This window comes from Arachis hypogaea, chromosome 16 (assembly GCF_003086295.3).
Source record: "Arachis hypogaea cultivar Tifrunner chromosome 16, arahy.Tifrunner.gnm2.J5K5, whole genome shotgun sequence".
Lineage (NCBI taxonomy): Eukaryota > Viridiplantae > Streptophyta > Magnoliopsida > Fabales > Fabaceae > Arachis > Arachis hypogaea.
Genome location: NC_092051.1, coordinates 23,304,467 through 23,361,101, shown reverse-complemented (window position 1 = coordinate 23,361,101; position 56,635 = coordinate 23,304,467). Strand labels below are relative to the sequence as shown.

Here is a 56,635-nt window from a genome sequence, read left to right as displayed (position 1 = left end):
CAAGGACATCTTGTTTGGCCTCTACTTTAACAACAGAGGGTTCTTGGAGAGTTTTCTGGATCAAGCTTCTATTATTCCCCCCTGGTTTGGTACTTGCTAATTTGGAGAGGGCGTTTGCTCTACTGTTAAAATCCCAAATTATATGCTTGATCTCAATTTCTGCAAAGTGCCTGAGATGCTCCAAGGCTTTGTCCAAGTATCTCTTCATATTTGGGTCTTTGGCCTGATACTCTCCATTTATTTGGGAGGTCACCACTTGAGAGTCGCTGAATATCATCACTTTTGTGGCACCAACTTCTTCTGCCAACTTCAATCCTGCGATCAGGACTTCCTATTCTGCCTGATTATTAGAAGCTGGAAATTCAAATTTGAGGAAAACCTCTATTTGTGTTCCCCCTTCATTGACCAGTATTATGCCTGCGCCACTTCCTATCTTGTTTGAGGATCCATCTATGTATAGTTCCCATGTAGTTGATTTTTCCTCTTGATCTCTGGTATATTCTGCTATGAAGTCGGTGAGGCACTGGGATTTAATTGCCGTCCGGGTTTCGTACTTCAGATCGAACTCGGAGAGCTCTATTGCCCATTGAACCATTCTCCCCACAACATCCTTCTTTTAGAGGATTTGCTTCATGGGTTGGTTCGTTCAGACTTTTATTGTGTGAGCTTGGAAGTAAGGCCGTAGCCTTCGTGAGGCTATTACTAAGGAGTAGGCAAACTTCTCTAGTTTATGGTATCTTAGTTCAGGGCCTTGAAGAACTTTGCTGGTGAGGTACACAGGGTGCTGCCCGACCTCATCTTCCCGTATTAGTGCTGATGCTATAGCTTTGTCTGCTACAGACAAATATAGGACGAGTTCTTCCCCAACTAGAGGTCGGGTCAGGATTGGAGGTTGGCTCAAAAACCTTCTGAATTCCTGGAATGCTTCTTCGCACTCTGGAGTCTATTCGAACTGGCATCCCTTTTTTAGTAGAGAGAATAGTGGAAGGAATCTTAATGCTGACCCTGCCAAGAACCTGGAGAGGGCTGCAAGTCGGCCATTCAATTGCTGAACCTCTCTTAAGCAAGTTGGGCTTTTCATTTCTAAGATGGCTTTGTACTTGTCGGGATTTGCTTCAATTCCCCTTTGCGTCAGCATAAACCCCAGAAATTTTCCAGTTTCCACCGCGAAGGTGCATTTTGCGGGATTTAGCCTCATCCCATGTAACCTTATGGTGTTGAAGATTTGCAAGAGGTCTGTCAAGAGGTCGGTCTCCTCCTTGGTTTTCACCAACATGTCGTCCACATAGACTTCCATTAAGTTCCCAAGGTGGGGAGCGAATACCTTATTCATTAGCCTTTGGTATATGGCCCCAGCATTTTTTAACCCAATAGGCATGACCACATAGCAGTAGTTTGCTCTAGGCGTGATGAATGATGTTTTTTCTTGGTCCGACTTGTGCATCGAGATTTGGTTGTATCTCGAGTAAGCATCCATAAATGACAAGTATTGATACCCTGAGCTGGAGTCTACTAGAGTATCAATGCTGGAAGAGGATATGGGTCTTTAGGACACGCCTTATTAAGGTCGGTGTAGTCAACGCACATCCTCCACTTGCTATTTTGTTTTTTGACTAGTACTACGTTTGCTAGCCATGTCGGATACTTGACCTCCCTGATGAAGCCGGCCTCTAAGAGCACTTCTACCTACTCCCAGTTGCAGCTGCAGCTCTTCTTTGGCTCTTGCTCCACCGAGCTCTATGGTGTGAACTTCCTTGCTCTTTCCTCTCAGGTTCAGGCTTTCATTGTAGTATTTTCTTGCCAATTTCTGGTCTTCCCGTACCGTTGCTATCCCCGCATATGTTGGAAATTTTATGCAAAGGTGAGGGGTGGACTCCACCGCTCCGAGTCGATTTAGGGTAGTCCTGCCGATCAAGGCATTATATGCTGACCCGACGTCGACGACTATAAAGTCTATGCTCAGAGTTTTGGATTTTTCCCCCTTTCCAAAAGTCGTGTGGAGGGGTATGAATCTTAGTGGTTTTATTGGCGTGTCGCCTAACCCGTACAGGGTATCAGGGTAAGCCCTTAACTCCTTTTCGTCCAACCCTAGTTTGTCGAACGCGGGCTTGAAAAGGATGTCTGCTGAACTCCCCTGGTCTACTAGCGTTCTGTGGAGATGGGCATTTGCCAGGATCATGGTTATCACCACTGGATCATCGTGTCCAGGGATTACCCCTTACCCATCTTCTTTGGTGAATGAGATAGTTGGGAGGTCGGGTGGTTCGCTCCCGACCTGGTGAACTCGCTTTAGGTGTCTCTTGCGAGATGACTTAGTGAGTCCCCCTCCCGCAAATCCCCCCGAGATCATATGTATGTGTCTCTCTGGGGTTTGTGGTGGTGGGTCTCTTCTGTCCCCGTCATCTCGCTTTCTTTTCTCATGATTGTCCGACCTTTCCATGAGATATCTGTCAAGTCGACCTTCCCTGGCCAACTTTTCTATCACATTTTTAAGGTCGTAGCAATCATTTGTTGAGTGACCATACATCTTATGGTATTCACAGTAATCACCGCAGCTCCCCCTTTTATTTTTGATGGGTCTAGGGGGCGGCAGTCTTTCAGTATTGTAGATTTCTCTGTATACGTCCACTATGAAAACTTTTAGAAGAGTATAAGAGTGATATCTCCTCGGCCTATCGGAACTGACCTCCTATTTTTTCTTGGGCTCCCTTTCTTTCTCTTTTGCTGAGTGAGGGTGCCCAGGTCGCCAACTCAGTTCTCGTAATCTGGCATTCTCCTCCATGTTGATGTACTTTTCTGCTCTCTTTTGTACATCGCTCAAGGAGGTGGGGTGTCTTTTTGATATGGATTGGGAGAAGGGACCTTCTCTAAGTCCATTTACTAGCCCCATGATAACTGCCTCCGGGGTGCAGGTCTTGAATCTCCAAGCACGCTTTATTGAACCTTTCCATGTAGTCACGTACATGTTCTCCAACCTCCTGCTTTAGTCCCAGGAGGCTTGGTGCATGCTTTACTTTATCCTTCTGGATGGAAAACCGCATTAAGAACTTCCGCGAGAGGTCCTTGAAACTGGTGACCGACCTTGGAGGGAGGCTGTCGAACCACTTCATGGATGCTTTTGACAAGGTGGTTGGGAAAGCTTTGCAACGAGTAGCATCAGAAGCGTCAGCCAGATACATCCGACTTTTGAAGTTGCTTAAATGATGCTTTGGGTCTGTGGTTCCGTCATAGAGGTTCATATAAGGGCTTTTGAAGTTTGTTGGAACTTTTGCCCTCATTATGTCCTCACTAAACGGATCCTCTCCTCCCAAGGGCGACTCTTCTCGGTCGTCGCGGGAGTTTCGGCTTCTAATGGAGGACTCTAGTTTCAAGAGTTTTTGTTCTAACTCTTTTCGTCGCTCTATCTCCTCCCTTAAATTCCTCTCCGCTTCTTGTTGTCGTTCTAATTCTTGTTTCAACTGTTCCAAACGACCTTGGTGGCCGTAGACTAATCCCATTAGCTCGGCCGCATGGGGTTGTCATTCTTTTCCTGATTCGCGTCCCTCCGAAGAGTTTACCTTTGGATTTTTTTAACCCAGAGGTGCCTTCTCTGTGCTGGTCGTTGGCTCCTTGGTGGAGGGTCATGTCTGCGTCATTATTTTCGGTGTCAAGATTTTCTTGTTCTGAATCGGACGCCGTATGACCATCTTTTGGTGAATTATCAGCCATTACTGGTTGATCTCTCGGGTCCCCGGCAACGGCGCCAATGTTACGGTAGGTAACCGAAGATTAATGGGCTGGACTTGTTAAGTTGGCCCAATCATCTAAGGAAGGAAGCCTCCGAGTGGATCTACGTCTTCGGGCCTCCGTCCGACTTGTGAGTGAGAAAGAATGGGGGGTGGTACTTGCAAAGACACTCTGATGCCTAAGTTAGCAAGGGAGTAAGCAGGTCTAGAGAGTATTGGGACTTAGTGATACCTGAGGGGTGTTAGTGTATTTATAGTGGTGAGCCAATAACCACCGTTGGAGTAGTTTCACCTTTCAAGGGGAATAGCCGTCCCTTGATCTTAGGGAAGTTGGGATATAGCTCCTGGAAGTGGGTTGAGAGATTCTAGGGGCAGTTACCTATTCGATAGGTGTTATCTGCCAGTTAATCTGTACTCCCGACTTCCTTTGAGCAGGTCGTGGTAAGAACCGACTTCTTGAGGGAAGGTCGGCGTAGAGGGAGGGTCAATCCTTTGGATTGGGCCTCTCGTTTGGATCTGAGCCTTTAGCATTGTGCCAGGGTATGAACAGGTGTATATTGTCCTTATTTGGGTGTATATTTTTCTTATTTCGTGTTTGGTTGTATTTGATTATTATTTGGGTATATATTTTCCTTATTTGGGTGTATATCTTCACAATTGATCTGTACCTGGTTTTTCTATAATATGATTCGTTTTATCAAACCCTGCAACACTCCACAACCTCCGAAACCTGATGAAAGCACACCCACGATTCCACCAGCTCCATCTAAAATGTAAGTTCAGCACAATAGAATTTGGTTTTCAATATCATTCGTCTATTCTTATTCTTATAGTATGTTATATGTCAACACAGTAATCCAGCCCTAGAAGACGCCAGAAGACGTTGCTGCACTGATGATTAGGGGTGTTCAAAATCGATCCAATCCGAACAAAACCGATCAACCGAACCAAAAAAACCGATAACCGAACAAATCGAAAACCGAAAAAATAAAATTTTGCGGTTTTTTTGCGGTTCGGTTCAGTTTTCGGTTCTGATAAGAAAAACCCTAACCGAACCAAACCGAACCGGTTTTTAAAAAACCCTAAATTAAACAAACCCCCAAAGGCCCAAATGACAGCCGCAGCAACAACATAACCCTAACTTATTTCCCCTTTGCCTCCAATCCTCTCAACTCTCAGCGCCTTTTGCCCTCTCCCTTCCTCTCCTCCCTATGCTCCGCGCCTCCGCCATTGCTGGCGGCCTGCCGCTGGACAGCACCAACCCTGACTTGCATCTCGTGGCCCTGTTCTCTTCCTCTCCCTTCCTCATAGCAACGCTCTTTCTCTGTCGTCCTCCCGGCACGGCTCCACGCAGCACGCCGTCGTCCTCTCCCAGTAGCACACATCGTCCTCCACGGATCCACGAAGGCCGCAGCAACACACCGTCGTCCTTGTAGCGGCTCTCTCTCCGTCGTCCTCCCTGCACTCTGCGACTCTGTCTGCATCAGCAAATCATCAAGAATGGAGCATGAGTTAGGTTGGTTCTTCTACTTCTGATCCAGCCTCTTGCTATTTTTTGTTTCTTGATTTTCTCTGTTCTTCTGTTAATTTTTTACTTCTTGCCTTCTTGGTTTAGTGTTCTCTCTTCTTCTAATTTTTGCTGGCTAGCTGCTGCTACTATTAACTGTTTTTTTATTTTTAATTGTTATTGATTTTAATTTGTTAATTAATCATTATTATTGCTGCTGCTACTGTTAAATGTTCTTGTTAATTGCCTATTCTTATTATTGCTGCTGCTAATTGATTTTAATCTGAATTTATTAATCTGTTATTGTGAAAATTTTCACTGGTGGAATAATTCTAAATCTGTTTTTTGAAATCTTTAAATCTGGTGCAAAGGATACAATGAACATGAAGTATTATGTGATTTATGATGAATTCTGATATGACAATGACCATGATGCTGGAATATTGTTGGAACAAGTCACTCTTTGATCTTCAATTATTCAATTATACTAGATGTCAAGTGTAATTTCCAATATAATATCTTCTTTGAGGAGAAGGTGGTGTTATGGTGTAGTTAATTTACCAGATTATCATAATCTGTTAGCTGATTTATTATATTTCCATTGATTTTTGAATTGTAGGGCTCATGTTTGGGGGCAATTTTGCTTATGTTATGAAGGACGTAAGCTTGTCAAGTTGTCATTGAAACAACTTATCTTAGAGATTATGGCATCAAGGATGGTGACCAAGTTAGTGAATTTTAAGGCTTACAATTTCAGTGAAGGGAGCTGGAATGCTGGATTGATAGAAACATGAACGGTTAATTTATAATATATGTTATTGAAAAGAAGTTTGATTAAAGTTGTACGTGAATATCCCCATGATTTTATTCAATTCTGATACATTGTTACCCTGCTATTAATCCATTCATCTCAATTTCGGTTGTACTTACTTCATTCCTCTTGACTCATGATATCTATAAATTCAATTCTGATACATTGTTACCCTGCTATTAATCCATTCATCTCAATGTCTCTTTAGTCTTTATTATTAGAATGTATAACTAGATTAGAATGTTTTTTTACTAGTGCTATATTATTACTATTGTTAGCTATTATGTATTTGTGTTTGTTGATTTCAATGTTATGACTTTGTGAAATAGTATGGTAGTATTTTTTTTGAATTGATTGAAAAAACCGAACAAATCGAACCAAACCAAACCGAATTTAATTGGTTTGGTTTGGTTTGGATGACTTCGAGAAAAAAACCGAACCAAACCGAACCGCACTTTAATTAAACGATTGGATCGGATGACTTTTCTTTCAAAAATCGAACCAAACCGCACCGCGAACACCCCTACTGATGATGATGGCCCGGACAGCATCCTACATACCTAAAGAAGGTTCGATGCTATCATTCAGCCTTGGCTTGACTGATTCAAGCCAAGAAGAAGCACCGAGGCAAGAGGGGCAGAAGGCAAAAAGTCCTGAAACACCAAAACTAATCGAACAATTAGAGGAACTGGTGGAAAAAATTGCAAACAGTGGGGTGAAGACAGCATTGGATTATGCAGAGGGTAAAAGTCCAACGATTGAAAAGCAGCGTGCCGAATAAATTCTTGAAAAGTTTGAAATTCCTGTGAAAAGCAAGGAGAGGTCAGTTGAAATGAAAGAGAAATGCTACGTCTGGGCCACACGTGTGAAGACATACGGAGATGGAAGAACTAATGAGTATGACCCGATGTGCACCCTCAAAGCCCAAGATCAATTCATTTTGTCAAAAGTCCACTTTGCATCTCTGAAAGCTGCTACACATATAGAAGCTGAGGTAATATTAGAATAACATTAATAATTTTATCATGAAATATAACTGCAATTTTAATTGATGTAAATTGATTTGGAATTTTCTTTTCTAGATTGTCACTGCCATGTGCCTGATCCTAAACCAACAAAACATTAAAAGATTTCAAGAAGAAATATACTGTCTCCCCCCTGATATTGTGGTAAGGTGTACTTTAATGAAATTTGGGTATATTTCTGTAATCTTTTGGGTATATTATATATTTTATTTGGTGGATCACAAATGTTACAGAACATGGCCATTGGAAATCATCCAGATGGGGAATTCTTACAGCCTAAAACCAAAAAGCCATTTAGGGTCGAAGACTACCCAATGTTTATACCCTTTTTGGACCTCAAAAAATTAGTATCACATCTATATGTAAGTTTTCGTTTCTAAAACTTCTTATCATAATTCTTTTCTTATGTGCCAATTAAACTAAAAAACTGTTCAATGTGGACATGCTTTAGATTTTTGCACATGTTTGGAGCATTGGTGGATATGGGTGACTGATGTAAGAAAGAGAAAATTTTATATACTTGACGCATATCACAAGACGTGTCCCTCCGAAGCTAGAATGAAGCTAAATAAATTCATTGTAAGTTGTTTCTATGTTTTGTATTTTAATATTTGGGTGTATTTCTATTCAAAATAAGGTGTAGTTTGTGATTCTTTGGGTGTATTCTTTTATTAAATTTATTCTTATATTTTGCTTTGTTTTATGTTTTTAGAGATATTTAATTTCGAGAATGAGGCTATATGCTGGGGCACCTCTCAGGAAAAAGAATCATGAGATTGAACCACCAAACATTAACATCTCAGGCCAAAAAATAAGGAATAAATCTTTCACTCTGAAAAATAATCTTTCCTATATTAATTTGCTAATTTATTTTTTGTTTTTCAGCTATGATTGTGCTATTTATGTAATGAAATGGCTTGACATAATTCAGCCTGAAAACATTAAAAAAGGGAGAAGTATGAGTGGGACAATTAAACTCAGGTAATTGTGTTTAAAACTATATAACTCTTTATTACTTTACCAAATTAACATAGTTTATTAAAAATAATATTCTTTTAAACTGTAGGAGGAGGTGGACCACTTTAGAGTAGAATTTTCTTTCCGGATTCTATTTCATAAAATGAATATTGACAGAGCTGAAGCCATTAGGGTAAGTGATGCAGTAAGATTGTCCAAGCCATCCTCACTGTTGTTGAGTCCATATTGTTAGATAGATTCATATGATATTGACAATGATTAATCTAAGTGTTATGTATTCTTGGAATAGTTTGAACACTTGTTGTAAAATTTTGAGAATATAATCCAGTTTTATGAAAAAAAATTTCCATAATTAAACTGTTTCTGCCGTATTCAAAAGCTCTAAATTACAGGTTCTAAAAAAAATGAAGAAAAACAACACCAAACTAACTTTACACCCAAAAAATTGAATTTTACACCCAAATAATTTTAATATACACCCAAAATTCTATCCCCTGATTCTGGATCCCTAAACCCCTAAAGCCCTAAACACAAAACCCTTAAAGTCTAAAACCCTAAACCCTAAACCCTAAACACTAAACTCTAAAACCCTAAATCCTAAACCCCTAAACCCTAAATCCTAAACCATAAACCCTAAAACCCTAAACCCTAAACCTTAAAACCCTAGACCATAAACACTAAACTCTAAAACCCTAAACCCTAAACCCTAAACCCTAAAACCTAAACCATAAACCCCTAAACCCTAAACCCTAAGCCATAAACCCTTAAACCCTAAACCCTAAAACCTAAACTCCTAAACGAAACAATAATTTCTAACATAAATAGCAGCATCTAAAAAATATAAAAAAAATTTAATTTTACACCCAAAAAAATTGATTTTACACCCAAATAGTTTCATTATACACCCAAACTTCTATCCACTGCTGCTAGATCCCTAAAACATAAAACCCTAAACCCTAAAATCTAAACCCTAAAATCCTAAAACCTAAACCCTAAACCCTAAACCTTAAAACCTTAAACCCTAAACCCTAAACCATAAATCCTAAACTCTAAAACCCTAAATCCTAAACACTAAACTCTAAACCCTAAACCCTAAATCCTAGACCCTAAACCCTAAACCCCAAACCCTAAATCCTAAAACCTAAACCCCTAAACAAAACAATAATTTCTAACATAAACATCAGCATCTGAAAAATATAAAAAAAAAAATTAAATTTTACATCCAAAAAATTGAATTTTACACCCAAATAGTTTCATTATACACCCAAAATTCTATCCCCTACTGATGGATCCCTAAAACCCTAAATCCTAAAAATCTAAACCCTAAACCCAAAACCCCCTAAACCCCTAAACTCTAAAACCCTAAAACCCTAAACCCTAAACCCTAAACCCCTAAATCCTAAACTCCTAAACACTAAACCCCCTAAACCCTAAATCCTAAAACCTAAACCCTAAAAACCTAAACCCTAAAATCTAAACCCTAAAAACCTAAATCCTAAATCCTAAACCCTAAACAAAATAATAATTTCTAACATAAACAGCAGCATCTGAAAAAGATAAAAAAAATGAATTTTACACCCAAAAAATTAAATTTTACACCCAAATAGTTTCATTATACACCCAACAGTCTATCCCATGCTACTGGATCTCTAAAACCCTAAACTCTAAACCCTAAACTCTAAAAACCTAAACCTTAAACCCTAAAAGCCTCAACCCTAAACCCTAAATCCTAAACCCTAAACCTTAAACCATAAAAACTAAACAAAACAATAATTTCTAAACATAAACAGTAGGATCTATAAAATATAAAATTCAAATGTCAAACACAAGAAAATTCAGAAATACACCCAAAAAACTGAGCGTTACACCAAAAAACTATCCCCTGCTGCTGGTTCCCTAAACTGATAATTCATAATATGTCCGTGATATTGGCTGGAATTTGGTTGCACCACTAATGTAGCATCAAAAAGGTTTAACTGGAAATAATAAACTCACATATTAGCAAAACTATTAACAAGAAAATTAAACTCAATCACCACCTATTTAAAGAACATCAGTTTTACCTCGCTTAGAGCTTTTGTTTTCTTCTTCTTTGAGGCATTTGCACTCTGTTTGTCCAATTTTGAACCTAGCCTATTTTTTGGATGTCCTCTTATTCAAATCCTTGGAGGGCTTTGAAGCTCGTTAACGGATTCCAAGTTGGCATCTTCGTGAGATAACGAACATGTCCCCTTCCATTTGGCTTTCAGTTCTTCTATCTCAACCATGACGTTATCGTAGGCACGGTGCAGAATGGCAGTCAGTTCCTTGGATTCTAATACAAATTCGCATATATTTTGCGAACAAAACACCAATTCGTCAAACCTCTTGCTTCTTGGCTCCAACAGTGGCTCGTCGTGGCTGCTCTTGATGTGTGTGTGTCACCTCTTTACCTTCTTACTCCATCGTTTCAATATATATCTTGGTGACACTTGGGTTACTCGTTCAAAGCTTAACACACTTAGGACATGACGGCACAATATCCCTCTTGACTCGAATAATAAGCACTGGCATTTTACTTGTGCTGCTACAGGGTCGTAAGTAACCGCAAACTTGTTGAATTTTGAGCTAGAAACTTGTTCTCCAACTTCGTATACTGAATAGCCTAGAGCGAAGTTCATTAATCTTGTGATGCAATTCGTCTTTCCTCTGAATTGTGCTTGGACTTCCCTAAACTTTTGGTGAGTGTACACATGTTGAAACTGAGCTTCTATGGAAGATTTTGTTGCACACGGTATGACGGTGTGAAAATCTACAGCATCGGATTCTCTCTCTTTGCTCCCTGCTTCCGAGGCAATTATCGTATTGTTTGACAAATTGGATAAGTGAGCTGTTCCGGGTAATGAACTTGTTAAAAAATGAATGCATACTCTCGCTCCTTTGTGTGCTTCTCATCCCGGCCCAGAAGTGGTGATCCAGATAAATTGAAATCCATATATGACGATCTTCGTACAGATCTGCATAATACACCCAAATCAGACTATATTACACCCAAAAACATGCAATTTATACCTCTGCTGCAGAATTTAAACATCATTACCTGAAAGCCACTTATTGTCCACAAGACCATACTTCAGCAGAAAATCATTCTAATTCCTATCAAATGAGTCTTTGGTATGAGAGTTCCAAACAACTTGGCTCATTTCTCGTTTGATTTCTACGTGTCCCTTGTAGCCGTTTAATTTTCTAGGAATATTCTTCATGATGTGCCAAATACACCAACGGCAAATTGTTGTAGGCATACAAACCTCTATAGCCCTTTTCATTGATGCGCATTGATCGGTGAGAATCCCTTTTGGAGCATTTCCTCCCATGCAACGAAGCCAACATTGAAATAACCATTTGAATGATTCAATATCTTCGTTTTTCATCAAAGCACATCCAAGAAGTGTTGACTGACCGTGGTGATTCACCCCGACAAAAGAACCACAAACCAAAGTATACCTGAAACAAATTATGAGAAAACAGAATTCAAATAATTACATACACCCAAATAATGATTTTATACACCCAAAAAATCCAATATACACCTTTGCAGCAGATTCATAAAACAACATATATAACAGAATTAAAATCATTACATACACCCAAATAATGATTTATACACCAAAAAACATCCAATATACACCTCTGGAGCAGATTCATAAAACAACATTAATTTAGTGATGTAACTCCTCACGTCTTTTTCGATAAAATTTAACTCGCAATGACCTCCGGCTGCTGCAACAAATGATTGGAAAGTTTTGCTAGGTCTGATACTGGCTTCCTCGTTATTCTCTATTGCACGACACACGGACATGCTTAGCTCCCTGTGCTGTTTGAGCATCTGTGCTTGATCGGGACAGTAAGGATGTGAATGATGCAACACGACCTTCAAAATGATCCAAACACCAACATCCTTCAATACGTGTATATAAATTCTTGCAGGGCAATTTAAACCAGCTGTGGGATTTGCCTTCTCGGTCAGAGATATTTTAGATTTCCATTTTCCCTTCTTATTTGTGCTCCGAACTCTTGTAGAAAAACTTACAGCCTTTGCATAGTCCTTGTAAAATTTTGCAGCATCTTCAAGGGTGTTAAAAGTCATTCCAACCTTGGGAACAAACTGGTCATTAACAACATAGAGGGGCTGCAAAATACACCATGTTAAAAACAAGGATATACTATAGAGTTTCTGCACGTCATAAAACATAACAATTCAACTAAAATACACCCAAATATTCCTGATCTATCCCCGAACTACAACAACTCAACTAAAATATTCAAAAAAGCCATAAACTGTACATACACCCAAACTTCCCTAAAATACACCCAAATAGTTCTGATCTACACCCAAACGTCTGGTATAAAATGCACAAAATTAATCAAAACTAGTACATTAGATTCAATTAACAGTCAATGTTCACGCATTAATTTCACAGTCAATGTTCACGCATTATTTAGCTAGACAATCATAAATGACTAACTGCATCAAATTCAGATTTAATAATTAACTGAAACTAAATCACACCTCAAGAACTTCATTCGATTCAAATTCAAAATCCACTTTGCCCTGGTTCAACTGACAATCTGAAGTTGAATCATCCATTATCTTCAAAACAATTTCAAAGCTTGATTTCAGAAACCATAAAAATCGAGAAAAACAAAGCAAAAAACAGAGAGAGAAATGCACGTAAATGATGAAGGAGAAACCAGTGAGAAATGCACGTAAACAACGAATGAAAAGGCAAAGAGAAACGCACGAATGAGATCGAACGAAGACGACAAGAAATTCAAAAAAGGAAATGAAATCCTTTGAAAAAAGGAAGTTATATATTCACGCGTTAATTTATTTAAAAGTCTGTTAAGGAGGCATGTGAAACACACATACCACGAAAGACGCGTTTGAGGGTAAATGACTTGTAAGACTTGTAACTGTTAATCGCTTGTATGCCGAGATTATTCGTTTAGTTAAATACTATCTTACAATAGGTTCTTTTACTAATGTGTCTTCTTTTTAATTTATTATCAAAATGTCACTTTTTTAACTATTATTCAAATGTTATTATTTATAAAAGTGACTCTAGCATCTTTTTAGAACAAAAACTCATTTTATAACTTATAATAAAATATAATATTTAATCATAATTACATAAATACGATCATTAAAATCAAATACATTATGTTTGGTTTTCAATCACAAATATAATATAATTATAAAAATCTACAAATTATTTATACACAATCTTATAAATATATATTTTTAAAATAGCCATCTTTTATAAATCCTTATGTTAGTTTCAGCCATTTGTCATGAAAAATTGTGGCTATTACAGCCATATAAAAAAATATTTTGTTTAAGGCTTTCTTAACCGTTGGTAGTCCGTGACCATTCGCACTAGTGAAACAATTTTTTGAGGAGAGACCAGTCAATATTTAAAGGCTTTCATATTCTTGAATTTTTTTAAATTTGTCAAGAAAGAACTGCTACCATTTGATTTCTTTTCTTTACTTTTGTTCCCATACTTAGTTATTCTAGAAGTCATTTTCACCATTTCCAAGGTTCTGTACTTTGAAGCAAAAATGGTAGATCCAACAACCTCCAACCAACTTCTGAATATGGGCAAGAGAGAAGACAGTGGGTCATTGTTTCATCGGCTCCTTCACACTTAGGGCATGTTGAGCTCATTGACTAGATCCTGGTACGAAACTTATCTCTAATTGGCAGTCCTTGATGCATTACTTTTCATTTTAAGTTTTTAATTTTCAGTTGGCATTATAAAAAAGAACTCTGATGGAGGATAAAAGAATTTGAAGGCTAGAGTGTATCTTAAAGCGACAAAGTATGAGTCATTCTTTTCCTTTGTCCAGATAGCAATATCTTCTCCTTAGGTGATTGTTGTATCTAGAATTGCTTGAGCTACTGCTGGCATGAATAGTGTTATTACTATATCTTGATTCTGAGTACAATTAAAAAAATTTTCTCAGGGACCTATTTTGGATGTTGTGATTGAAACTAATTTTAATATGGGATTCATTTGTTTCATCCAATTGTCTTTTTTTATTCTAAGTTACCTGACACCAATACTCCATAGAATACCTTTCTCAATGACTTTGGTCCCATCATCCAATCCTAAGATGATTTGTTTCAAAGACCAAACCTTAAAAAATTTGAGTATCTATAATATTTATTTCAGTAAATTCAAGAATTCAATGAGTGTTGTCTCGTTAGTAACCTCCAGCCTTACTTATCCAACATTGTCAGGTTAAATGCTTTAAGATCTTTGAAATTTAGATTTCTTGATATTTCGATCTACAAGCCACCTTCCAACTAATCTACTGCAACTTTTTCTTTTAATTTTTTCGCCCCCATCAGAATTGCATGATTTCTATATGAATCTCTTTTAGTAAAATTTCTGGCAGCATGAAAAACTTAAGGTGTAAATTGGTACTGTTGTTGCAATTGCTTTAATCAGGATTTATTTACCCTATGATATCTCTTCCAATATTGTAGTTTTTGCAGTACCTTATCATTTATATAATTAAAAGCCTTTCTCTTAGATCTATTAACCACGGCTAGGAGAGTAAGGTACCTATTTTGACAACCAATATATGGGACAGATAAGAGTCTTGCAACCTGGTCTCAAATATTAGCTTGGGTATTCTACTAAAAAAACTGAATATTTATCAAAATTCACCATTGGGCCACTAATCTCCTTATAATTATGTAGCACACCCAATAAATTTTGACAGTCCTTCACTGTTTCTTTGCTAAACAAGATTGAGTCATTCGCAAAGAAAACATGAGTGATGTTAGGGCATTTAAGATTCATCCTCAAAGTCTCCTTTCTCTTTTATGAAAAAAATGGGACAATCTCTCTTCACAGAACAAAAATAGATAGAAAAAAAAGTGAGTTTCCTTCACACAATCCTCTACATGGTCTGAAGTAACTGAGTTTCCATTCAACTCTGTCATACGCTCTGCTCATATCAAGTTTTAGAGCTAGCTCATGTTCACTATACTTCTCATTCTTCAAAAATGCATAAACTCATATGCTATCAAAATATTATCGCTGATGAGCATACTTTTATGAAGGCGCTCTAAGTGTCACTAATATTCCTGTTCATAACATATTACAGTTTGTGCACTAGAATTTTAGATATTATTTTGTAAAATACACTACTGAGACTAATAAGCCTAACTTATTTCACATAACTAGCATTTCAAACTTTGGAATAAGATAAGACATATATGTGTATGATTAAATGTTTTCAACAATTTACCTCTTGAGAGAAAATTCTTTGTTGTACATATCACATCCTTTTGAATGAGATCCTAATAAAATGGAAAATGATTAGATATCTTTTTCTAACATCGGTCTAGCAAGGGTTCGGTTGGTATTATCATCAATTTTATTAGGGATGTCTTGGATTTCCTATGTAGGGTCTTTAGGATTGGAGGAGGTGAATGGTTTCACAAAATAGTCCTCTGCCATAAGAACTGTACCTGGATGGTCCATGCGTGGCTACATTCTCAGCTTTATTTACTAGCTCTTGAATTTTATTCCTCTTGCACCTTGACTGAAACTTAGAGTAAAAAAACTTTAGTATTTTTGTGATCTCAATTCAGCCCCTATACTTTGGATTTCTCCTTCCAAAATCTGTTCTCCTGCTCCAGATTTTCTTTTAGTTTGGCTTCTAGTAATCTGATTTAAATACTATCTACTTTTCCTCCTTTTTCTTTTTCATCTTTTAGCTTTTATTGTAGATTCTGAATTTGATTTCTAGAGTTGTTGTTATTTTAGCCACTCTATTAGCATGTGTCTACACTTTTTTTATTTTGCAGCCAATTTAAACATAAGGGAGCCAGTCATGTCTAAATTCCAAGTTTGTTTGATAATGATTGAAACCTCCTCTCTATCACATCATTGCTCTTGGAATCTAAATCTTCATTTTTACTTTTCACTTTCTCTTTCGGATTTGATAATGATCGGGCAATGTTTAAGACTTCAGATTTTCGGAAATTAAATAATAAATTATTTATGATTTATTTATTTATTCGAGAATATATTTTTAGAGATTTTTATATTAATTGAGTACTTTCTTATTATTGATTTAAAACTTTAGTGATTGAAAAAATAATAAGAATTTTATATGCTTTAAATTTGAATAATTAGATTTTGAACTTTATTTTATAATTTAAAGAAAATTAATTTGATTATCTCTAATTATTAAATTAGAGTATTTATTTGAAAATAAATTTTTATGTCGATAATTAAATAGTATTTTTATAAATATTATTATCGGGTTAAAAATTGGTTTTTAATTACTCTGTTATCTCTAATTTTATTAAAATTACCAAACTACCTTTATACCAAATTTTTACCGAAATCCTAATTTTCACTACATTCAAACACACACATCCCCCTTTACCCAAACCCTAGCTGCCTATCCCCCATCTTCAACACACACACACTAACGAGAAGTGAGGAGAGAGCAGAGGAAGAGAGAAAGAGATACGATAGAGGGAAGAGAGGAGCCGCGCGGCCACCGCACCCCCATCGCGCCTACCTCACCGCCGCATCCTGTTGTTGCTGCCATCTTCGTGTGACCCAGAGGGAGTGACATAGGAGAGCCGTGCAAGAGAAGGAGCTGACACCGCAGAAAAAATGCGATGGGGGGTAGGACGCCTTTTGCCAATGATCCGCCATCGCCACTGCCGGAAGGAACCCTCACTGTCGCCGTCGTTGTTGGCCAGTGGAGAGAAAGGACACTTTGATGGTGGTGGACGAAACTGGATTTGCTGTTGTCATTGCTGCTACTGGGGCCAGCCACTGTCGCCGCCACTGCTCGCTGCTCTGGGCCACACCGCCGTTTCTGTGGCCGCTAGGAGCGTGGCTGTGACCGCCGGAAGTAGGAGCCGCTGTTACTCCGATCTTTGGTTCTTCTCTAAGTACAGTGAATTTTTTTGCCCCAAAACCTTTATCATTGTTTTTCTGTTATAAGTTATTAAGTTTTACGCGACGTTAATATCTCAGGGTTGAGTTTTGATTCTTGTATGCTATGTTTGATGAACGGTTGCTGCTGCAAGGATGGACTGAGTTAACGCCGATGTTGTGAATTAAGGGTTTTAAGGAATTGTTACAAGTCGATATTAATGCAAAAAATGTATTTTTATAATTTTCGTAAGTCTTATGGATTGAATTGAATTATTTTGGATGACTCTAATAATTTGTTTGATTGAATTATTGATTGGCTGTGGTGGCTAGAAATTATGATTTTTATGTTGATGTTTGTTTAAATTGTGATTTTCTGGAACTGGTTTGATTTTGCTGGTAATAAATTAAGATTTAAAAATGATTTGAAAAGAGTTTGAGAAATGGTTTGGTTGGAACCCGAGAAGGGTGGCAAGGTCTGAGTTTTAAGGGAGGTGTTGCGATAATTTTTATGAGAATTTTGGAATTTTTATTTTGGTTAATTGGGATTGAAGACTTATTTTATTTAATTTTGATTTATTTAAGAAAAGAATGAATTTATGTTTGAGTTTAAATTATTGAGAAAAGACTTATGTTTTGAGTTTGATTAAGATATTATATTTGGAGGAATTTTAGTGAATTTCAAAAGTGATTGGTTTTGATTGAATAATTTTATTTTGTGACGTTTTGGAAAAGTTGAAGAATTCAAATTTTGATTTAGCAAAACGGGACGATCTCCGAGCTTTTGGGAATGTTTTAAATTTTAAGAATGAAACTGAAATTGGTTTTGATTTAAATAATTTGGTTTTGAAATTGGTTCGGAATTTTTGGTTTATATAATTTGGTTATAGTTTAAATGATTTGATTTTGGTTTAATTTTATTTTGATTGATTCAAACTGAGAAGTTATGATTTTAAGGATTTTTAATGAATTTAAGAAAATGAGATTGGTTGTCGCTACCCTAAAGTTTAGAGGCCTTGTCAAGGAGTTTAACTAATAAATGATTTTCTTTTGTCTTTTGAAAGAAGAATTGGTTTTAAATGAAATTGTTTTAAAGGTTTTAGAAAATATCACAAAGAGGTGGTATTGGTTTTAAAGAAAAAAGAGAATTGAGATTTGAATTACCTGGGTAAGACGCAAGAACTGTAGTTTGCCCCACTTGCTCTGAATCAAGATTTTAAAAGATTGTGGTTTTGAATGTGAGCTTTGACCTGGTAAGGATCGTGGCGGTGTATCGCTTGTCCAGTGTCGCAATGTGGTAGGGATCGTGGTGGTTTACTGCCCACGAGTTTTCCAATTGAAAATCTTATGAAGATCGTGGTGGTTGTAACACCCTAATATTCAAATCCTTATACTCGAATTATAAGTCAATGATAATAAGGTAGTACGACTCTTAAGGTAGATTTATAATATAATATACATATATATATATATATATATATATATAATTGAAAGGAAGTATTAAACGAGAAGATTGAAAAGGAGTAAAATAAAATCATGAATCAGGAACACTCACATATCGATGAAAAGGAAGGTTAAAGCGCGTTCGGAAAGGGATATTAAGTAAAACATTAAGGAATAACAGAATAAAGACAATATATATATATATATATATATATATATATATATATATATATATATATATATATATATATATATATATATAATAGCCACTGGTCGCAACCTACGAAGTTCAGACTGTCTAGGATATAGAAATAAAATCAGTAGACAACAGTGTTTTCCCTATCACTCTCAAAAGATACATTAAAGCCTCTATAGGCAAGTTCCAAAAGAAATAAATACATACATATGAGCTTTTTAAAATAAGTGCGTAGAGATTCTAAACAAAATATAAACAAAAGTTCAATAAGCTTCGCAATCTCTCAGATGAACCACAGCTCACTGCTGAGCTTCAGGACCTGCATCTAAAAAACAAGAGATATATACGGAATAAGAACCCCCGACCCATGGGTTCTCAGTACCGTAAAAGTGCCAAATAGATACTACATAAGGTAACACGAACTCACTAAACAATCTTAAACTCCATACCTCATCATATCCATCTTAAGTTCTTATTAATCCATATTTAGGCAACTATCATAAGGGGGCATAAATCTAATTCAACATTTCTCATATTTCCACCACTCTCCAATAGAAAAAATCTTAAACTAGAACCAGCCCTCAGATAATTCGACTTAGTAACCCTATCTCATCACAACAACTTTCTGCTTGTAGCAAGTGGAATCACTCTACTGTATCAACTCAGGATGTTCAAATCATCTCATTCAATATTTACCTTTATTATTCAACCATTTTGTCATTCCATCTCAATAAGGACAGCCATCAGCGTCAACTGACACAGCATGAGGGACCTCTCAGTTATGTAGACACAAGCAATGCAAACAAGGAATACACAAGTAGATTCAAGTAAGGCAAGTAGCACTTAATTATGTAAGATATACAATTAGACAAACGATACAATTAAGCAAACGCAAACAAATTAAACATATGAAAATGATTAAACACTACTTCCATCCCTCCTAAAATTAGATCAGCTTCATTATAGGGTAGAATTTGGTTTTGTGGGTAAGTTTCGCTTGGTATTGGAAAATTGGGATTATCACTACAAAAAGAAACATTTAAAACTGTCAAAATTATCATAAGACGAATTCTGACGGTATAAATAATGCCAATAAATGGTTGCTGGTAAATTTTTGAATTCCAAGGCTAATTACTGTTGCAAACGTTGCAGAATGCCCATTTTGGTGTGTCAGAAAAAATCTGATAATAACATTGGCACTATTTTTATTTTTTCGCGCCCAAAGTATCGTAAAAAAATTTCTCTCAGTAATTTCGACGGTAATATATTTAATAAAATTTAATTTAAAAAGAAAATGAAAAATGCTGTCGGATTTATCTGTCGCAAAATCCGGATGCAAAGGGTGACTGATAGTCATAAGAGGGTTAGTCACCCGCCCTCTACCCCAACCACGAGGACAACTTCTGACACTGCCTCTGCTGGACATGTCTAGTTTAAATAAATAATTAAAATAGTTAAAAGAATCATAATCTAAATGCAATATGTAATACATAGAATGATTATCCTATATATAAGTCTAACATATAACATGCAATATAATATAAGGTTCTGTGTTGAACACAAAAGCAACAAATTGATCGATCCCCTCAAAGAATTCAGGTTTCATTCCCCTTGTTGTTTTTTATCCCTGTCGTACATCCACAAGCGATGACTTGAAATCATTTTGCCACAAATAACCTAGAATTTCAAACAACAACACAACGTAATTTTTTTTTTTATAAAAAATTTTGGTAGAGTTTTTTCTTAATTTAGGGACCTCCACAAAAAAATCTCAGTTTCCATAAACAATTACAAGTATGTATCAAAACAAATAACCAACACCTCCTTGTTAAATTTTTTAAAAATTTTGACAGAGTTTTGGCTATACTTAGCAACCTCCATCAAATGTAATTTTTAGCTTTTACCAACCAAACATGACTTGTAACAATTTTAACAAAAATTTGACAGAATTTTTCTTTAATTTAGAGATCTCTACCAAAAAAATTGTCAATTTTCAAAGTTTAAACAATTGTAAAGGTTCTTAATAGCCTATAAAAAGGGAAGATTAAACCACTTTTTATCTTTTAAAACTTGAACACCAAAGACAGTCTGAAACTTTGTTACTGCTATTTTTGAGTTAGCGATTATGCAGGAAAAAATTTATTTTATCTTAGAACAAACAGAATAAAATAGAGCAGAGAATAGTAGCTTACACCACCATGTATCCTAATTTAACTACCTTGTATAATGTGGCCTACACCCAGTCTCCACTACAACTGTAGTAGAATTTTCACTATCTTTTTCAAGATTACAAACACCAATTTCTTAGGATTCTTCCTAATCCTATCTATGAATTGAACACACAAGCTTCTAACTAATCTTGTTTCGGTTAGGCTCTCAACCTAGACTCTCAACACTAAGTGCTCACCTAACTTAGCAAGGGAAACCTCTTAGGATCATGAAACAAAACAAAAAATATATCAAAAGATATTGACATATTTAATACTTTTTCTCCAAGTTCAACTCTCTTTGCCTTTTCTCTCATATGGATTTCTCAAATACCTCATATAATGCCTTTTACTATGAGAAATCAAAGAAAGATAATCTGAAAAAAGAAAATATTTAATAAAGCAATATGAAGGAGAATATATGAATAGCTTGAAAGCTATGAAAAAATCATATTTTCAGTTCTTGCTCTTCAATCCTTGGCTGATTACTCCTTTTATTGAAGGGTAATACTTCCAAAGCTTGAAGCTATCTGTTCCGAGGGTTACCTGAAACAGGGAGGTCAATCTCGGAGGAGATCTTCAGATCTAGACTGAGCTGCCGGGCCCAACTTGTGGGAGCTCAAGACGTTGATGGTCCTCGATCATCGGAGGGGGTGGTACCTACAAGAGACTCCGATGCTTAAGTCAGTACAAGCTTTAGGTAGGTTTTTAGTAGAATTGGAGTATGAGTTATACGTGGGTGCTCCATTGTATTTATAGTAGTGCCTTGATGATCTTCCTTTGAAATAAGTTGGTTATTGTATCTTATCTTTTGGGGAAGAGATCTTTATCTTTTGTCCAACCGCTCTCTGGTAGTGGTGGTTCCTTCGCTTTGGGCCTTCTTGGGCCTCTGAGGCGTTTGTCTGAGCTCTTTGCGAAGAGGTCGATGATGGGCCAACCTTTCATGAGGTCGGTCCCTTTGTCATCCTCCGACTCGGCCTTAGTACTCGGACCGGTGTATGAACACTGTCTTTGGAGACAACTTCTGTACCACAAGGACGATGTATAGCTTGTCTTCTTCTCCTAGAATCAAAGTAGAAATGCAGAGGTAGTGGAGGTACAAAATTATAGAGGAATAACACAGCGTCATCAAAGGATCATGCTCGGAAAGAGTGCTTGTCTTCTTTCCTTGTTTGCTGCTTTTTCTTCCTTTTTGTGGAGGTCATTTGATCTTATTGTACTGCTTGAATCAGAACCATTTGATTCTTGCTTTGGCTATAAGTTGTGATCTTTTTTCCTCCAACCATTAAATAAAAATTGATTTACAATAAACTATAAATCAATCCTAATTACTCTAAACTAATTTAAACCTTAAACCCTATTAAAATTTAACCAAATCTAACAAAATTATTATGTTAATATCCTATACCAAACTTGATAAAAAAAATTAAACTCTAATTACTCTATACTAATTTAATTAACCTATATTAAACTAACATATTAGCCTAATGTACAAATTAAATTAAGGGTTAAGTATGATTTTGGTCTATAAGGTATAAGCCGAAAATTATTTTTGTCCCGAACCTTTTTTTTCATACAAAATTGTTTCTAATGTTCAACGTAGTTTTAAAATCGTCTTTCGGACCAAAATACCCTTCTCTTCTTCTTTTTCTTCTTCTTCATCACAACATCTCTTCTTCTTTATCACATCATCTCTTCTTCTTCTTCTTCTTCTTCACAACATTTTTTTGAAATAAAAAAAGAAAAAAATCTGAGAGATTGAGAAAAGAGGGAGAATGCAGGGAAGAGAAAGAGAGAGAGAATGCACAAGCTCACTGGAACCCCCGCGCTGCCGCCGTTGCCTCTGTGCTCCAAAATTGCCGCTAAAGAAGGGACAAAGAGGAGATCTGAAACCGTTCGTGGAGGAGAAGCACGTCCATGAGCGGACGTGGTAGAGACGGCATCATGGAGAAGACAAAGTTGTTGTCGCTGCTGCTCCTCGCTGTCATCGCTGTTCCTTGCTATCGCTGCTGTTCCACGCTCGTCGCCACTGTTTAAGTTTTATTTCTTTAGTTTCTTTTATTTTTGCTTCTGATTCTATTATTGTTGTTGCTGATGCTGTGATGAAGAAGAAGAAGAGATGTTGTTGTTGTTGTTGTTCTTGAATTTGAATATTGTGTTGTTGTTGAATATTATATGTTGTTGTTGTTGGTGCTCCATTAATGGCTTCATTGTGGTTTTCTTGCCTCTATTAATGGCTTCTTTATTCTTTTTTTAAAATTTTTTAATTTTTTGTTAGGGGTAATTTAGTCCAAAATTTTAAAATTTAGGTCAAAAGGACTATTTATAAACTACTTTGAACCTTAGGAACGATTTTGTTTGCAAAAAAAGGTTGGGAGCGAAAAACATTTTCGGCCTATACCTTAGGGACCAAAATCTTACTTAACCTTTAAACTAACAATAACGAATTGAAATAAACAATAAGTACTCTAATCAATCTGAATTACTCTAAAGCCTAAATAAACTCTAACTAAACACTAATCACTCTAAGTTACTATAAACCTTAAATAAATCCTAACTAAACATTATATTAATAACTATAAATTATTTCAACAATAAACTCTAATCAACCCTAGTTAAATCATAATCAATCATAATCTAACAAAATTAATATATTAATATCCTAAACCCTAAACTCAACCTAATCTAACAAAATTAATCTAACCTAAACTTAGATTTTTGAAAATAAATAAATAAATAAATAAAAGTCAAAAGCTTACCCTGAGAGAAAAGCGTGGAAGCAACAGTGACGGCGGCACCTCTCCGCGGTGTGCCTCTCTGCAGTGATAGCAGTAGCAGTGGAAGCAGCGGCAGCGACAACAGCAACTAAAAGAGGTTGAACATGATCTTCCCTCATGCAGCACTAACTCACGATGGTAGAGAAGGGGACAGTGGCAGTGGCAGTGACGGTGGTGGCAACAACCATAATGGCGGCGATAATGAAGGCTAATGGTGGTGAGAGAAGAGAGTGAACTCACGCAACACCCACTTACGATGGCATAGAAAGGGGCAGTGACGTGGTAATGACGATGGCCACGATGGATGTCACTGGCAACGACAATAGAGGCCGGTTGCAGTGGTGGTTAGAGAAGAAAAAAGAGAGGGGAAAGACGCAGAAAGGAGGGAGGGGTGCGAATTCGATTTTAGGTTAGATTTACCGTCGGATTTTCCATCAAAAATATCTGACAGTAACATTGGTTTCTTTAAGGAAAATGATACATTTTGAAAATTTAATTACCGTCGGATTTATCCAATGCAAATTCCGACGGTAGGCACACCATTTTAATTCAAATTCGCGCCGACAATGTTAATAGTTCGACGAAACTACCACGCTTACCATTAGTGTATGAAAGTAATGCTAACAGTTTGACAGTAACTATCACGTCAAGAGTTTTTCAACGAATTTCCTATAGTGTATGAAGGTTTGGATAATTAGGTTGAGGTTGAGTGTTTGAGGTTGTAGGTTGGGTTGGTTGATTTTCAGTTTAGAGAAAGAAAATTCAGAGAAACTTTTTGAGTAAGCTATCTAGTGTAGGTTTGTGATGTAGTTGTGTAGATTCATTTTCCTTCCTTCGCAGATTTGGGTTCGAATTTCTTTTTTTGATCCTCCACTCTCCAAACTATCTGCTGGACCTTAAGCTCATTACTCCACTTCTCTTCTACCTCATGTTGCATCGCTGATTTCTTCAAAAATACGATATTATAGATTCATGCCCGATATGCTCACAAAAATAACAGTAAGTGCCTAATTTTTCTACTTCAATAGTTTTTCAAAAACATATTTATCCAAACTAGAGACTTTGATGGACTGCTTTAGTGTGTTACTTACATCCAGAATAACCCTTATCTTGATAATTATACCCTCCCTCCTCCTCATCGAAAAATGATCAACCTCCAAAGCCTCCCCCAATCTCTACCTTGTCGTCCTCTTTGCTGCAGATTTTTTGTTTTGCAAAATTCTTGCATTCTCCGCATTTGGATCTAAATTGGGTCTCAAAGTAAAATATTCTTCCTCTACTGTCATGCTTGGATTCCACCATTTTCCAATAGATCATGAATTGTTTGAAAAGTCATGAATAACCACTTTCCACCCTAATCACATCAAATTCTTTGGCAAGAAAGAATAGAAATATATTTTGTCTGTTTGTCTTGACTTTAAATCCTTCATGATGTTCCAAATTGCACTAAAAGCTCCTTCCATTGTTTTTTGCTAAACCCCCTATCCACCATCAACATTTTCAATATATATATATATATTACGTGGGTAACCTAAAGTGAATGGATTGGGCTTGTGAGATTGGCCCAAGCGTTGAGTGGATGGGGGTGGTACCTGCAAAGACACTCTGATGCCTAAGTTAGCATAGGGGTAAGCAGGTTTTAAAGAGTATTAGAACTTAGAGATACCTAAGGGGTGTCAGTGTATTTATAGTGATGAACCAATAACCACTGTTGGAGTAGTTCCACCTTTTAAGGTGGATAACCGTCCCTTTATCTTAGGAAAGTTGAGATATGGCTCCTGGAAGTGGGTTGAGAGATTTTAAGGGCAGTTACTTATTTGAATAAGTGTTATCTGCCAGCTATCCTTTGACCCCGACTTCTTTGGAGTGGAGTCTGCATTCAATCCGACCTCTTTATAAGGAGGTCGGTTGATAGCAAAGGCCAATCTTTGGATTGGGCCTTTTTGGTTTATTTGGACCTGGGCCTTATTGTTGGGCCAGAGTATGAACAGTTCCCCTACTCGAGTCCAATCTTTTGTTTCATGAGTTGGATTCGAGTATATGAACTCGGGCTTGTAGCCGATGTGTCATAGAAACCGACGTGATTTTTAAAACGGACGTGATTCAAATTTCTCAACAGTCGCGTCTAATCAAATGCCGTGTCTGTTATGGGTTTTGTATTTACACGTGGGAGCAGTTACATTGGCAACGGCGCGTTTCTTTAATGACTGCGTCAAGTTTACCATTTTGCCCATGGCATGTTTATAAATACTTTTTCCTCTCTTTTCTCTATCTTCTTTCGTTTTCTGAAATCTCTTACCTTCAATCCTCAAAGAGAAAGCCTTTTAGCCTTCTTCCTTGGAGTACTGCGTTCGCTGTTGCCGGCTCGTTCTTGCTTCGAAGATTAGTCTTTTCTTTCTCTTCTTTATTTGAATGCTTTGTTTTGCACATTTAGAGGAGTTTTTGCGTGTTTGTAGTAAGTCTGTTGGTTGGTCTAGTGACTCTATTCCTTTGAGGGATTGTTTTGGCCTTTTAGAGACCCTATTTTTGATCCTTTTCCGTTTTCCTCTGTAGGTTTCGTCGCCTTTTCTCCTATTTTTTTTACCGAAAAAGATGACTTCTCACGTTTCTGAGTGGGTAAACGATACTGTTCTTGGGGAGGAACCCTTAGTAGACACAGACTACATCACCGACCTCTGCACCCACCACAGGATCTGTGACTCTGATGATGATGAGCCCAAGTACGAGTTGATTGCCCCGGGTCCTGAAGACCGGGCTTGTTTTGGGAAGGCTGCCGATGCTGACCCTCATTTCTTTTTTATGTATGACTGCCTTTTTACCCGTCTAGGGGTCCTTCTGCCTTTTTTCGACTACGAACTAAGCGTGCTATGTCATTGCCGAGTTGCTCCTACCCAGCTTCACCCCAACTCTTGGAGTTTCATGAAAATTTATCAGCTTGTTAGTCGAGAGCTGGATTTTCCAACCTCTTTAAGGATCTTTTTCTATCTTTTTCATATGACCTAGCCCTTTAGTGGGCAAAATAACAAGCAACAGTGGATTTCTTTCCAGGCCATTCAAGGCCGGAAAGTTTTTTCTATGTTTGACGAATCTTTTCATGATTTCAAGAATTTCTTTTTCAAAGACCAAACTATAGAGGGTTACCATCCCTTTTTCCTTGATGAGAACTCCAACCCCCGATTTCCTCTTTATTGGCTAGAGGCCTCTCTAGTGGAGAAATATAGCCTGGAAGATTTGGATGAGGTAGAGGAGACTATCGTGGGGTTTTTCCGAGATGCCTGGGGAAGGGCCCCCTATTTGGACACTAAGAAATTTCTGTTGGGATCTCCGAGCTTTGTGCGGACCCAATTAGGTAGCTTTCGTTTTTTTTTTTTTTTTTTTTGGTAGCTTCCGACTTGTAGTCTTCCAAATTGTAGCCTTCCGACTTGTAGTTCTAACTCTTTGTTTTCTTCTTTTCAGAGATGGTGAAGAAAGGTTCCAGCGCCTCCTACCAAAAGGTTCAGGATGCCAAGAGAAGGTCGCGGGAAAGGATTGATGCCGCAAGGGCTGCCGGCACTCTTCCACCTCATCCTCCTCGTGATCTGGGGACATCTTCTCGTCCCATTATGGTAACTTCTGCTTCTGCCTCTTCTCTTCCTCCTCCCATTCTTCAAGCCCGAGTTTCTCCTGAACCTGAGAAAAAGAAGCATAAGACCTCGGGGTCTGGCTCTTCTTCTAGGAATTTTGATGGTCCCCAATTCGTTCAGAATCACATCTTTCCCCATACTCAAATTAATATGGATGATGCTTTCGTTCAAAACCATCTTAATATCCTGGTTCAGGGGAGTGTTTGGGCTACTGGGGTATGTACAAAACTTCTTGATATTTTTTAGAAGACCCTCCTTAGCTCTTTGGGTTCTACCAAAAAAGTTGAAGTGTTAGAGGGGAGGATTTTCCTTTATCAAGAGGAAGAGAAGAGGCTCCAAGAGCAAGTTGCTGGGTTGAAGGAAGAGAGGTCCCGACTTTAGGATCGGGAGAAGAAGTTGATGGCTCAGTGTGCCATGGCAGAGGGCCTTAAGGAGAAGGCAGAAAAGAATTATGTCCGAGTCTTTTCCGAGAACATTGATCTCCAACGGGAGCTGGAGAAAGGTCTGGAGGCTTATCAAGATTTGGAGGACTCTCTGGCAGAGAGCTCGGAGGAGGCCTGGAGAATTTTCAAAGAGCAGGTCGGAGTTATTGCTCCTGGCCTGGATCATTCCCCTCTTGATCCTGATAAGATTGTTGTGGATGGGACTATTGTTTCTCCTCCCCGACCTGAGACGGATTCTGAGCTAAAGACCCGTGGGCAAAGACTTATGGAATCTCCTCTTCGTGAGGATCAACTGGAGGGATCTCAGCCGACGTCTTTAGATGTTCCGACCCCTGCTGCCGAAGAGACTGCTCCGTCCTCCCCTGCTGCTGATCCGACCTCTCTTCCTACTGGTGACTATTAATTTTTTTTTCTTTTTCTAATTGATTTGAGCTATTTGGGACCCGGCTTGTGGGCCCCTTGTTGAACAATTTTATTTGTTGTTTTTGTGGTGGTTTGTTATTGACTTTTCTGGCCTTTTATGGCCGTTAACAAAAAAGTTTAACTTGCCCTTTTTTGGATAAGGGCTTTTAAGAAATATCCTGTGCGTGCATGCTTTCTACAATTTGCTAGGTTTTTATTAAGAAACCTCTTTTGATCTTTTTGCTTTTTGAAAACACCTTTTATCTTGGCAGGCTGTGCTTTATCTAAGTTACTTGATTTTTCAAAGACTTGAGACAGCTTCTGCCTTTGATTTTTGATTGGTTTTCTCGTCTCTTTTTGTATTCCTTGTACTCAATTTTCACTTATTGAGTTTCTGTAAATTAGGTTATTTTTGCGATGCATTTCTATTTTCTCGGTTTCTCTGACTAAGTAGTCATTTTTAAGTTTTGAAATTCCGAGTTACTATGATCGACCGTGTAACCTCTTTACACCGACTTATACCTCGTCGTTTTATCCTGCTGACCACGTAGGTCGGGCATGGGATTTTCACGTTTTATCGAGTTTAAGTTGGTGCGTTTCGTAGAATAATGATAACAACTAATGGAATTTATAAACAGATGTAGTAAAAAGATCTTTATTCATTTGATAAAGGTACTCTTTTGCTACTAGGGGAGTCTTCAAGACTCTTCCCTAGCCTCCACTTTGATGCCTCGTTAAAACCCGCTTCAGGAAAACCCTTCTTTTGGAAAAAAAAAATAATGAATTTGGGAAAAAGAGTACACCAGGGAGTGGAGTTTGCTTTTTAACTATAGTACATTTTCATATTACAAGCATGCTACGACCTTGGTAGCTCGGTACCGTTCAAGTCAGTTACCTTGTAGTATCTTTTTCGTAAGACTTCACTTATCTTATATGGCCCTTTCCAATTAGCAGCAAGCTTTCCTTCTCCTGATTTGTTGATTCCGATGTCATTTCTGATCAAGGCGAAGTCTTCTGGGATGAAGCTTCTTCGAATGACTTTCTTGTTGTATCTGTTTGTCATTCTTTGCTTTAACGCTGCTTCTCTTACCCGGGATTGTTCTCGGACTTCAAGGAGTAGCTCGAGCTCCTCTTTGTTCCCCTCTATGTTGCCAACCTCGTCGTAGAAGCTCACCCTTATACTTTGTTCGTTGATTTCGGCTGGTATCATGGCCTCTATGCCATAAGCAAGTCGGAAGGGTGTTTCTCCTGTGGCAGACTAAGGTGTAGTCCGATAAGTCCATAGCACTTGAGGGAGTTCTTCAGCCCATGCTCCCTTCGCATCTTGCAACCGTTTTTTCAACCCAGCCAGTATGACTTTGTTAGCTGCTTCAGCTTGCCCGTTTGCTTGAAGGTGCTCTACCGAGGTGAACTGATGCTTGATCTTCATACTGGCTACTAGGTTTCTGAAGGAGGAGTCGGTGAACTGAGTTCCATTATTAGTAGTAATGGAGTGAGGGACTCCATACCTTGTGATAATATTTTTGTAGAGGAATCTCCGACTTCGTGAAGTAGTCTACTCCCACTATTGGATATTTTACTTGTCCAGGCGATTGGGGTCCAATCCCCATTTTGCAAAAGGCCATGGAGAAGTTATGCTAATGAGCTCCTCAGGGGAGCAATGTGGAAGTTTGCATGCATTTGGCATGGCTGACACTTCTTTACGAATTTGGTGGCATCTTTCTACAAGGTCGGCCAGTAGAACCCGGCTCGTATGACTTTCCTAGCCAAAGACCTTGCTCCGAGATGGTTCCCACAGATACCATTATGGACCTCTTCTAAGACTTCTATTGTCCTTGAGGTCGGGACGCACTTTAACAATGGTGTGGATATACCTCTTTTATAGAGGATATTTTTTACTAAAGTGTAGTTTTGTGCTTCCCTTCGAATTTTTTTGGCCTCTTTTTCCTCTTTTGGTAGGATGTCGAATTTCATGTATTCGATTAGTGGGTTCATCCATCCGAGGTCCAATCTGGATACTTCAAGGACGTCTTGTCTCCCTTCTGTTTTTGTAACTAAGGGTTCTTGGAGAGTTTCTTGTATCAGACTTCTATTATTCCCTCCTGGCTTGGTACTTGCTAGTTTGGAGAGTGCATGTGCTCTGCTGTTGAGATCCCGAGTTATGTGCTTGACCTCGGTCTCTGCAAAACGCCTAAGGTGCTCCAAGGTTTTGTCTAAGTACCTCTTCATGTTGGGGTCTTTAGCCTAATATTCTCCATTTATTTGGGAGGTTACCACCTGAGAGTCGCTGAACACAACTACTTTGGTTGCTCCGACTTCCTCGGCCAATTTTAACCCTGCAATCAAGGTTTCATTTTCTGCCTGATTGTTAGAAGCTGGAAATTCGAATTTGAAGGAGACTTCTACTTGGGTTCCCTCTTGGTTAACTAATATTATGCATGTACCTCTTCCGACTTTGTTAGAGGATCCATCCACGTATAACTCCCACGTAGTGGAGGCTTCCTCTTGATCTCCTACATATTCTGCCACGAAGTCGGTGAGGCATTGAGCTTTAATTGTCGTCCGAGTTTCGTACTTAAGGTCGAATTCGGATAGCTCTATGACCCACTGAACTATTCTACCCGCAATATCCATTTTTTGAAGGATTTGCTTCATGGGCTGGTTTGTTCGAACTCTTATTGTGTGTGCTTGAAAATAAGACCGTAACCTTCGAGAGGCTACGATTAAGGCATACGCAAACTTTTCAAGTTTTTGATACCTTAACTCAGGGCTTTGTAGAGCTTTACTGGTGAAGTACACAGGATCCTGTCGGACCTCGTCTTCCCGTATTAGAGCTGATGTTACAGCTTTGTCGGCTACGGACAAATACAGGACGAGTTTTTCCGTAAATTTAGGTCGGGTCAGAATGGGAGATTGGCTTAAAAACCTTTTGAACTCCTGGAATGCTTCTTCACACTCAGAAGTCCATTCGAACTAGCATCCTTTTTTTAGTAGAGAGAAGAGTGGTAGGGATCTTAACGCTAATCTTGCCAAGAACCTGGAGAGGGCTGCAAGTCGGCCATTCACCTGCTGGACCTTCCTTAAGCAAGTCGAGCTTTTCATTTCTAGGACTGCTTTGCACTTGTCGGGGTTGGCTTCAATCCCCCTTTGTGTAAGGATAAATCCCAATGGTGTTGAAGACTTGCAAGAGATCAGTTAAGAGGTCGGCCTCCTCCTTGGTTTTTACTAACATGTCGTCTACATAGACTTCCATTACACTCCCAAGGTGAGGTGCGAACACCTTATTCATCAGCCTTTGATATGTGGCTCCTGTATTTTTTAACCCAAAAGACATAACCACATAGTAATAGTTTGCTCTTGGCGTGATGAAAGATGTTTTCTCTCAATCCGGCTTATACATCGGGATTTGATTGTATCCATATGCGTCCATGAACGATAAGTATTGATACCCCGAGCTGCAGTCTACTAAGGTATCAATATTTGGAAGTGGATATGGGTCTTTAGGGCACGCCTTGTTCAAATCGGTATAATCGACGCACATCCTCCACTTGCCATTTTGTTTTTTGACTAGCACCACATTTGCCAGCAACGCCGGATACTTAACCTCTTTGATGAAGGCAGCTTCTAGGAGGGCTTGTACTTGCTCTTCCACTACTTGGGCCCATCCAGATCCGAGCTTTCGTCTTCTTTGCTGAACAGGTCGCGATCCCAGGTACACTGACAGTCTATGCGACATGAGCTCGGGATCTATTCCCGGCATGTCGGAGGCTTTCCCGGCGAAGAGGTCGAAATTTTCTTGTAGGAGCCTTATGAGCTTCTGCTTCAGTTCTTCTTTCAGGTTGGCTCCTATATTGGTATATTTTCCTTCCTCTTCTCCAATCTGTACCTCCTAAATTTTCCCCCAGGGTTGTGGTCGCAATTCTTCTTTAGCCTGGCTCCTCCGAGCTCAATTGTGTGCACCTCCTTGCCCTTTCTTCTCAGGTTCAGGCTTTCATTGTAACATTTTCTTGCCAACTTCTGGTATCCCCTAATGGTTGCAATTCCCTCTGGTGTTGGGAATTTCATGCAAAGGTGGGGTGGACACCACTGCTCCGAGCCGATTTAGGGTTGTTCTGCCTATTAGAGCATTGTAGGCTGAACCCACATCGACGACTATGAAGTCGATGCTTAGAGTTTTGGTCTTCACCCTTTTTCCAAAGGTTGTGTGTAGGGGTATGAATCCTAGTGGCTTTATTGGTGTATCCCCCAGCCCATATAGGGTATCGGGGTAAGCTCTTAACTCCGCTTCATCCAGTCCCAGTTTGTCAAACGCTGGTTTGAACAGGATATCGGCCGAGCTTCCCTGATCCACCAGGGTCCTGTGTAATGGGCATTAGCAAGGATCATGGTTATCACTACTAGATCGTCATGTCCAGGAATGATGCCTTGCCCATCTTCTTTAGTGAAAGAGATGGTTGGAAGGTCGGAAGCTTCACCCCCGACCTGGTAGACTTCCTTAAGGTGTCTTTTGCGAGATGACTTTGTGAGACCACCTCCAGCAAACCCTCCTGAGATCATGTGTATATATCTTTCCGGGGTCTATGGTGGTGGGTCTCTTTGGTCTTCGTCATCTCGCTTTCTCTTGCCATGATGCTCTGACCTTTCCATGAGATATCTGTCAAGCCGACCTTCTCTGGCCAGCTTTTCTATCACATTTTTTAGGTCGTAAAAATCATTTGTTGAGTGACCATATATTTTATGGTACTCACAGTAGTCACTACGACTTTTCCCCTTTTGTTTTTGATGGGTCTAGGGGGAGATAGTCTTTCAGTATGACAAATTTTTCTGTAGACATCAACTAGGGAAACTCGTAGAGGAGTGTAGGAGTGATACCTCCTGGGCCTTTCAGGGCCGACTTCCTCTTTTTTCCTGGGTTCTCTTTCCTTCTCTTTTGATGAGTGAGAAAGCCCAGGTCGCCAGTTTGGCTCTCGCAGCCTGGCATTTTCCTCCATGTTGATGTACTTTTCAGCTCTCTCCTGTACATCACTCAGGGAGGTCGGATGCCTTTTTGAGATGGATTGGGAGAAGGGGCCTTCTTGGAGTCCATTTACTAGGCCCATAATTACTGCCTCTGTGGGCAGGTCTTGAATTTCTAAATATGCTTTATTGAATCTTTCCATGTAATCTCTCAAGGGTTCTCCGATCTCTTGTTTTACTCCCAAAAGACTCGGTGCGTGCTTTACTTTGTCCTTCTGGATGGAGAATCGCATAAGGAACTTCCGCGAGAGGTCGTCGAAGCTGGTGACCGACCTTGGGGGGAGGCTATCGAACCACTTCATCGCTGCTTTGGTTAGGGTTGTCGGAAAAACCTTGCAGCGAGTAGCATCAAAAGCGTCGGCTAGATACATCCGACTTTTAAAATTGCTTAAGTGATGCTTTGGGTTAGTAGTTCCGTCATAGAGGTCCATTTCAGGGCTTTTGAAATTCCTTGAAACTTTTGCCCTCATTATTCCTCACTGAACGGATCCTCTCCTCCCAAGGGAGAATCTTCTCGGTCACTGCGAGGGTTTTGACCTCGGAGAGCGGACTCAAGTCTTAGGAGATTTTCTTCAAGCTCCTTTCGTCGTTCGATCGCATTTTTCAAATTTCTCTCTGCCTCTCGCTGTCATTCCAGCTCTTGTTCTAGCTGTTCCAGCCGTTCCTGGTGGCCATGGAACAATCCCATGAAATCAGTTGCATGGGGTTGTCCTTCTTTGCCTGATTCATGTCCATTAGAGGAGTTCCCTTTTGGGTCCTTTACCCTTGAAGTGCCTTCTTTGTGCTGGTTAGTCATCCCTTGGTGAGTGACTATTGCTCTGTCGTTATTACCAGTGTCCTAATTCTCTTGCTCAGAATCGGATGCTGTGTTTCCGTCCTCGTTGAAATCATCCGCCATCATCAATTGATTTCCAGGTCCCTGACAACGGCGTCAATGTTACATGGGTAACCTGAAGTGAATGGATTGGGCTTGTGAGATTGGCCCAAGCATTGAGTGGAGGTGGTATCCGACTTGGTTCACGTCTGGGAGCTGCCGTCCGACTTGTGCGTATGAAGGAATGGGGGGTGGTACCTGCAAAGACACTCCGATGCCTAAGTCAGCATAGGGGTAAGCAGGTTTTAGAGAGTATTGGAATTTGGAGATACCTGAGGGGTGTGAGTGTATTTATAGTGGTGAACCAATAACCACCGCTTGAGTAGTTCCACCTTTTAAGGTGGATAACCGTCCCTTTATCTTAGGGAAGTTGAAATATGGCTCCTAAAAGTGGGTTGAGAGATTTTAGGGGCAGTTACTTATTTAAATAAGTGTTATCTGCCAACTATCTTTCGACCCCGACCTCTTTGGAGTGGAGTCTGCATTCAGTCCGATCTCTTTATAAGGAGGTCGGTTGATAGCAAAGGCCAATCTTTGGATTGGACCTTTTTGGTTTATTTGGACCTAAATCTTAGTGTAGAGTTAGGATATGAACAATATATAATAAAGAAAATGTAATTACAACGCACATAGAAATTTTTTAGTCGAGTACTCGAGTTACATCTATATATGTGTTATTCAACTAAAATTTTATATGTTTTCTTTTGTATTATTAAACTACAAATCAACACAATTTAAAATAATTTATGTGTTCTTCAACTAAAATTTTTAGATTTGTCTTTTGTATCAATTAACTTAAAAATTTGTATAATTTAAAATAATTTCTGTAGTTTTTACGAAATATATATATATATATATATATATATATATATATATATATATATTATTTTTGTAAATGTAAAACTGATTTGTTTGAATAAAACTTTTTATTTTTTAAGAAAAATATAGAAAAAAATATAAATAATTTTATACCTATAATAAAATACGAAAATAAAATAAGAGTTAAAAGGAAGAACTAAAACTGAAAAAAATAATTAAAAAAAAAAGAAAAAAATAAAGACGAAACAAGGGAATAAGAAGAAGGAAAAACAACATCATTATCAGCGGAGGAAAAAAAGTGGATAATTTTAGGTATACATTTGTGTAGATTATTTTTACTGTATCAATAAATTCACTTAGTTACTATTTAAAAAAAACGGTGAATTTTATTCTGTCTTTTTTATAATAAAGAGTAAATTATTACAGTAATTATTGATAAATTATTCTTTTATTAGAACTCTAAAATTTATATTATTTTCTTTTTCTTTTTAATTAATGCTATGTTTTTTTTTTTGAAATTTGATAATAGTATCATTTTCATTGTATCCACTAAATATATTTTTTTTCCAATTTTAAAATCTTAATTTCTTTCAAATTCAATCACAATTTTCATTCAGTTAGGTTAGGATTTTGAATTTATTCTTAAGCTTTCAATCTCCAATTTCAACGAGTACATCCATCAATTTTTCAGCTCTCTCTTTCCTAAGATTTTTTTCCTAATATTTTTCTTAAAATTCAGCCGAATCAATAATGGTACTTCCCTTCAGGTAACCAACCCGATAATCTTGTATAACTATATAATAAAAATAAACTAAAATATTAGTTAGTCATAAAAACAATGAGACAATAATTACCATCTTAGAGTTTTTATTAGGGTAAAGTACTAAATTAGTCCCCTATGTTTTGGCGTAATTCTGTTTTAGTCCTTAAGGTTTAAAGTGTTCTATTTGAATCCAAAAAAGTTTTATTTAGCATCAATTTAGTCCCACAGTGAGGTCAAAGTTAAATAATAAACCGTTGATGCATCAATACATTTATTTATCATTCTCTTTAGTTCTATAGAAAATATTTTATTTATATTATAAGAAAAATAATAAATAAATATATTGATGCATCCACGGTTGATTTTGTGCCTCTGGAGCTTGTACTTGTTCTTCAGATTATCGATTTTATTCTTATACTGTTGTTATGTAGGACATTTTGTTAATTATTTAACTTTAACCTCACTGTGGGACTAAATTGATGCTAAATGAAACTTTTTTGGATTCAAATAGGACACTTCAAATCTTAAGAACTAAAACAGAATTATATCCAAACATAAGGAACAATTTAATACTTTACCCTTTTTATTATCTGAATAATGAAGAATGATTGAAAGATAATTTAAGAGTAATTAAAGATAAAAAAAATTAAAATATTTTGATGTCCTCTTTCACACACCAATTATCAATTTACCATCATTTTTAACTAATATATCATAAATTCTTATTAGTTTTCAGCTCTCTCATTTTTAAGATTTTCTTCCGGTCATATTAGAGATAGCAATTAGATTTGACGATCTCATTCGAATCTTGAAACTCTAATTAAAAGATAATTTATCAATAATTATTATATATATCACAAGAAATAATTTATCTTTTATTTTAAAAAAGACATAGTAAAATTCACCATAAAAAAATTGTTTATCTAACGTTTTACTAAAATGACAATCATAGCTCTTTATTAATCATAGTAATTAGTTTTCATAAAAAAAAAATGACAATCATAGCTTCACACAGGAAAGAAATGAAAGTGCAACTTTGACTTTGAATTGCAGTGTGATGCACACGAATAAAATATTATGGACACGTGAAGAACCTCTTACAAGTAACAATCTAACCGGGCACATCATTTCGTCTACGATCGTGGGAACATAAAGTGACGAGCAAGCTAAAACATTAATGCCTAATTGTTTGGTGTAATCATGATTAGAATGGAGGCAATTGTTGAAATCATTTAAGGTATAAATATTGTTTATCTTTGTTTGTTTAGGTATAATAATGTGGCCAAGAGGTGCTGAACTATACGTCTACGATATCTTGGAGAAGAAAAATTCAAAACCATTATAACTTACGCTAGTATTTTTGTTATGAACTACAAGAATACCAATCCTGAAAGAAATAAAAAGCTGAAGTAGTTTAGAAAATAAAATTAATTGTACTAAAGTTATTTTATTTATTTATTCATGATCAATTATTACATTATTAGAGTTTAGTTAACATATAAAATAGATGTTAAAGTTACTGATAAAAAATATTCTTATGAAAAAATATACAAAATTTACATTTTTAATATATTTATTATGTATTTATTAAAATATTAACAGCTTTTACTAATAATAACCTAATATTTGTCTTTAGATTATATATTTTGCTAAACTCTACATTATACAATAGTCAAACACTCTAAAATATTCTTTTAGTAATAATACATTATCTTTTCTAAAAGACATTAATCCTATAACTCCTAATACTCTGTTATATAATTTTTCTAGCCACAACATTACTATCTCCTTGACATTAACCTTGCCTCAAGGTTATAAAAAGAAAATTAAGAAACACCTAAAAACTATTAACCCTAATTAGCAATTAGCATAATTCCATTCTTTTTCTTTTCTTTTTATTTTATTCTATCATGAATTTTCAGAAAAAAATATGCCACCAGATCCCAGATCCAAAACTTGTGTGTGCAAAAATCATGTTGGGATTTTCCCATGAGAATTGGCAGCCACAACTCCTCCTTAATAATTTGGTATTTTCATTAGAATTACACAGAATTCTAATAAAACTATAAAAGTATTAAATTATTATGAAGTACAAAGAATGCTAGTTCTGAAAAAGAAATTAAAGGTTAAAACTAATTATACTTAATTATTTTTTATATCAATACAGAACTCAAATAATACTCTAAAATATTTTACTAATAAGGTCTTTTATCTATTCTAAAAATATTAATTTTATAACTCTTAAAGTCCTAATATTCTGTTTTATAATTCTTCAATTTTCTTGATGATTTATTGTGACATTGATGGGTTTTTAGATGTCGCCATTGCTTACAATAGTAGTTATACCCCTACCTAAAACATCATTGTATGTAGTAGCTTTTTGGTTTGATTTGATTTTAGATGGAGGAGTATACATGAGGTGATTAATTGTGCACAAACTTAAACTCGGTCCCCAAGTGAAACAAAGCCATAAAAGTGGCGCTAAGCCGCTAACTCACAAGTCACAACAGTACAACACAGATAAAGGATTGCGATGTCTCCAGATTTTTTAGATTTTTTTTAGGGGGTCAAAACAAACACACAGTGACCACACTTTTTCCCCTTTTATTGAGGTGCACGTAATCGAATGTATGCGCACAAAATATGAAGTCCAAAAGGACTGCCTCGTTACACTTGTCCTACAAATTGCTCAAGGGTCGGTGCTTAGAACATCAAATATTCTTTATTATTTTCCGATATTTATTGCAACCTATGTGAATTGGATGGAACTTTAAAATGAACGGCTTGAGTTTTTTTAAACCATAATAATTACATATTTAGGAACAAAGTGTTAGTAAAAAATAAATAAATTCTGAGCTTTGTAGTAAAAACTTGCTTTACGGGACATATCGAGGATGGCATATTGATAAGGGAGTGAATTTCGATTAATAAAGACTCGTCGAAAAAAATGAAGTAATCGAAGAAATGAAGAATTTGATAAGTGAAGCTAATTAATGACCGTTATCCACGTCGTACAAAAGAGCGAGAATGGTTACTCAAAAATTAATGCACGTGAGAGTTATATATATTTGAATTTGATTGGTCGAAAACTCTTATAAATAGGTGAATGTTTGAAGAAAAAATAGTTGGAATTCGTTTTCAGAAAATACTCTCATACACTCACATTTCCAACGATTTTCTGAGTCTGCAAAGAATTTTTTTTCTGTAGAATTTCTTCCATGTCTTTTAAATTTCATTTAAATTCCTTATAATCTTTATTTTCATGCAAATATATTTTCTGAGCAAATTTACTCTTTGTATTTTCCTTTAAGATTCATCATTTTGTATTTAACTTCAAAGTCCTTCAATTTTGTCAAAGGTGGTTTACTGCTTTCTTTAAATTCAATGTTATTCCTTTCAATTCCAGTCATTTTACTTTCAAATTTATTTTGCTTTTCTTTCAATTTTTTTTTGTTGTTTTGTTCAATTGAAAGAACTTTTGATGCATTTTTGAAAACTAGTAGTCACAAGAGGAGTAGGTTTCACTCCCAGATCATTAGATATCAAACCACTTAGATTTGCTAAAAATCGGTAAAACAAATTGGCACATCTGGTGGAACAATTTTAAAAATTATGTCAAAAAGTATTTTATAATAATCTAGTGCATGAAACTTAGAAGTGGCAAGATTATTCAAATGATAGAAGAAGTTTCTAACGCTAATATGGAATCATTTGCAAATGATAATGTTGCTATAGTTGCACCAATTCCAACGGAGATACCGTAGTCGCATGCTAAAAGTAGTACAATTGAGGAGAATGTAACAGTTACTAATCCCTCAGTTGAGAATAGTGGGCAAAATCAACGCTCACGAATTGCTGTGACGCAACCGCCAGTAACTGCTGATTGGCCTCCTTACTTCCTTCAGGTTATACTCCACCAATAGGTGGGTATGTTCCACCAAATAGATTTAGAAATTCATCAAGTTTTAGTGGTAATCCAGTGCCTCCATTATATGCTGAATTTTTCTGAAATTATCAATTGGGTTCTACATCGAATGCTTCTAGTTCGACGGCTGCTTTTCGACAACATGTTGATGAAAGTCATCACGATCTAGTCAATTTATTGACCCAGAAGATGACTACAATTTGAACCCTATGATGGCTGATCACGAATCAAAATTTGAGCGCTTTGCTAGGCAAGTGAAAAGAATTTCTTGAATTGTTGATTATGATCAAAGAGATCAAAATTTGTATATGAATCAGGAGGATGGGATAAATATGCCCAAAAATATGGGAAGTGATATGCATTTTGAAAGCAATACTCCTCGAGTTGTTCGATGAGATCAAAATGCGGATGAATTGTTGGCTCGGATGAGAGTCAATTAGCGTGGTAAAAGATACCAGGTTACTAGGATTGTTGAAGATGTACTTAATAGGGTTGGATTCTATGTGGGTTTTATGAATCAACCATATTTGTCTCTGCTTTTTTTGCTACTGTACAAGCAGCAGAAGTGTCTAGGAGAGTGAAAAATTCCAAAATAATAACAAAGTTTGCGGGAGAAATTAGTGAATCGATCACTGAGTATATTGCTTGATATATGGTTGAGTTGGAAAACTTAGCGAATGATGAAAATTTAAAGATGAAGTTTTTCCTTCTTCTTTAATAAAGAACGCATTCACTTGGTTTTCTAATCTTAGGCCTAATTCGATTGGAACTTAGGCACAACTAGAGAATGCTTTTCATTCTTAATTTTTTAGTGGAGAGTTGAATGTGACCATCATTGACTTAGTGGTTTTGAAATGTGAGGATGGAGAATCAATTGATGACTTTATGATTCATTTTAAAAATGTTCGAAGTCAATGTTATGTATCTCTTCTTGAAAGTGAGGTAGTTAAAATAGCCACCATGGGTTTAGGCTTTTATATGCGTCGAAAATTGCTTAATGTTCATATACCTGACTTGGCTCATTTGGGAGAAAGAAAAAATTAAAAATGAGAAAAGGTTGAAAAGTAAGGATTTTTCTCAAAAAGAAAAGGTTTCATACATCAAGATGCAATCCTTAAGTGAGGAGTCTAATTTTGAGTTTCCTGAAGTTGATTTGGCTGAATAAAAGAAAGGCCACTTTATGTATACTCTTTGCTTAAGAAAATTGCAAATGTTGATAGATCCAATGATACAAAACAAAAGAGTGAAAAAAAAATATAGTTTCGATATTTCAAAATTTGATCAAATATTTGATGTGTTACTTAAAGATAAACAATTAGTTTTGCCTGAAGGCAAAATATTGCTTTCGATAAAAGATTTAAAGGGAAAATCCTATTGCAAATTTCATCAAGCAACTAGCCGTTCAACTAATAATTGTGTCTGTTTCATGGACTTGATTCAAGAGGAAATTATGGAAGGGAGATTGAAGTTTGATGATGGCAAAAAGGACATGAAGGTCGATTCTGATCCCATCGATGCTGGCATAAATTTTGCGGAGCCCTTTTTAGGGGGTTGGTGCATAAAATTGTGATCTCTAGTAATGGCTCCAAAAACTTGGTGCTCTAATCTCAATTCATAATTTGTCACAACTTCGATGCAACTAACCAGCAAATGCACTGGGTCGTCCAAGTAATAAACCTTACGTGAGTAAGGGTCGATCCCACGGAGAATGTCGGCTTGAAGCAAGCTATGGTCACCTTGCAAATCTCAGTCAGGCGGATATAAAATAGTTATGGAGATTTCAAAAATAAATAATAAAAGAAGGATAGAAATACTTATGTAAATCATTGGTGAGAATTTCAGATAAGCGCACAGAGATGCTTTCGTTCCTCTGAACCTCTGCTTTCCTGCTGCCTTCATCCAATCAGTCTTACTCCTTTCCATGGCTGGCTTTTTGTAAGGGCATCACCGTTGTCAATGGCTACATCCCATCCTCTTGTGAAAATGGTCCAAATGCTCTGTCACAGCACGGCTAATCATCTGAGGTTCTCGATCATACTGGAATAGGATTCACCCTCCTTTTGCGTCTGTCACTACGCCTAGCACTCGCGAGTTTGAAGCTCGTCACAGTCATTCAATCCCTGAATCCTACTCGGAATACCACAGACAAGGTTTAGACTTTCCGGATTCTCATGAATGCCGCCATCAATCTAGCTTACACCACGAAGATTCTGATTAAGAGATCCAAGAGATACTCATTCAATCTAAGGTAGAACGGAAGTGGTTGTCAGGCACGCGTTCATAGGAAATGATGATGATTGTCACGTTCATCACATTCAGGTTGGAGTGCGAATGAATATCTTAGAAGCGGAATAAGTTGAATTGAATAGAAAAATAGTAGTACTTTGCATTAATCTTTGAGGAACAGCAGAGCTCCACACCTTAATCTATGGAGTGTAGAAACTCTACCGTTAAAAATACATAAGTGAAAGGTCCAGGCATGGCCGAGAGGCCATCCCCCATGATCTAAGAACCAGGCGTTCAAAGATGTTTAAAGATACAATCCCGGATTCAAAGATATCTAATACAGTAGTAAAAAGTCCTATTTATAATAAACTAGTTACTAGGGTTTACAGAAGTAAGTAATTGATGCATAAATCCACTTCCGGGGCCCACTTGGTGTGTTCTTGGGCTGAGCTTGAAGTCTACACGTGGAGAGGTCATTCTTGGAGTTGAACGCCAGCTTTTGTGCCATTTGGGGCGTTGAACTCCACTTTGCAACTTGTTTCTGGCGCTGGACGCCAGAATTGGGCAGAGAGCTGGCGTTGAACGCCAATTTGAATCGTCTAAAATTGGGCAAAGTATGGACTATTATATATTGCTGGAAAGTCATGGATGTCTACTTTCCAACGCAATTAGAAGCGCGCCATTTCGAGTTCTGTAGCTCCAGAAAATCCATTTTGAGTGTAGGGAGGTCAGAATCCAACAGCATCAGCAGTCCTTCTTCAACCTCTGAATCTGATTTTTGCTCAAGTCCCTCAATTTCAGCCAGAAAATACCTGAAATCACAGAAAAATACACAAACTCATAGTAAAGTCCAGAAATATGAATTTAACATAAAAACTAATGAAAACATCCCTAAAAGTAACTAGATTCTCCTAAAAATATACTAAAAACAATGCCAAAAAGCGTATAAATTATCCGCTCATCACAACACCAAACTTAAATTGTTGCTTGTCCCCAAGCAACTGAAAATCAAATAGAATAAAAAGAAGAGAATATAATATAAATTCCAAACTATCAATGAAACATAGCTCCAATCAGATGAGCGGGACTTGTAGCTTTTTGCCTCTTGAATAGTTTTGGCATCTCACTTTATCCATTGAAGTTCAGAATGATTGGCATCTATAGGAACTCAGAGTTCAGATAGTGTTATTGATTCTCCTAGTTCAATATGATGATTCTTGAACACAGCTATTTTATGAGTCTTGGCCGTGGCCCTAAGCACTTTGTTTTCCAGTATTACCACCGGATACATAAATGCCACAGACACATAATTGGGTGAACCTTTTCAGATTGTGACTCGGCTTTGCTAAAGTTCCCAATTAGAGGTGTCCAGGGTTCTTAAGCACACTCTTTTTTTTGCTTTGGATCTTGACTTTAACCGCTCAGTCTCAAGTTTTCATTTGACACCTTTACGCCACAAGCACATGGTTAGGGACAGCTTGATTTAGCCGCTTAGGCCAGGATTTTATTCCTTTAGGCCCTCCTATCCACTGATGCTCAAAGCTTTGGGATCCTTTTTATTTACCCTTGCCTTTTGGTTTTAAGGGTTATTGGCTTTTTGCTCTTTCCTTTTGGTTTTAAAAGCTTTGGCTTTTTCTGCTTGCTTTTTCTTTTTCTTTCTATTTTTTTTTTGCTATTTTTTTTCTGCAAGCTTTGTTCTTTGCTGCTTTTTCTTGCTTCAAGAATCATTTTTATGATTTTTCATATTATCAAATAACATGTCTCCTTATCATCATTCTTTCAAGAGCCAACATATTTAACATTCTTAAACAACAACTTCAAAAGACATATGCACTGTTCAAGCATTCATTCAGAAAACAAGAAGCATTGTCACCACATCAATATAATTAAACTAAGTTCAAGGATAAATTCGAAACTCATGTACTTCTTGTTCTTTTGAATTAAAACATTTTTCATTTAAGAGAGGTGATGGATTCATAGGACATTCATAACTTTAAGACATAGTTACTAACTACTAATGATCATGTAATAAGACACAAACATAGATAAGCACTTAACATAGCGAAAGCGAAAAACAGAGAATAAGAACAAGGAATGAGTCCACCTTAGTGATGGTGGCGTTTCCTTCTTGAGGAACCAATGATGTCCTTGAGCTCTTCTATGTCTCTTCCTTTTCTTTGTTGCTCCTCCCTCATTGCTTTTTGATCTTCTCTTATTTCATGAAGGATGATGGAGTGCTCTTGATGTTCCACCCTTAGTTGTCCCATGTTGGAACTTAATTCTCCTAGGGAGGTGTTGATTTGCTCCCAATAGTTTTGTGGAGGGAAATGCATTGGAGGCATCTCCGGGATCTCATGGTGATGAGCTTCATGTGCCTCTTGAGCTCCATGAATGGGCTCTCTTACTTGCTCCATCCTTTTCTTAGTGATGGGCTTCTCTTCCTCAATGGGAATGTCTCCTTCTATGAAAGCTCCAGCTGAGTAACATAGATGACAAATAAGATGAGGAAAAGCTAGCCTTGCCCCAGGGGAGGGCTTTTCGGCTATTTTGTAGAGTTCAAGGGAGATGACTTCATGAACTTCTACTTCCTCTCCAATCATGATGCTATGGATCATGATGGCTCGATCCACAGTAACTTCAGATCGGTTGCTAGTGGGGATGATGGAGCGTTGGATGAACTCCAACCATCCTCTAGCCACAGGCTTGAGGTCCAGTCTTCTTAGTTGAACCGACTTGCCTTTGGAGTCAATCTTCCATTGAGCTCCTTCCACACATATGTCCATGAGGACTTGGTCCAACCTTTGATTAAAGTTGACCCTTCTAGTGTAGGGGCGCTCATCTCCTTGCATCATAGGCAAGTCAAACGCCAACCTCACATTCTCCGGACTAAAATCTAAGTATTTCCCCCGAACCATTGTAACATAATTCTTTGGATTCGGGTTCTTACTTTGATCATGGTTCCTAGTGATCCATGCATTGGCATAGAACTCTTGAACCATTAGGATGCCGACTTGTTGGATGGGGTTTGTTAGAACTTCCCAACCTCTTCTTTGGATTTCATGTCGGATCTCCGGATACTCATTTTTCTTGAGTTTGAAAGGGACCTCGGGGATCACCTTCTTCTTGGCCACAACATCATAGAAGTGGTCTTGATGGGCTTTGGAGATGAACCTTTCCATCTCCCATAACTCGGAGGTGGAAGCTTTTGTCTTCCCTTTCCCTTTTCTAGAGGATTCTCCGGTCTTAGGTGCCATCAATGGTAATGGAAAAACAAAAAGCTTATGCTTTTACCACACCAAACTTAGAATTTTGCTCGCCCTCGAGCAAGAAAAGAAAGAATAGATGAAGAAGAAGAAGAAATGGAGGAGAAGGAGAAGGGGTTGTGTTTCGGCCAAGAAGAGCAAAGAGGGTTGTGTTGTGTGAAAATGATGAAGAATGGAGGGTTATATATAGGGAAGGGAGGGGGGTAAGTTCGGCCATTTAGGGTGGGTTTGGGAGGGAAATTGATTTTTGAATTTTGAAGGTAGGTGGAGTTTATAAGGTAGGTTTATGGGGAAGAGTGGATGGATGTGAGTGGTGAAGAGGTGATGGGGAAGAGAGATTGAGGTGATTGGTAAAGGGTTTTAGGGAAGAGTGTTTATGGGATTGTGTGAAAGAGGGGTGAGAAGAAGTGAGTGGAGGTAGGTGGGGATCCTGTGGGGTCCACAGATCCTGAGGTGATCCTGTGGGGTCCACAGATCCTGAGGTGTTCAAGAATTTACAACCTTGCACCAAATTAGGCATGCAAAATGCCCTTGTACACAACTCTGGGCATTCAGCGCCAGATTGGTGCTTGTTCTGGGCGTTGAACGCCCATTTGTTGCCCATTTCTGGCGTTGAACGCCAGAACCATGCTTGTTCTGGGCGTTCAGCGCCAGCTCTTCTCCAGGGTGCATTTCTGGCGTTCAGCGCCAGAACCATGCTCTGTTCTGGCGTTGAACGCCCAAAACATGCTTCTTACTGGCGTTTAAATGCCAGTAAGGTCTTCTTCCAGGGTGTGATTTTTCTTCTGCTGTTTTTGATTCCGTTCTCAATTTTTTTTATTTATTTTGTGACTCCACATGATCATGTACCTATAAAGACATATAACTAATAAAAATATAATTAAATAAAAATTGGGTTGCCTCCCAACAAGCGCTCATTTAATGTCAATAGCTTGACAGTGGGCTCTCATGGAGCCTCACAGAAGTTCAGAGCATTGTTGAGACTCCCCAACACCAAACTTAGAGTTTGGATATGGGAGTTCAACACCAAACTTAGAGTTTGGTTGTGGCCTCCCAACACCAAACTTAGAGTTTGACTGTGGGGGCTCTGGTTGACTCTGTTTTGAGAGAAGCTTACTGTGCTTCCTCTCCATGGGTATAGAGAGAGATCCTTGAGTTTTAAACACAAGGTTGTCCTCATTTAATTAAAGGATCAATTCTCCTCTGTCCACATCAATCACAGCTCTTGCTGTGGCTAGGAAGGGTCTTCCAAGGATGATGAATTCATCCTCATCCTTTCCAGTATCTAGGACTATGAAATCAGCAGGGATGTAAAGGCCTTCAACCTTTACTAACACGTCCTCTACTTGTCCATAAGCCTGTTTTCTTGAATTGTCTGCCATCTCTAATGAGATTTTAGTGGCTTGCACCCCATAGATTCCCAGTTTCTCTATTACAGAGAGGGGCATGAGGTTTATCCCTGAACCAAGGTCACACAGAGCCTTTTCAAAGATCATGGTGCCTATGGTACAAGGTAGTAAGAACTTTCCAGGATCCTGTTTCTTCTGAGGTAATCTCAGTTGATCCAGATCACTTAGTTCATTGGTGAACAAGGGAGGTTCATCTTCCCAAGTCTCAATACCAAATAATTTGGCATTCAGCTTCATGATTGCACCAAGGTACTTGGTAACTTGCTCTTCAGTAACATCCTCATTCTCTTCAGAAGAGGAATACTCATCAGAGCTCATGATTGGCATAAGGAGGTTAAATGGAATTTCTATGGTCTCTGGATGAGCCTCAGATTCCTTTGGTTCCTCAGAGGAAAACTCCTTATTGATCACTGGACGTCCCAGGAGGTCTTCCTCCTTGGGATTCACGTCCTCTCCTTCCTTCACAGGTTCGGCCATGGTGATTAATTTAATGGCCTTGCACTCTCCTTTTGGATTTTCTTCTGTATTGTTTGGGAGAGTACTAGGAGGGATTTCAGTGATCCTTTTACTCAGCTGGCCCACTTGTGCTTCCAAATTTCTAATGGAAGACCTTGTTTCATTCATGAAACTTACAGTGGCCTTAGATAGATCAGAGACTAAGTTTGCTAAATTAGAGGTATTTTGTTCAGAGTTCTCTGTCTGTTGCTGAGTAGATGATGGAAAAGGCTTGCTATTGCTAAACTTGTATCTTCCACCATTATTAAAGTCTTGTTGAGGCTTTTGTTGATCCTTCCATGAGAGATTTGGATGATTTCTCCATGATGGATTATAGGTGTTTCCATAAGGTTCACCTAAGTAATTTACCTCTGCTATTGCAGGGTTCTCAGGATCGTAAGCTTCTTCTTCAGAAGCTGCCTCTTGAGTACTGTTGGATGCAGCTTGCATTCCATTCAGACTCTGAGAAATCATATTGACTTGCTGAGTCAATATTTTATTCTGAGCCAATATGGCATTCAGAGTATCAATTTCAAGAACTCCCTTCTTCATAGGCGTCCCATTACTCACAGGATTCCTCTCAGAAGTGTACATGAACTGGTTATTAGCAACCATGTCAATGAGTTCTTGAGCTTCTGCAGGCATTTTCTTTAGGTGAATAGATCCACCTGCAGAGGTGTCCAATGATATTTTAGATAATTCAGACAGACCATCATAGAATATATCCAGGATGGTCCATTCTGAAAGCATGTCAGAATGACACTTTTTGGTCAGTTGCTTGTATCTCTCCCAAGCTTCATAGAGGGATTCACCTTCTTTCTGTCTGAAGGTCTGAACATCCACTCTAAGCTTACTCAGCTTTTGAGGAGGAAAGAACTTGGCTAAGAAAGCCTTGACTAGCTTATCCCAAGAGTTCAGGCTATCCTTAGGTTGAGAGTCCAACCATATTCTAGCTCTGTCTCTCACAGCAAAAGGGAAAAGCATGAGCCTGTAGACTTCAGGATCTACTCCATTAGTCTTAACAGTATCACATATCTGCAAGAATTCAGTTAAGAACTTAAAAGGATCTTCAGATGGAAGTCCATGGAACTTGCAGTTCTGCTGCATCAGAGAAACTAATTGAGGTTTCAGCTCAAAGTTGTTTGCTCCAATGGCAGGAATGGAGATGCTTCTTCCGTGTAAATTAGAATTTGGTGCAGTAAAGTCACCAAGCATTCTCCTTGCATTATTGTTGTTGGGTTCGGCTGCCATCTCCTTTACTTGTTCGAAATTTTCAATAAGATTGTCTCTGGATTGTTGTAATTTAGCTTCTCTTAGTTTCTTCTTCAGAGTCCTTTCAGGTTCTGGATCAGCTTCAACAAGAATGCCTTTTTCCTTGTTCCTTCTCATAAGAAGGAGAAGAGAACAAGAAAAGAAGAGGACTCCTCTATGTCACAGTAAAGAGGTTCCTTATTAGTAGTAGAAGAAGAAAAGGAATAGGGGTGAAGAAGAATGAAGAATCCAAACACAAGGGTAAGGATAGGAGCAGTGATGTGAGATGAAGAGAAGTGTTAGTAGATGAATAAATAATTAGAAGGAGATGAGGGAGAAGAATTTTTGAAAATTATTTTGAAAAAGAGTTAGTGATTTTCGAAAATAGTTTTTGAAAAAGGTTAGTAGTTTTCGAAAATTAAAATCAAAAATTAAAATAATTAGTTAATTAAAAAGAAATTTTGAAAAAGGGGAAAGATATTTTCGAAAATTAGAGAGAGAGAGAGAGTTAGTTAGGTGATTTTGAAAAAGATAAGAAACAAACAAAAAGTTAGTTAGTTAGTTGAAACAAATTTTGAAAAGATAAGAAGTTAGGAAGTTAGAAAAGATATTTTGAAATAAAATTTTTGAAAAAGATAAGATAAGAAGATATTTTTGAAAAGATATGATTGAAATTAGTTTTTGAAAAAGATTTGATTTTTAAAATCACAACTAATGACTTGATTCACAAGAAATCACAAGATATGATTCTAGAACTCAAAGTTTGAATCTTTCTTAACAAGCAAGTAACAAACTTGAAATTTTTGAATCAAAACATTAATTGATGATGTTATTTTCGGAAATATGATGTAAAATTAAGCAAACGATTTTTGAAAAATATTTTTGAAATTTTCGAAAATAAATAAGAAAAATGAAAAAGATTTGATTTTTGAAAAAGATTTTGAAAAAGATAAGATTTTTAAATTGAAAATTTGATTTGACTCATAAAAACAACTAGATTTTAAAAATTTTTGAAAAAGTCAAATCTAATTTTCGAAATTTTAAGGGAGAAAAAGGGAAAGATATTTTTTTGATTTTTGAATTTTTAATGATGAGAGAGAGAAACATGAAAATGATGCAATGCATGAAAATTTTGGATCAAAACAATGAATGTATGCAAGAATGCTATGAATGTCAAGATGAACACCAAGAACATATTTTTGAAAAAAAATTTTATGCAAAGAAAACATGCAAGATACCAAACTTAGAAATCCTTGATGCTTAGACTCTATGGATGCAAGAATGCATATGAAAAACACCATACAACACAAAACAAGAAAACATCAAGATCAAACAAGAAGACTTACCAAGAACAACTTGAAGATCATGAAGAACACTATGAATGCATGAATTTTCGAAAAATGCAAGATGAATATGCAATTGACACCAAACTTAAAAATCTGACTCAAGACTCAAACAAGAACACAAAAATATTTTTTTTGATTTTTATGATTTTCTAAATATTTTTGGATTTTTTTCGAAAATTATGTGAAAAAGAAAAATAAGGATTCCAAAATTTTTAATATGAATTCCAGGAATCTTGTGTTCTTTAATCTAAAGCTCCAATCTGAGGGTTAGGCATGGCTTAATAGCCAGCCAAGCTTTAGTATGCTATATGAAACACTAGAATTCATTCTTAAAAATTCTGAAGAAAAATATATTTTTGAAAATATTTTTATTTTAAAATTTTTCGAAAACAAAGGAGAAAATTTTTGAAAGATTTTTTTTTTGAAAAATTTTTGAAAACTTTTTGAAAAGAAAACGAAAAGAAAGTTACCCAATCTAAGCAACAAGACGAACCGTCAGTTGTTCAAACTCGAACAATCCCCGGCAACGGCGCAAAAAACTTGGTGCACGAAATTGTGATCTCTGGTAATGGATCCAAAAACTTGGTGCTCTAATCTCAATTCATAATTTGTCACAACTTCGATGCAACTAACCAGCAAGTGCACTGGGTCGTCCAAGTAATAAACCTTACGTGAGTAAGGGTCGATCCCACAGAGATTGTTGGCTTGAAGCAAGCTATGGTCACCTTGTAAATCTCAGTCAGGCGGATATAAAATAGTTATGGAGTTTTCGAAAATAAATAATAAAAGAAGGATAGAAATACTTATGTAAATCATTGGTGAGAATTTTACATAAGCGCACAGAGATGCTTTCGTTCCTCTGAACCTCTGCTTTCCTGCTGCCTTCATCCAATCAGTCTTACTCCTTTCCATGGCTGGCTTTTTGTAAGGGCATCACCGTTGTCAATGGCTACATCCCATCCTCTTATGAAAATGGTCCAAATGCTCTGTCACAGCACGGCTAATCATCTGAGGTTCTCGATCATACTGGAATAGGATTCACCCTCCTTTTGCGTCTGTCACTACGCCCAGCACTCGCGAGTTTGAAGTTCGTCACAGTCATTCAATCCCTGAATCCTACTCGGAATACCACAGAAAAGGTTTAGACTTTTCGGATTCTCATGAATGCCGCCATCAATCTAGCTTACACCACGAAGATTCTGATTAAGAGATCCAATAGATACTCATTCAATCTAAGGTAGAACGGAAGTGGTTGTCAGGCACGCGTTCATAGGGAATGATGATGATTGTCACGTTCATCACATTCAGGTTGGAGTGCGAATGAATATCTTAGAAGCGGAATAAGTTGAATTGAATAGAAAAACAGTAGTACTTTGCATTAATCTTTGAGGAACAGCAGAGCTCCACACCTTAATCTATGGAGTGTAGAAACTCTACCATTAAAAATACATAAGTGAAAGGTCTAGGCATGGCCGAGAGGCCAGCCCCCATGATCTAAGAACCAGGCGTTCAAAGATGTTTAAAGATACAATCCCGGATTCAAAGATATCTAATACAGTCGTAAAAAGTCCTATTTATAATAAACTAGTTACTAGGGTTTACAGAAGTAAGTAATTGATGCATAAATCCACTTCCGGGGCCCACTTGGTGTGTGCTTGGGCTGAGCTTGAAGTCCACACGTGGAGAGGTCATTCTTGGAGTTGAACGCCAGCTTTTGTGCCATTTTGGGCGTTGAACTCCACTTTGCAACTTGTTTCTGGCGCTGGACGCCAGAATTGGGCAGAGATCTGGCGTTGAACGCCAGTTTGCGTCATCTAAACTTGGAAAAAGTATGGAATATTATATATTTCTGGAAAGCCCTGGATGTCTACTTTCCAACGCAATTGGAAGCGTGCCATTTCGAGTTCTGTAGCTCCAGAAAATCCATTTTGAGTGTAGGGAGGTCAGAATCCAACAGCATCAGCAGTCCTTCTTCAACCTCTGAATCTGATTTTTGCTCAAGTCCCTCAATTTCAGCCAGAAAATACCTGAAATCACAGAAAAACACACAAACTCATAGTAAAGTCCAGAAATGTGAATTTAACATAAAAACTAATGAAAACATCCCTAAAAGTAACTAGATTCTCCTAAAAACATACTAAAAACAATGCCAAAAAGCGTATAAATTATCCGCTCATCAAGGGTCAATATGGTTGTTTTTTCCTATGAGTTTCATACTGCTCTGGGAGATTTCGAGACTAATGTTTGGGCAGTATATCCTGGTGTCGGTGAAGGGTTGTTGGAGTTTTTGATGCAACAAAAGCTAAAAGATCGAGATGTGTCTTTATGTCCTCGATGTAATACTGTGTTTGACGCTGATGCTGTAGCTATATTCAAAAAAGAAAGAATAAAAAAGGAGTTAGTTTATAAGGAAGAACAAGTTCGGTAAAGACAATATTCTCGAAGGCAAGAGGGACAAAGTTTTGGTGTCCCTCAAAGGAATTTTCCTCCTCCAATGAATTGTTCTCAAGCTTTGGGTGTGCAATAGATTCGAAATTGTCAGGAGTTTTGTAATCGAGATGCACAATATAGGCATAATCCTCAGAGAGGTCATCGAGATTTTTATCGTGGCCACTATCCATATTCTTGAGGAAGAGCTAGGGAAAATCAAAGAGGAAGGAATGGACGACAAATGAGGCAAAGAGAGCCATTGAATAATAAAGACAAGGGGGAAACTCCTTCTGTTCATTCTCGAGTTATCTTTCCATCTGATGGAGAAATGGTTCCTAAAAGAATCCCGTTACCAGCTAAATTCAAAAAGGACAAAGCTTTAGTCGTAGCCCCCGATCGATGACAAAGATAAAAATGCTGATTTATATGAAGAGTATTTTGAAAAAGGTGATTAAGAGATGGTTAGTACCATTTTGATTATACCTACTGAATATCTGGGAGAATATGAAAGAAATGCAAGTGAGGATTATAATGTGGAGGATGAAGAGGCATTTGATTTATTCGATCTGAGGATGAGTTGGGGTATTTTCACATCTTCAACCGTTACATGTCACTGCTTATATGAGTGGCATTTGTGTTAACAAAGTTATGGTCGATGGAGGGGCAACGATCAGTTTGTTGCTAGAAAGGATGTTGACAAAGGTGAAAAAATATTCTGATGATTTGGTTGCTACTAACATTTTAGTAACCGATTATAGCGGTGTATCAACTTCTGCAAAGGGGCTAGTGACACTTCGAGTGCAAGTGGAATCCTCACATCGAAATATTGTTTTTGTGGTAGTGTCGTCAAAGGCCAGTTAAAATGTATTGCTGGGACGAGACTGGATTCATGGTGTTGAAGCTATACCTTCGACCGTGCATCAGAGTATTCTTCTTTGGACTGATGAAGGAAAGTCTGAAGTGATTAAAGCAGATTCGAGCCTTTATGTGAAATAGTTATATGTCGATTTCAAGGTGTATAATGAGAAACTAAAACCTCTTAATGTTGACAGGGTACTTAATTCCTATAATTGTGAGGGTTGCTTTTTAACTTCAGAAGGACTTAATGTGAAGCTTCATCAACCAAAGCTTGATTTTCCCCTACTGGTTAGGAGTAGTGGTTCTTAACGGCTGATAATTCGAAGGCATTCTATCATGGCTGAAGGTCAAGATATTTTGAATTATTTGGGTACTTTAGAAAGTTATTTAAATACTTTTAATTCTGTAGAAAGTCTTTCTTGTGTTAGAGATTATTCTTCTGATAAAGTTGAATCATATAGGCATTTCAATTCAGTTTTTTCAATTTCTAGTGCAAGTCCGATTCCCCAGATCGAATTTAGGCATAGTTTAAGTTCTACTACTTTTCTCATTTCTGAAAATAATGTTATCAACCGGTCTTTTGTCGATATATTTCAAGATCTTTGTATTGAAAATGATTCGATTATTGATTTGGTCAATAATAAAATTTGTTTTTCCTCAAATAAGTTAATATACTTATCTTTCGATTGTATCTACGATTTGGAACCTTTAGGTTTCAAAAAGTATTCAATCAATGATGATAATGTTGAAAGAGGTTTGAGTCTCAAGATCCTCTTGAGGAAATTAACTTGGGATCTAGCGATAATGTTAGACCTACTTATATTTGCAAAAAATTGATGAGCAATTTCGAATAGAACTAATCAATCTTTTAGTTAAATACAAACACTGCTTTGCTTTGGATTATCATGAGATGTCTGGACTTGAATGTTCTTTAGAAGAACATCGATTGGCTTTGAAATAATTTGCTCGGCCAGTGAAGCAAGCGCCTCGACGCTTTGCACCTGAGATCAATCTAAAGATTAAAGAAGAAATAAAAAGGTTGATTAAAGCAAAGTTCATTTGAACAACTCGTTATGTTGACTGGGTACCAAATATTGTACCAGTAATGAAGAAGAATGAAAAATTGCGAGTATGTATTGATTTCCGAGATTTAAATAATGCTACTCCTAAAGATGAGTATTTTATGCCTGTAGTAGATATGCTGGTCGATTCTGCAGCAGGCAATGAAATCCAAAGTTTTATGGATGGTTATTCTAGGTATAACCAAATATTTATAGCCAAAGATGATGTACCAAAAACTACTTTTTGATGCCCTGGGTTTTAGGAACCTATGAATGGGTAGTAATGCCCTTTGGTTTGAATATTGCTGGTGCAACATATTAGCGCGCTATAAATACTATTTTCCATGAGTTCATTGAAAATTTTATGAAAGTATATATCGATGATGTAATGGTCAAGTCAAATTCGGTAGACCAGGATATCGATCATTTACGGCAGGCATTTAATACAATGCTTGAAAAGGTTTTAAAGATGAATCCCTTAAAATGTACGTTTGGAGTATCTGCAGAGAATTTCTTGGGATTTGTAGTTCAAAAGAAGGGGATTGCTATTGATCAAAATAAATTCAAGACAATCTTGGAATTACCTCCGTCAACGTCGAAGAAGGAGGTACAATCTTTCCTGAGGAAGGTTAATTTCCTTCGACGTTTTATCTCGAATCTTTCTGGTCGAACATGTATTTTCGCATCTTTAGTCAAACTTAAAGATGAATCTCAATATGAATGGAAGGTTGGTATGAAAAATCGTGATCGTTCATTCCTTGGTAACGGCGCTGAAAACTTAATACGCACGTTCATACTCTTAGTTCTTTGTCACAACTTCGCACAACTAACCAGCAAGTGTACTGGGTCGTCCAGGTAATAAACCTTACGTGAGTAAGGGTCGATCCCACGGAGATTGTCGGCTTGAAGCAAGCTATGGTCACCTTGTAAATCTCAGTCAGGTGGATTAACTCTACTTTGCAACTTGTTTGTAACTTGTTTCTAGCGTTTAACTCTGCTTTGCAACTTGTTTCTGGCGTTCAACGCCAGAATAGGGCAGAAAGCTGGCGTTGAACGCCAGTTTGCGTCGTCTAAACTTGGGCAAAGTATGGACTATTATATATTACTGGAAAGCCCTGGATGTCGACTTTCCAACGCAGTTGAGAGCGCACCATTTGGACTTCTGTAGCTCCAGAAAATCTACTTTGAGTGCAGGGAGGTCAGAATCCAACAGCATCTGCAATCCTTCTTCAGCCTCTGAATCAGATTTTTGCTCAAGTCCCTCAATTTCAGCCAGAAAATACCTGAAATCACAGAAAAACACACAAACTTATAGCAAAGTCTAGAAATGTGATTTTTATTTAAAAAATAATAAAAATATATTAAAAACTAACTAAATCATACTAAAAACTATGTAAAAACGATGCTGTTCCGAGGGTTACCTGAAACTGTAGGCCGATCTCGGATGAGATCTTCTGTACTGGTCGGAGATGACGTGTCCGGCTGGCTGGTGGCGGCTGGAGCTGTTGTGTCCGACTTGTTGGACTGGCTTCACTTCTGATCCTTAGTCACCGGAGGGTGGGGGGTACCTGCAAGAGACTCCGATGCTTAAGTTAGCACGGGTATTAAGCAGGTTTATTGTAGAATCAGAGTATGAGTTATACCTGGGTGCTCCAGTGTATTTATAATGGTTGTAGAGTGACCTTTCCAGATAAGATAAGTTAGTTATCGTATCATATCTTATCTTATCTTTGGGTGAGGTCAGCTTATCTTTAACGGAACCGCCCTTCTCTCTGTAGGCTTGGGCTGCCTTTAGATTGGGCTGTGTTCCTTTGTTTGGGCCTTCTTGGGCCTTCCTGTCGATTTGGCCGACCTCTTTTGTAAAGAGGTCGGATAGTCTGACCTGAAGAGGTCGGTCGCTTTGTCTCCAATCATCCTAGGTCGGATAGCTTGACCCAAGGTATGAACAGTGCCCCTGCTTGAGCTCGGTCTTTTTGTTGAGGTCGAATCTTTGACTTCGGTCCTTCTAGTGAAGCCAAACTCAAGCATTTTGTCGATTCCTTTCTTTGTAGAGCCTTTTTTGAATGTGGAACGTTTTCCTTTAAAAGCGCGCGCTTTTATATCAGCGCTTTGGGAACATGCGAGGGTTTAATGCCCTCATTAATTGACTTCAAATACCCCATTTCCTTTGGTTTGAATTTTGCCATCAGAAACGGTTTCTCTTGTTCATTCTTCTTCGTAACTTCTCCCTTTACTCTCTCACTTTCTGTTTCTTGCCTAGAGTTCATAGTTCTTTCCTGCGATTCCTGCTCTGCCACTGCTTTTGTGGAAGAAGGGTGATTCTGGATTTCTCTTTCCGTTCTTCAAATTTTTCCATTTTGCGGGGTAGCTCTGTCGTTTCTGCTCTTCAGCTTTCTTTCGAGGTTTTCTTCTATTTTCCAGGTTTGATTTTTCTTCCTCTATCACTTTTTATGTCTGATTTTGAGAAAGTTTGGATCTTTTCTGCTTTTTTACCGTGCCTGATTGTTGCGTGTTCTGGAATTTCTTCGCCGTTTGTGTGACTTTTTTCGCCTTCCCTGCTGCTCGATGCTTTTTAGGGTTTTTTGCATGTTGCCGTCATTTCTGTTTGTGCTTCTGATGATGGTTTTGGAATGATGATTTTGTTTGATTCTGAAAAAAGGTTTGTGTCTTTGACGATTTTCGCTTGGCCTGTCTGATGTTGGTGATGCTTTTTACTGATATACTGTAGAAAGATAGTGGCTTGGATGACTTTTGTGTTTTTACTTCCTTTGTTTCATTTGAAACCTTTCTTTTCTTGTTTGATGAATG

The 56,635-nt window shown here is 37.6% G+C and overlaps 1 protein-coding gene and 1 non-coding gene across 7 annotated transcripts; both read left to right on the top strand.

Annotated features, from left to right (window-relative positions):
* The first annotated feature begins 13,447 nt into the window (after window positions 1-13,447).
* LOC112758507 (uncharacterized) lies at window positions 13,448-36,990 on the top strand. Of its 6 annotated transcripts, none has more exons than XR_011874034.1 (2): window positions 13,448-13,766; window positions 36,617-36,990. XR_011874034.1 is itself a non-coding variant. In XM_025807204.2 (2 exons), exon 2 carries the CDS (start codon window positions 27,646-27,648, stop codon window positions 28,090-28,092), a length of 447 nt encoding a protein of 148 aa, XP_025662989.1. In that variant the 5' UTR covers window positions 13,450-13,766; window positions 27,080-27,645; the 3' UTR covers window positions 28,093-29,299. The 6 variants fall into 6 exon arrangements, 1 of the variants encoding a protein (XP_025662989.1); XR_003179658.3 differs by lacking the exon at window positions 36,617-36,990 and adding an exon at window positions 15,911-17,244; XR_011874035.1 differs by lacking the exon at window positions 36,617-36,990 and adding an exon at window positions 15,509-17,244.
* A 10,639-nt stretch (window positions 36,991-47,629) lies between these two features.
* LOC112761817 (small nucleolar RNA R71) lies at window positions 47,630-47,733 on the top strand. Its single transcript, XR_003182193.1, has one exon. It is a non-coding gene; the product is annotated as a small nucleolar RNA R71 (small nucleolar RNA).
* The last annotated feature ends 8,902 nt before the right edge of the window (window positions 47,734-56,635 follow it).

Coding starts and splice junctions, on each gene's coding strand:
- LOC112758507 (XM_025807204.2), top strand. CDS start 27,646: ATGGCTCAGTGTGCCATGGCAGAGGGCCTTAAGGAGAAGGCAGAAAAG.